The 72,089-nt window shown below is 37.8% G+C and overlaps 1 long non-coding RNA gene across 1 annotated transcript; it reads right to left on the bottom strand.

Moving 5' to 3' along the window:
* Positions 1-3,355: 3,355 nt before the first annotated feature.
* On the bottom strand, positions 3,356-58,750 carry LOC135580481 (uncharacterized). The gene is made up of 4 exons (XR_010475262.1): positions 58,149-58,750; positions 17,688-17,759; positions 12,095-12,183; positions 3,356-5,411 (listed from the first exon to the last, which is right to left on the bottom strand). It is a non-coding gene; the product is annotated as an uncharacterized LOC135580481 (long non-coding RNA).
* Positions 58,751-72,089: the final 13,339 nt, after the last annotated feature.

Raw genomic sequence — 72,089 nt, forward strand, 5'->3', positions numbered from 1 at the left:
GTTTTTACTGAGGTCCTCCATTTATACCCAGTTGATTGATGTGTTCAGTCTGCCTAACGTCAACTCACATCCTTTTAAAATTGAGTAACTAAGAAATATATGAAAGAGAAAAATAACTGGAAAGGTGTTAAATTCTACTAAAAACAGGGAAAGCAGTGAGTGCAGTGAAAAGTCCTGGATTTAAGCACTCATCCATCTGCCTACTTAACAGCACTACATGCTTTCAGTCAAAGCAGGGGTGTCAAATCATTTTCATTGGGGGCCACATCAGCTTTGCCATTGCCTTCAAGGGTTGAATGTAATTTCAGGACTGTATAAATGTAACTACTCCTAAAACTACATTTGGCCTTTTGAAGGCAATGGTGAGGCTGACATGGCCCCCTGTGAAAATGAGTTTGACACACTTGACTTAAAGCATACACTAATACTGAAGTATCTTCATGTCCAAAGATTTCTGCTTCAACTTCTACAGTTAAAACTGTAATTAAAATTAAAAAAAATAATAATAATTAAAAAAAAAAAAAAAATCAACCTTTCTTGAAGGGCTTTCATTCAGTTTAGAAAAAAAATTCACCTTAACAGATTTACCCTAGCAAGCCTGAGCATAGGCATCCTACTGTGCACAGCACTATGTTTTTAAATTGTTTCAGTTAAGGCTAGTTTAGAAAGATAGCTTCAAAAGTTCAAAAGCATGCTATTTGTTATTTTCATTATTTGAAACCTGAACTGAGTTTCCATACAGTTAAGTTCATATTTTTTTTAGTCAAACAAATGAGTTTCTATGAATTTTGAGATTCCCTTCTTTACAGTACAAACCTCTCTCATTTTCATGTTAAGCTACATGTGCCCACTTTATCATAGAAAACCATCTAGATTGAAAATATGCTCTGTGTTGATTTTAAGAGAGGCTACTTGAATATATTTAAATAATGTTGTATCTTTAGTCATTAGTAACAGATGTGATTCTTTGTTAACTCTGACATCAAAAAGACTGTTCTGAGATAAACAGCAGCTACTTTCTGGCAGCTTAAAGAATATATTCAAAAGTTATGCAAAGAGCATACCAAACCTACAAGAACAAAGACAAGAAATAATATCTTAGGAGACTAAAGTAGCAAACAATTTCATAGTAGAAGTATAAAACTAATGCAGAATGTTATGTTTTAATTGTCATGCGTACTGTATCCCAAAGTAGTGAGTTCAGATGTGACTATAGCAACCATTGTTGCTATAAGTGCAAGCAAGCAAGCACTTACATTATCTTTTGTTCTGCAGTATGATACAACGATCTTGAAAATTATATTTACTGAAATTGGGAATATTTATAATATTGAATGCTTCAAACTAGAAGTTATAAACCTAATTTAGATCAAAGCTTGGGCTAGTTTTGTCCTGTTCCTCACCAAAATATCCATACGTTCTTTGTTACCTTTCCAGAACACCTACCAGTAATTTGATCTATAAGGCTTGTGTTTGCTGAATCCAGCTCTTTCTTTCACATTATATCAGCCCCTTCAAAAAGTGAATGGTTTGAATTTCTCAAAAGGATGGATGCAATAAGGAGCAAAATCGCTTTAAGTCGCATCTAGGGCTTAAATATAATATCAAATAAATGGGATGGATCTTTACATAAGCTACTAGTAGCATGATGTCGAGGGTTAAGATTGCAGGGTGACAATAAAACCCTGGCAGATGTATTGTTAACCCCCTCTCCTCCCCCACTTCCCCCTTTTTGCTCCTCCCTCTCCCCCCTTCCCACTCAGGACAGGCAATCAGGAGGGAAAGAAGGACAGAGAGAAGAGAGTTGGAAAAATTAACAATGTTTTACTAATGCTACTAATAGGAACAGAGAAAATAATACAAAATATACAAAACCAATCTTGAAAGTCTCAGCAACTGCAGAGCCGGCAACCAAAGTCCTGGATTGGAGTCTGCAGCCAACCGGAGCTGGATTCAGTCTGTCACTAGGCCTCAGTTCGCAGGGACGACTAGCAAGGTCCTCTCCTAATGTCGGCCATAAGGAAAAAGGGAAAAAGCAAAGGCAAAAGGGCAAAAAGGGCCGAGATCCTCGTGATCTCCCACTTTTATATGAAGTATTCAAGTGAATGGAATGTTATACACAGTTGGTCAGTTTCTTGGTCACTTGTTTCTCGTTGCCCCTCTCACAAGATGTCCATCCATGCTTGACAACAAGTTTGCATTCCATTGCTAGGTTTACCAAAACATGTGTCTGGTTCTCCAGGAAAATGCAGTTAATATGAAGACTTTAGCTGACAGGCAAAATTCACTGAAAGAGAAACTCGTTTTTAACAAAACCAGGACACATGGATGGCAGGCTCTTGCCCTTATTTCTCCTCCGCTTGGCAGAGATAAGCTGCATCTTGAAGCATCATGAAATCAAACTTGAGAGTATTTGTGAAACTCCTTCAGCTATCTTTTCCTTTCTATAGCTCTCAGAATAACCCCACAGATGCTGCTTCAGCTATGAGCAGAGGAGGGCTGATCAGTACCCCGAGACTATTGTCACCATGCTCAGGTGAGGGTGGCATGCACCCAGTTCCCTTCCTACAGTGATAAAGATCCAACACAACACAGCACAGGAGTGGGACAGTAGATTTTAAATGCCCCTGGAAGGGCTTTGCAAGCTGCAAGAGCAGTATCTGCTCAACAAAGAAAGAAGACAGCAGGGAGGAAGCTTTGTCAGGGCATCAGGAAAAAAAGCATTGAATCATGGCTCTCTCATCTGCCACTTAAAAGGTTGTTTCGTACAGTTATCTGGGGGTTTATATTTTCCAAGCCAGATCTCATATACACCCACTCCATGTCTATCATTTCAAAGAGTAAAAGTAGTACAAATAACTAAATTTATAGAAATTCTGAGCAGACAGCAAAGTCTCATCGACATTATTGACGTATCTGGTTCCAGGAAGCAAGAAACATAATGTAAGATGACATTTAAAATCAAATGCTGTTGGTCAAATTCTGTCCTCAGAGAGACAGGTGTTAATCAAGATAAATTCCAATGAATAATGGGGTTATTTGTTCATGGTTTAGATTCCACCTATGGTCTGTTTCAAGACTAGCTGGATGCTTATCAATGTGTTTCATTCTCAGTCCTTTAGTGTTGCTTCTATTGATTACTTTCTAATAGATTTTGTATGGGATTTACAAGAAAGTAAACTAAATAGTCCTCTCAAAAACTAGAATTCCATGGACTTATCACCTTTGAGCAAAAAATCCTTTGATAATCAATACCTGCCAGACTGTCAAAAAGGGAAATCCTTCATCAAATTTTATTTTTTGTTACTGTAAAAAAAATTGTATTCCCATGATACAAGAGATCCCCATTGTTGAAAACATGTTTCCAGACTCTCAGGAGAATATTGAAATAATAAAAAGATACAATTTTTCTTGTAAGAAAAAAGAAATAATTGACATATAAAATTGAGAAATCCAACAAATCTTTCCCATAGGAGATGTCTGTTTTAACCAGAACAAGCCACAGTTTTGTTATTTGTGAAAATAGCAGCACAAAACAGTGGGAACGAAGACACAGTTTTTTCTTATGTAGGATAAGACTGTCTGCTTTATTTAAATTATTTTTCCGGTCTTTGTATACTAGCTAACTGACCAAAACATGTTATTCCCATAAGACAGTCATTATTATGATAATATGAGGAAGAGTGAAGTTCAGTTTCCTCCAAACTTTAAGTATTTTCTGCATCATTTCTACATATTAGTAACTGCTTTCAGAGATTGGCTACCACATGTTTCAGATACTCTTTTTTTCTACTACTGTTAACTGGAGGAGTTTATCCCACTATTCCTCTTCTGGAAAATATAGTAATTTATGCTCTTTTGAAGTGTTCCTTAATTCGAACACAAGTCTGAGATAGGTAACAAGCTGAACATAGGAAGCAGTATGCATTTTAAACTGGTGTTTTGATTCTGATTTGTTAGCGCCTGTTAGAAATTCAAACATTTTTTAAAAATTCTATGGAAGTGGTAATTTTGAAAATTATTTGGTTCTTCTTAACTTTTTTTAATATACCCACATGTTTTATGATAAAAGCTGTAATGAAGTTCTTTATTTTGAAATAAGTTTTTGTCACCATGCTCAACATTCAAGAAAAACAAAACAAACAAAAGACATTTTATCCACACATGCAAAACAGTAAGTTCCGAAGAAGCAGAGCTCCATCTAAATGTTGATTTTAGTTAACCTTTTGTAGGCACACTTCCAGTTAAACGGTGGGTAACTGCCAAACCACCAGATTATATTGGGTGAAAGCTAAATAATCTTAAAAATATATATATATATTTGTATCAAGTTCATAAAAATTAATTCCTTCACTAGTGAACAACTAGGAAAACCGCACAAGGGCACATGAAAAAGCAGTCTTAAACCATGACAGGATGAAACCACACTCTAGGTCAAAATCAGATTTAGAAAAGTAGTGCTTAAACTCTCTTGATTTAGCTAGTGTTTAGAGCAGCACATTTGTTCTTGCTAACAACTTCACTTATACATAAATAACCAATTTCCATGTTTCATTTCATATTAGAGTTCTACTTCAAGCCTCTGATGAAGGAAAAGTAAGTTCAGTTTATGTCAGTATTTTGACCTACTTTCTGTTTGTAAGCTTTAGTGGTCTTCAAACATCTAATCTAATTTGCAGTCCTCATGATTTACTTGAATCTTTTAGTATATGTTATTTCAACATCCACTGTCTATCACTGCTAGAGAGAGAAGCATTCTAAAATAGACATTTTACTCATCCTCTGCTAGAAGCATATACTGCAGGAAGCCATCAACTCTTTGTTCTGTCTTGTCAAACTAACAGCCTGTGTAGACTCAAAAAACTAGAATTGTTATTGAGGAAGTCCAGTGGAAGATAAACCAATTAAAACTAAACCAAAACAACCCCAAACAAACAAACAAAAAAAAAAACCCAAACACACAAAAACCAAACCAAAACACCCCAACAAAAAAAAAAAAAACAAACAAACAATCACCCCAAACAAACCAAAAACAGAAACCCAAACAAACACAAAACTGAAACAGATAAACAAAACCCTAAAATAAAGCAAAACAGGTGCCTTATCCCACCTGTTCTCTTGAAAAAAAAAAAAAAAAAAAAAAAAAATTTAAGGAAAAAGTGTATCTGGCAGCTTTAACTTGATATTAAATATTGTAGTTTCAAGGTTACCACTAACTTCTTAATAGTTATTAAAAATGCCTTTAAAAGTCAAAATTTCAGTGAGTCTACTGGTCTTTATACAATGTGAAGCATGATGAAGAAAAACTGTGCTTTGTCTCACTGGTCTCTATAGCAAATTTTTTAGCAGTCACCTCAATCATTATTGACATTGAATTTGTTTCATGTAGTCATAGCAGCGTAGGCCAGTACCTAAAAAGAAAGGACCTTTGTCACAATGAAAAGTCAATAGATACAAACCTGGAAATATAGTAATTTTCTTAACTTAACTTCCTCATTAACCTCTACTTTAATTGAAAGTACTAAATTGAAAAGTCAATATACAAGGAGATCCGATAGTACATTCGTGTTCATCTCCACCACCATTTTGCACAAAACCCTTACTATCAGCACCAAAACTATCAGATTTATTATACTAGTGGACAGCTAGCTTTACAAATGTTTGGAAGAGTTAATAAAATATTTTTCAATCATCATACCTAAGAAACTATGCATTTACATGTATGAACAGGTTCTACGTATCTTAATCTGATTATAGGGACAAAATACACATGATTTTTCTGCTGTACTTGGAAACTGTAAGCTCACTTAATTTGTGTTTTCCATTATCCTATTTTACAATTCTGCCAATCATTTAAGCATTTCATTCAAATAGTTTTGGTTACAGCAGTCTCAAGTCACAGAAGAGCTGGTTTGTGCGTTTTCCTAAGAAAGGTTGAAGTAGACAATCCTTGTGGTAGCTTCCAATATGTTATTCTCTGATTCTCTTGTTTTCACATTTCAATTCCATTGCACAGAATGAATACAAAAAGCATAGATTTTCTTAGTAGTTACCTAGATTCCACCAGTCATCCATAAATAAGTTTTTCCACTTAAAAACCATCAGTGGCCGCCACAACTTATTGCATTAAATGAAAGTATAATTCTTCAGTAAAGGACATAGTGATTTCTGCAAGTGACAAGAAAGCAATGCATTCCTTTTTCCTCCCCTTCAAATAGAGGCCTTTTAGATTTTTCTTCCTGAATGTTTCCCCTTTCATGACCAGAACAGTGCTCTCTGCTTTCTTTTAGACATACCTATCCTTCTGCTCTCTGATGGAATAGCTACTGCAAAGAAACAGTCTCCATCTACAATACAGTCCAAACTATTATATTAAATTTTAAGTAAGTGTTTAATTACTTATAAGGTCTTTCAGTGGTTTCATAGGAAGATGCAACAGATAAAGCTCAGCTTTTCCTTATTCTGGCTGCTAGTAGTGTAGCAGAGGATCTTGGTGAATGACGTTCATGTAGTCATTCAAGGTGAGTATAACACAGTCTCTGCCTTATGTGCAGGGAAAGTCCTGTACCTACTCCAAGCAGCATGCTGTGCTACTTTTTAGTATCAACATCATTCATAGATACATTTCTTTGTCCTCCTGTAGACCCCCACAAGCCTTAACTCTATCCAACAGTCTCACTTGCCTTAAGCAAACACAATCAGAAACGTGTGTTTTCACATAATTCCCTTGGATTTACTGACAATGATGCCCTTGTCTGTGCTACTATTGAAAGCAACATTGTCATATTACTAAAATTTTGCCTGATACCCATTGTCAAACCAAACCACTGTATGAAATTTGAACTTGTACAGGTAGCATTTGTAAAAATAAGTAAAACATGAAAGAGCCAGGTTCAGCAAAATGAGACAAAGCAAACAAAGCCCAATTCTTTTTCTTAGTTTAAACTGAGCATAGAGACTGCTTTATTGGTGATGGGAAAAAAAAGCAGAAACTTCAGTTGGAAAGACATGACAAACATGTCACAGCAAAGGGATCTGGTTTGACTTGTGGCCTTAAAGCCAGTCGCTTTGACTCTTCCTTACAAAATGCTTAAAGGAGAAAGTAAGTTTATTCACTATGTAAATCAACTATACTGCATAATTTATTTCACAGAAATATTCTCATTATCTCATTATACAGATTTTTCAGATTTGATATAAACCCAGGAATTTGGGAAAGAATTCAGGAGTTTCAGATGACTCAAATAGTTGCGCAAAGATACTCAAGCTAAGCTAAAGCTAACTAAAGTCAAAGTGGTTTTTTTCTGTGTTTTTTTTGGTTGGTTGGTTGGTTGGTTTTTTTTTGTTTCAGTTAGCTGGTTTGCTTGGGTGTTGTGGGTTTTTTTTCAGTGTTTTGTTGTTGTTTGGGGTTTTTTTTTGTGGTTGGTTGGTTGTTTTTTTTTGTTTTGGTTGGCTTGTCGTTTGTTGTTATTTTTGGTGTGTGTGGTGGGTTTTTTTGTTGGTTTTTGTTTGTTTTTTTTGTTTTGTTTGTTTTTTTGGTGTGTTGTGGGTTTTGTGTGTGTGTGTTTTGTTTGTTTGTTTTAAATTCTGGTGTATTCCTATATTTAGCCTTTCAGCACAGTTCAGCTATCCCTGAAAAGCTTATGTTAGAGTTTGGAGTAAAGTTGCATCAAATTGAATTCTGAAAGGTTAAAAAGATAAAATTACATAAACCAATACCATTGACTTTCTTTCAGTGCTAAAATCAGTCTTTTCTCTCTTTGGCCTGCAGCCACAGACGTATTACATGCGTGATCAAAACTGATACAGGAAAATAAGTTACAAAAGCAGCCAAGAAAGCATTCTTAGAAGAGAAAAATCTACAGCTCAACAGTTTTCCACTCCCCATCTTTACAAAATAAAAACTTTTATTTATTTATTTATTTATATATTTAAATATAACTTAAGTTCTGATCAAATGTTTATATCTCAAATTCCTGAAACTACATAGAGAAAAAAGATATGTGGGATTTTTGTCCCAAGGTATTAAGAAAGTAAGGGATGGATGTTACTTTTCCAGCTAATCTTGCTTTGGAGAACCTGATTTTATTTAAGCAACACACAGGCCAGACTGCCAGGAAGCCAGAAAGCCTTTGCACACGGTGAGGACTGGTGTTCACACCTTGGCATAGGTAGTTAGTTCTGCAGTCACCTACTTTCAGATAAAGCACATGCAAGCCTTCCTCATCTATACCCAGGCACAGGACTCAGTTTTCCAATTCTGACACACTGAATTCAGAGCAGCTACCAATCTCCCAAATACACCATGATACAGGCTGAATAGTCTTGCTCTGAGACACTGATGTTTTAAGCACTGGTTTATTTACTTGATATTGAGGCTCTGAATAGGTCCTGAAGTGCCTTGTCACCATAAGAAAATTTATTTAGCTGTTGAACACTAAAGTTTTCCCAAATTTGCACAGCCATAACAGGCTTGTAAATGCAAGTCAGCAATAAAATTTACTAACAGTAACACGAAAAAAAAAGTGTTCTGTCATAAGAAGTGTAAAAATAAAGACTCAACTAGACTATATGCTTAAAATATTTTTCTAGATAATGATTATTTGAATTTTGTGGAAACAAGCAAACAGACCCCTACTGGTGTATTGAGGCACAGCAATTTTTTTCCAGTTATCTATCTTAATACACAGAGTACTCTTTATGATACTTGTCAAGTTATTTCAGCCATTCACAAGCACTTGCCAGAGACTTTACTTAACTTAGCATGTAACTCTGTCAACAGGAACAAAGGCTTGAACAAGGAAACACCTTGGGGTGTCCCTCGTACATAGGGACATATCGTTCAACACAAGGTAAAAGCTACTGTTTTCTTCTGCTTGTAGTTTGTATAGTTACCATAAGCATCCTTTAAGCTTGACCTAAGACAGGGGTCATGGTCTTGTTGAGTATATTGGAAGCTGCAGGATGAATGACAGACTTGGAAGATGTCCCAGTGCAGCTCTCACCCCAGGGCAGGCCATATCAATCCAAATCATTCTAACAGGTGGGAACACAACCTCTCATGCTAATTTTACTGGAAATTGTACCACCTGTGGTACCTAAAAATTCCATGTTTAATTAGCCCAGTCCTTGGAAAGTTTAACTTAATCCTAGCCTAGGCATCCTTTTCTGCAGTTTTAGCTCATGACTTCTTTACCCCATGCATATAGGGCAAGAATAGGTCATTGCTTAGCTATCTCTCAGCAACATTTTACACTTATTTGAATGCTTAGAGCTTCTCTTGGCCTTTCCCTTAAGCAACAGAATCTAGTTTTCTCAGTATTTCCTCACAGTTTGTATTTTCTTGACTTCTAATCAGTCTTTTTGCTGCCATTTAGGAAGTTAACTGACCCATCTCCTTCAAAGCAGGGGAAGTAGAATTAACATGAAACTGAAGTCTTACAAGTGTCTGGCAAAATGCATGCTCACAGTATTTTATGCAGCAATGTCCATTTCTCTTTAACATACCCCAGAAAAATTTGTTTGGGGTTTTTTTGTGCTGAAATAGCACAATGCTGTCTACTTGTTTAGTGTATGATTTTGGACCAATTTATGTGTCAAATACTGCCCATTCATCTTCAGAAGCCTTTACTTCAAAAAAACAAAACAAAACAAAAACCCACACACCACACACACCAAACCAAACACAACAAAAAACAAAAACGAACCACAGATATCTGTCCGTCTCTTCCCAGATGGGAAGACCCCAACAAAATTCTCAAATACTGCCTGTATACTACCCATGTACAGGATTACAGCTACACAGTTAACTTGCAGTACATAAATGCAAGTGTCTGGTTAACACCACAAATTGAAAACTTATTAGTAAACAAAATGGCTCCCCACAGAATCCAAGCTATTATGAATAGCCTGCTCCTGGTTTCACTTGAAGTTTGTGTGGATTTCTTCATGGCACAACACTTGACTGCTCAAACAGACCTTCCGCTTGCTTATTAGCAAGCTCATTTTCTGAGGAAATTTTAGATCTTATGCAATCTTAATTCATACTAGCAAGCTTCTGTTTGAGATGCTCATCAGTATTCATCCTCTAAAAACAACATTCCAAAATAAAATCATGAAGGAGTTGATAATATCTGAGGTTTTCTACTCCTTGAGTTGCTCTGCTTTTCAGTGTGGCTTACAGAGGCTGACAGAGCAATGCAAAAGCTTTTGTAGGAAGACCACCTTCCTGGTTAAATTATTCATAACTCATGGAGAAAGGTTGTTTAGATAGATGAGTCACTGAAGCTACTGTAAAAAGCTTCAGAGTGACTTAAGTAGAAAAAACACCCTGCAGTATTAACAATCTTGACCTCCTCTTTCTTTCACCATCCCCAGTGTTCATCTTACATTCCAAAACCAAGAATATCTCTCCTCCCACCTTCAGCTGTGGCCATCCTAAAGAAATGCCATGTCAGCCTAAGGGGCACAGTACACTTGGTTTCTTAACATGTTGCCCAGATCTGTTCTGCCATATCAATACATTTTATTGCATGGCATTCCTCTTTTCTACCAAGAATGTTTTTAGTAAACACCCAACACAGAATTTACTACCAGCTTTTCCTTTCTAATCAATCAAGACTACCGATATTTTAAAAAGGAGCTTGAAAGTTCCTATGTGAACACCACAGTTTACATATTAATCCTCTAAATACCTGTTTCAAAAAGAGAATGCTCAGTCAGAAAAATGATTACCTTGCCAAGGCCACACAGTATGTCCGTGCCTGTGAGACAGGCCAGCTTCATCAGCCTACTCCATTTAATGAGTAAAGCAGGGCCTGGTGGCAGGACCACCTGCCTTGTACTGCTGATTGGAATTAGGTCTGGAGGCTGTAACATCCACAGGACAATTATTTCTTTCATGTTTAAGAACCAGGCTCATTAGAAAAAGTCCTCATTTCAGGCCACTCGGTGACAAACTTTGCAACTATTTATTTCACGCAACTGTATGGTGGTCTCTTCTGTTTGTATTTTGTACTGCATACTGAATTTGCCCATTTTATAATGAAGAGCCCTTGCACTGGAGGTCAGAGGGGAACACAGTCATCAACTCAAACAGAAACTATGAATTCTGGCCTCTGGTGAAGTTTAATTGTGCTTTACAGCTACTACCCTGGGAAAGAACATTCTCTCTTCCATATGTTATAGAAGTATTATGAACACAAGCAAAATATAGATACAAGTGCCTTGCCATTTTTGAGAGAATGCGAGCTCCTTCAAGTAACTTACCCACAAAGCTCTTGTTTTTTTTCTTGCTTGTCAGATTACCTTATGTAGGAATAACTTCTTCCCTGATAATTTACCGAAATTCACACCAGTGAGGAAACTTATTTCTCTTTTGTTCAACATTCATTGTTTTGCTTTCCAGTCAAACAATTGTCTGCAGAGATTAAATACAAGTTTTTGTTTTCAGAAACTGAAGCTTCAGATTACCTCAACAGATAACTCATTCCTTGCACAAATCATACAAAGTAAGGATAGGAGGGCAAGAAATTTCTCATTCAGCAATGAGATGGCCGACTGGATTGGGAATTTCAGAAGCCTGCTATTCATATGTTCTAGTGTGACATTCACACAAACCAAACAAACAGGTATTACTTATGTGGAAGTTAAGGAGAGTTGAAAAAAAGTGAAGAACAAAAGTGTTCAGGCTGTAAACGCCTCATTTACTCCAATAAGCATCCTCAAAGGGGTTGTTTAGGGAAAGAAGGTGAACAATTTATATAAGTGTTCTCTCAGGTTTTCATCCAAGTTTGTTTCTAATCACTCTTATCTTATGACTGATGGATTTTAGTGGTATAATCGAAAGCTTTGATAGGAAGCTCTCTGACACTATTTCTCTTTTACGGGAGAACTGACACTAATACCAAACTGACATTGTCTACTTTCTTGCTTTTAATCAGATTCTGCTTCCTTTACAGCCTAATTTCCAGGATGACTTCAAGAGGTGACAGGTGGCATTAGACCTGTTTTTCATCAATGTTAATATATACTGTTCTCTTCACCTTAAGTCAATGTGACCCTGTAAGTGTAGCTCACTGCACTGCAAACTTACCCCGACTTTCAGACAAGCCCAGCAGTCATGTGGTTCAGGCTGAATGTGACCACAGGTCTTCAGTCTCAATTTCTCTTCTCAGCAAGCACCTTAGAAATAGTGGAAAAGAATAGTTTCTGTGTTAAGATTAGAGAGACACTTAAAAGGAAAAATCCAGCAAAACCAAGACATTCACATTTTTGAGACCTGTCTTGTCTCTGATGTTTGTTTTATAGTTACAACTATCTTCCAAATATCCTTCATTCTTTAAAATGTCTTACTTAGCACAAAGATTTTTAGCTTTAGGTTATCAATATCGCTTCACATAGTAGTTGAAGAACTATTTAGACTTGACAGTCAGGAGACAGTACCACAGAAGAGCCATAAGCCTTTGTAGTGTTATTTTCTAGGCAGTCTTTGTTGTGTCAGGTGAACCACTAGATTATTTATTTTAATTTTAGAGCACATAAAATCTGCCCTTATGATATTTGAGGACCTACTTATTCAAAGAAAAATGACTGAACACAAAAACGTAAACTGAAGAACAGTATGCAATACTTTTGTGGTGAGTATAATTTGTCCTTCCTCACTATTCTATCGGTTACTATATTGTAACAAGTTTGGAAGGAATTGTATCTTTCTTGTATATGTCTGCATGCTGCAGAGAAACTAGATCACTTCATACCCCAGTGAGTTTCTTTAGCTACATTAGGGGCAGTTGTTTTTTTGTTTGTTTTGTTTGTTTGTTTGTTTTTAGTCCTGGACTTCTTCTAGCACTTATCAATTGGGGTTATTTTACTTTCCAGGGTCCAGTTTACCCTTCATCAACTCTATACATATAACAGCTGCTTGTCTCCACCTTGCCCTTCTCAAGCTGCTGTAGCAACAGGTGTCTGTCACTTAGTTTGAGCACAAAAAAACTCAAAAGTAGTAATATTTTAAAAGTGGACTTCCTCCCCCGCTTAGAATTAAACAGTTGCATATAATAAGAGAAACCGCAGAGTCTGCTCACTTATTGAATGTCTCTTCCATAGGAGTAGCAGCTTGAGTTTGAGTATCTTCAGCTAGCAGGCTTGGAAAGTGAATCAACTCAAACGGACTTCTCTAGGTTAAAAAAATACACATCCAAAAAGAAACAAAATAGACTCTCCTGTTTTCCAAAGGTAAAGTCAAAAGGCACCATAAGCTCCAGCCCTTCCTTCAATCTCCTTGATATATTAAGTTGTCTAAAGTAAGGAGAGAACCCCAAGTGGGGCAAAGCATTTTGTGGTGATTACTGCCATATGCTTCTCAGACTTAAGCTGCATGCAATAGGAAACAACTTTGCAGCTGGCAGGTCTTCCTTCCCATTACTCAAAGCCATAATGTTGATACAGTTAAATCTTTTCCAATTAAGATGGAGAAGAAAACATAAAAAAAGCAATGCATCAAACAAACTAATGTAATCAACTACAAGAATTACCTTAATCAAGCCTTGAATTGTTGCATCTGAAATGAACTCTTTTCAAACAATGCTATTAAGGTTTGACTGTGTCAGAGGCACCTATTCATCATTTAATGGACACATAGAAGCAACAACCATTAAATAAAGAGTGTGTGTTGCATTATGCATGCCATAATATACAGGTCAGGTCAGCAAGCAATAATGTTACTGCAATTAAAAACCAAATCCAAACAAACAAAAAACCACACACAAACAAAAAAAAAACACAAACCCTTCCACTTTAGGCTTTACATTTAATTGTAGAACTTCAGTTCCATATGTATACAATGACTGTGATTCCATAGCACAAATTAATCTCTTCTCTGAAGATACTAGTTTGTGTTGGTTTTTTTATAACTCACACAGAGGGGCACTGTTTTCTTATATCAGTGGAAACAGACACCATGACAGAAAGTGCGACTTACCACCAGACTTTTTAGTCCTACAAAAAACCACAATAGTGTAAAAGTTAAGAAACCCCACTTCCTGTGACCTATTCTGAGACCCATTTTTAAAAGATATTATGAAGAGTGTGTAAACATTCCACAGGCTTATTCTTCATATTTGAAGTCCCATGACTGGAGAATGGAGGGAAGGCAGCAAAAATATGACATGCCTTCAGAGATACACAGAGTACTGCAGAACTTCACAAAATGTGAACATTGGATTTAAATAAAAAATGTATGCTGTAATTATCTGTTACGTTTTATGGAAAAACAAGTAATACCATCAAACTACTCTTTGCTTTGCTTATAAATATTTATACATGGCTGTGGTGGTGGGTTTTTTTGGACTTTGTTTGGTTTTGGTGGGATTTTTTTTTTATTTAACATGCAAAAGGAAGCATAAAGCTTGTTCTACATCCATTTAAAAGTTTTCATTATAGGATTGTAAGTGCATGTGAGAAACTGGACCAGAAGAAACCTCACATGAACAGAGGAAAACACAGAAATAAGCCTGTTTTTAATCACTAGTGTTTTGTTTAGTCTTACAGTGTGCTGTTATGTAGCAATTATAAGCTACAGACTAATGAGTTTGTATATAGAAACAATTTACCTGGACTATTAACATGATAATAAAGTGGTCATAGAATAATCAGTCAAGGTCTAACCATGCAATTAAGAAAATTGTTAGTGATAACATAAGGTGGTTTAAGTAGACAGAAATTCCAGGTACATCTACAATTCATCTCGAACTTTTTTACATCTATACTGTAGATGTAATAGGCGGTACTTTCAGACGGTCATTTAAATTCCTTTAATAGCCAATGAAGAAAAATAAGTGTTTCTAAGGAATAGATTATTTTATTCTAAGATAGGTGTGCCTGTAAGGATCAGACAAATCCCGTTTTTCAGTTGTTTTCTCTACTAGTAACCATAAATGGATTATAGACAGCTGTCGTAATTACACAAAGTCCATTCTCCTTGCCTTAACAGCAACATTTCTATACCCATGCACACTCTTGAAGTGGCAAGACATGTCAGAAAAACTTCTGATTACAATTAGAGGTATTTGTTCTTAATATCATGGCCAGGTACTTGCACTACAGTCTGCTTAAGCTCAAGCAGCTCATCTTTTATTGAACCAGTGCAAACTTTCTCAGTCTTTAAGGAAGAAAAGCACTGTTTAAGAGATTTCAAGTAATATACCATGATCTTCAAGACACCCACACAGCTTGCTTTCTAGTCAGCCCCCCTATATGCTACTCAACAAGTGCAGGTCCCTACTGAAGCAATGCTTCATTCTTGTCCAGGATCTAGTTTTGATGGGCAGTTGACTGAGATACGAGATCCAACCAGAAGCTTTATTGTTTGAAAATGCAGCTTTGAGACCTTTGTCTGGAGCCCTTAGCATTCAGCACAATACAGAAAGGTAATGCTGAATTCTATCAACACTTCATCATGAAAGAAACAGAATAGAGCCTGGTAAATGCCTCCCTCTTCGAAGTCATTTCTAATCCCACTAAATTACATGAATACGTTTCACCCAGCATTTCACTACTGATTTAGAAGCACCCATAATGAGTGAAGTTTAATGCCAAAAGTCTCGCAAAAACTACAAGCACCTAGCAAAAAGAGTCCTTGTTCAAATGCCCACACTTCACCAAGTGACAGCAATTTCACTTCTACCCGCTGTCTTCACTGCACAGGGATACAAGGCAGCTTGCCTCTTTCATCACCTGCAGCACAACTGTTCAAAGTTGATTATTTTCATCAATTCTTCTAACAGTCATTTAACTAGGATAGTTTCTTTATGTCAGTAAATAGCCAAAGGAAATATTTTAGTCACCTTCACTGTAAATCCTACAGTTAATGTTGTACTGACATTTTCATTGTAGCCATCATTTTTCAAATGCACACAATGTGACAGTAAAAACTCACCTTTGACACACAACTGTTTGGCCAAATAGAAGCATTAGTTGTTTTGTTTCATTTTTAAATCCAGTTATTTTACAACTGCATCCACTTGACCTTTCAAGACAATTGAAGGACAACCAAAAAAACAGGATGTTTTTTATCATCATGCATCAATTTGTTTTTCTCTATTTTAAAACTGGTATGCTATACCTTTTGGTATGGGCATATAAGAAGGACAGAGAGCTTAGAAAACCTCAAAAACCTTTTCAACTACCACAAAGGAAAACTGCCATCAGCTCCTACTTGACTGAAAGCAAATCTTCTGAGATGACATAGAACTGAAAAGATTAATACAGGAAAGAAGCCCAGTGAGAACAGAATTAAACACTGATAGTAGCAGTTGCTAATTTATTTATGGATAAATGCAATTCCATGGTTCCTGTAGACTATAGTTTTCTTGACATTTTGTCACATTTATCACACAAAAAAGTGAGTATTTTCAGTTGCTAAATGAGGGAGAAAATTCTTTTTACTTTTAAGACTGAATCCCTGTTACATGCAGTGTGCCAAAAGATACAGGCACAATGCTAAACACCTATTATTCCATCTTAGATGAATGCAATAATACTCAGCATTTATGACGATATCTGAAAAGTCCCATGTAACTCACACTTCTGACTTCAGGTAAACTATGGAAAAAGTCAGACATATGGATATAAGAGTATAATTATTATACTGACACTCAATTATCTTAAAAAGTATATTTTTTTTCATTCTAACGAAAACTGAATCGTGGTACTATCGTATCAGTGTACGCTTTTAAGCATCCATTCTCCTTCCCCTCTACTCTGCCCTGGTGAGACCACACCTGGAATATTGCATCCAGTTCTGGGCCCCTCAGTTCAAGAAGGACAGGGAACTGCTGGAGAGAGTCCAGCACAGAACTGCAAAGATGATTAAGGGAGTGAATCATCTCCCTTATGAGGAAAGGCTGAGGGAGCTGGGGCTCTTTAGCCTGGAGAAGAGGGGACTGAGGGGTGACCTCATTAATGTTTACAGATATATAAATGGTGAGTGTTAGGAGGATGGAGCCAGGGTCTTCTCGGTGACAACCAATGACAGGACAAGAGATAATGGTTACAAACTGGAACACAAGAGGTTCCACTTAAATTTGAGAAGAAACTTCTTCGCAGTAAGGGTAACAGAGCACTTGATCAGGCTGCCCAGGGGGGTTGTGGAGTCTCCTACTCTGGAGATGTTCAAAACCCGCCTGGACACCTTGCTGTATAACCTCATCTAGGTGTTCCTGCTCCGACAAGGGGATTGGACTAGATGATCTTTTGAGGTCCCTTCCAATCCCCAACATTCTGTGATTCTGTGTGCATGTGACAAATGGCAAAAAATGATTTGTGCTGTCCATCAGTAGACACCCTTGGTTTTTGGTAGAGAGAGGGTAGTTCCTCTCTTGGCCTTCCTCCCTCCTCTTACTAAGATAGATTTTTACTATTGCTATTTATGCCAGAAACCTGTTGGGCAAAAAAGTTTCATTTATGGCTTGTTATAAAGGCATAGTTTTCTGCTCAATACAATAGTAAGTGGTAGAAAAACCTTAAGGTAATTTTTAGTATAAAATGAAATACAAAAATATCTAGGACACCATTCTGGGGATTGGAGGAATTCTAGACAGAAAAGCCAGAACTCATTTATCTATCAGGTTTCATGAAGAGGTCAGGCTGTCAGAATCAAGTGTAATTTGGAGCAATTTATTTCTTACCTTTCCATTGCCTCTGTAGTAAGTAACAGTGCAGTTGCAGTATAAGGGTTCTGGGAGAGACCATAATGTGCCCTGAAAGAACAAAAGTATAGTATAACTTGAACTTTGCTTTTACTTGCGTGATATAATTATCCTCACTTTTCATTGGAATTTCCTCTATCTTTTCCACTCTGATCAAACCTATTATTCTCTTGCATCATTAATTAAAAATGAGTGGTGCATTACTTCCAATTCTTAAACATCACAAATATTTCTCATTTCAAACCTTTAAGGTTGTTCAAGCTGTGCAAGAATAATATAGATCACTGACAACTCTTGAACCAAGACATCAAAAAGTTTAAGTCAGAAAGCTAGGTAACTTAAAATTTTACTACTGAGTAATTTCAAGACATTTAGCAAATATTCCTGCTTCAGTATAACTTGAAGTTAAAATAGAAATTGAAATTGAAGCATAATTCAGTCCTTAGCAATAATAAACCATCTCCGCTAAAAAAGGCATTAGTAATTTTTTGAGTGACTAACGTTCTTGGTTTTAGTTTTCTAAAAAATTGTAGTCTTGCTACTCCTGTGAGAACCTAGTTGTTCTTTCCTGCTCATCTTTTGTATTGAGCACAAGCAATTAAATCTAACTTCCAACATTCACCTACTACTGGTATTTTACTTGGCAGGTCACTCTGCTGAGCTGCTGTACTGTGGGTTATCTGTTGACTGATGCTGACACTGAGCCAAGGCACTGAGAGATCACTAAAGCTACCACCTGTACTACTTACCAGGAATTGAAAGGATAACTAATATTCTATTGCTTATATCCCAACCTGTAGGTGTTCACCTGCATATCATAGCTTTTGCTTGGAAGGGGTGCCAAATAAACTCCATCATTCTGCCAGTATTCTGTCTGGGAAACCAGATTAGTAACTCTGCACCAAGCTGCAGCATTCACTACCCTGGTAAAACCTACTGCATGCACAGAGCAGGTTTATCAGTTCATTTCTTCTTAAACTTCTCCCCCCAAAAATGCTTCACTAACCAGCAGAGACAGGTTTGGTTTTTGTGAAGTATTAAGTGGCAAGATGTTATGTTTTCTCATTATTTTTAGTAAATTGTTAGTATTGTTCACTTGCCATCCACTGCACCACTAGCATTGTCCTGCTCCATCACACAGAGAAGTCCCAGGCAGCTGGCAAGCTTGCGCTAGTGAGCATCTTTGGCTCAGGCAGCATGACCTTCACCAGGCCTGTTACACAACAGCTTGCTTTTACAGAGTAATGCAAGTTTATGCTTACAATTTGATATTTGTCATGTTGTCTTGCCCCATCCTTCATGTCCAAACTGCTAAGCAACAGTGGGATAGAAAACAGTTTGTGAATGTTTTCACAAGACAACAGGTGGCACTTTAAGGATGACCAAGAGATCTGTAGGGTCAGAAGGACCATGTTACTGCAGCACTTTTTGCTTCATATAACCTTAGCAATTTAGTTGATAATGTCAGTGATATTACAGGAAGCAATGAGAAAAGCAAAGGAACCTTTTAGCTAGAAATTTCTGTGACAAAAAATGTGTGCTTAAATATTTGGTTCTTTAAGGAATATTTCAAAAAAATTCAACTGAGCTTCAGTTCTTGCCTATCTTTGAGGCAGTAAATTTTAAAAAAAGACTAGACATTTCAGCAATACTCAAGTTTTCTACAACACTTCATTTCTTTCACAAATTTGCCCATTGCCATTACAAAGTTGATTGCATAGTGTTATTGCCAGTTCAATATTTAAACTACTATCATCGCTAGTTAAAACTGGATAATGTGTGGCCTTAATTACAAAATACAGTCTGGTGAAACTAATGAAATCTGAACAGGTCAGTCAGCTGCATTAAAAATTTAGCACACTTGCCTCATCCCTTTTCTTAATCCTGTTCCTACAGGGTCCACATATATAGAAATGTAATAACAATCCCACCATTGTTCTGTTCAACGATGACATAGCCTACCTCTGGCATAACAGGTCCAATATACTTTTATTTTTAATACACCTGATTATGTAGCAAATACATTTTTGTTATTAATATCCTATTATTCTAAGCCACATTAAAAGGTATAACCTCTCACCACTGCTCTCCTTATGAAAGTTATAACAAGTTGCTTTAAAAATGTACAATAGTATTGATTTGTCAGTGTGAAAATTTAAGTACTAACCTGCATATTTTTACCCAAAAACGTTCAGTACATGCTTAAACCCACTCAGGATACCTGATCCTGTAATCCCTCTTTACTTCATGTTCTCTATTTAACTGATTTTTAAGACTGTTTTGTAGTTCTGGTCACTTCCTCTCGTCTTGTCTTTGAATGAGTTAGCTCATATTTTACTTTCCCCTTCTTAAACATTATATGTGTAATGACTAGTCTATTTTCCATATTTTAATGGAAACTTGACTAAGGTATATGTCCCAGAGGTTTGCCGTCTCACTAGAAAAATGTCTCACTGCCTCAAAAGAGAGGAGAATTTGTGGAAAAAGTAGTACAGGTCATTGAAAGACACATGGCAAAAGATCCCTTAAATGCCACACTCTGAACAGGCAATAGCCAGAGAGCTTTTTTTTGGACTAGGTAATTAAACATCAGCCTGATTAAAGGGTTCTGATAGTCAGAGACTTAAAGAACACAAATGGCCAACAGAAAGTACGATTGAGTACTCTCATATTCAAGAGCTATAAAGCTGTGAAGAAGGGCTTAGCAGGAGAAGCTGAGAAAGATTACTTCCTTCCCTACACAGAGAATAGATCATTTAAAATAAAAGCTTATTATCAGGCTCTGTGAAGGTACATCACCTTTGTGGCTAACCTGCAAGAATGTTCTTTACATAAGTTTAGGAACATAGTTAGAAGCATTTGATTGGCTAGCTTATTTGTGCTTTGTTTTAATTTTTCATTAGTTTTGTTAACTATTAATTTTCCATAATGTCACATTGTATAGACAATTCCCTGATGGGGTCCTAGGGAGGAAATACAGCTTTTTGTTTCCTCCGACAAAGCACTGCAGATAAAGCATTTCAAGAACTCTGCTCTCCATTACTCTTCTCATACAGCCACCAGGTGAACACAAAACCGAGGAAGGTGTTAGTTTTAAGTGTTTAAAACACCAAAACATGGTTTTTGTGTTTGGGGTTCGACTCATCTGCTGCAAACATGATCCTGGCAGAGGACCTTGCACTGTTTCGGGTCACCAAGCAAGATGAAATCCTTTTTCCTGTTCAGCCATTCAGATTCCCATCTCCGATTCAGAGGCTGTCTACAGCAATTGACACAACTGAGGCCTTGTATTGGCTCAAGAGTGCAAGTAATACTGCACAAAGTTTGCTCTTGAAGTTTTCTTATCTAGGTGCAACCTTCCCACAAGCTGTGCATTCGGATACAACATACCGCTAGAAAAATGCTTTAGCCTTCTGAATTCTCCAGGTTAACTAGTGATTTAAAAATCCAAAATTTCCACAGCATTTTTTTTTCCCCATTGTCTAACATGCTATTTAACACACCACAGCCATATATTGGCCACTGTTTTTATTTCTAATCTGTTCAGTCTGTCTTCTCATGGTAAAGCAGCACACTGGTTCCCAAGGATACCAATCTAGATCAATTTGAACTTCATCTTCATTTTACTTGTAGGTATTTAGATACATCCTTGTTTTGAATACATGAAGTCACAGTTCATTTCATGCTTCATTAGCAGAACAGGTAAGTTTGTGGATTTACAAGATACATGCAAGTACAGAGGGCTATCCTAGCTAATGCTTTTAGTTAGAGACAATTTTATTTAGGTTCCTACTCCCTCTCCCCTTTCTTCACACAAAAAAGTGTTGCAAATAGAATTTACAGTAAGTAATTAACATGCAGTTACTACTATGCAATACTTGTACACTATTTGAACAATATTAATATGACTGGTCAGAATTAACTTGCTTACTTGCTTTTCTGATGATTTTTAATACAGCATGCAAAAGTAAATATTCCAGCACACCTTATGTCACACTGTTAGCCTGCCTGGGTCCGCATAAACTTATTTTTGACTCACCTCATGTTACAAAATTACTTTGACAGAATACGCACCCTGCATCCTAAAGCCATAGGCATAAAGAGTAGGTCAATAGGCGGGGGCCTCTACCACCAAGTTATTCCATTTTTTCTATGTACAGATTGGTATGCAACAGGACTGTTCCACCATAATATAGAACCAGGTGCTATCTACGCAGTCTTGATCAAAAGAAAGTACATGACAGAATATTCCTCTTGAAATTATATCTTTATTTTCCTAGTTACAAGCTTCTTTACTGGAGACAACAAATTAAGTTATACCATTAAAGTAGATAAAAAAAACGTTCTTTTATTTTCTCTCTTAGCTTTCTTTTCCTTCCAAAGCCTTCTGTGTACTGGGGTTAGAAATACTGATTAGACTGCTGCTATATTTCTCATGAATACTTTCCACTACAGGCATTAGGCATTTTTTTCTGTCACTAGATGTGAATGTTCAAGCTATGTGAATGTTAATAGCTTATGGCATTCCAGTAAACACTGTAATGGATTAAATTGTTCCTTACAATTTTTTCTACTGGCCCTACAACATTTTGTGACCTTGCTGCTGGGATCTGAGTAGCTGTCTAACCAAGCCAAAGATAACCACATGCTCCTCTTCCAGTTCTACCTCTAGTACAATGCTTGCAGTTGAGTGCCTGTTGAATCCATACTGAATTTGGCACTGATATTCAAACATGCTGATATCCCCTGACAGGACAAACAGCTTTCACGTTGCAGCTTTTACTGTGACATAATGACTCATTTGCAAGAATACCAGGTAGCTAACAGAGTAACTTTGCATGAAGTACGCCTGCTCAGTATTATGACAACTTATCCAATTCCAGGATTACATCTAAGAACACACATATCACATTATGGCTGTTTCTACATAGAGTTTCTGCCTCCAAACTCATTGTGCATTTATGAAGACAAGCATCTGTTTCACTGATAAGAAAGTCATGTGTTCTTCTGTATATTTTTCCCTCAAAAGTAAATAAATGGTGAATGGATTACTATTACACACTGAATAGTATTATACAGAGAATTTTATACTCCAGCTTTTCAAAAATTCAAACTGTTCAAGTTACCTTCACTTTCATCCTAGAAATCTAATGAAGATAAACATTATTTTAGCAGATGATAAAAAAAAAATCACAAATAAAAGTAATCCAAATAAGTTTCCACCACTTCATAATTCCCCACCTTCTTAATGCAGCTGTCAGAACTACAGAAGATTTCATCCTTTATTTTGTAAGATTTGTGGGTACTTCTCTATTAAATCTCCAAAGTTAATGCCAAGAAAACAAGTTCACTGCACCAAAAAAATCTTTGACTTCTCACAGTTACTACTTGTCTCCTAGTAGCTAAAGTAGAGCAATAGGAAGGTCAGTGTTCTTTGTTGCAAGTGTGAGTCACCCAGGCTATAAATCACAATATATTCTGAGACATTCACAAGGCTATTTATTGCTCTTCCTTTCAAGTCGCTGCTGTTTCAAGTATTGTATATTGTGGTACTTTTTCTAATATCACTTGTTTATTTTTAATTTTGCTGCCATAGAATTAATGCAAGGTGAACTTAAAAAGTCCATAATGTAATTTCACTACCATAAGCTGCAAATCACTTGCGTATCTTCAAACTCTCCCATTTTATCTTCATCTAGTATTCATCAATATGTAATATACCTTTACAAGATCTTCATTACTACTTAACTGTACAAACTTTCTTCATTAGGCTTGAAATAAGAGCCAAGTCTCTCAGCCATCTTAAAGTTATGCATGTGATAGATAGCATACTTAGTCTTATTCTTTTCACTTTCTGATAAATTTGAAAGGCCTGGATTCCTTTTTACAATTTAGATTAGCCTTCACTCCTAATTTCTTGTGGCATCTATCTATTTCCTGGAAGACTTCACTAACTGAATTGCTTCCTCCTCCTTTCCTATTTCTAACAATATGAGCATTTGTCAGAGGTGTCCACTGCATTTCAGCATAAAATTTAGGAATTCTGTGCAGGGCAAATAAAGAGCTGACTAACAGGCACAGCAACCCCAAATCGTATCAGAGACATAACTGTGTTTTAGATCTCATTTCACCAAAGAGGTACACTGTCATACCATAGTTAAGCTTAAAAACATTGTGTCTTTATTCAGTTATTTATACAGAGGAAATGTGGAAGAGGTATTAAAGGTAAGAAGACAGACTTGAAAAGAGCCAGATGCTTGAAACTTTTGGTTAGTAAAACAAAAAAGCAATGATTATTCCTACTAAATGACTGATCATTTTCATATAGCTTTACCGCTTGTGTTTAAGAAAATCAATTATCTAAAATAATTTTTAGATACCACACAAATATTACGTTATTAGCAGGAAGGAGTGTTTTTTGAGCTGCACAGTTATACAGTAGAGCCTTTGGTAATTCACCACAGAATTTCTCATCAGTTATCAGCAGTGTGTGTTGCCAACACCTTTCACTAATGCAGCCAATATGAACTTATATATGGTAGAAACAGAAGGACTGCTTCTCTTTCAGTTTCGATGGTCAGGTCTTCATTTCCTCTTACAATTCACTTTAACAGAGTTTTTAGGTCAGCAAAGAGTAAACAATTCTATCTGTAGGTATGACTATGCAGACAGGTTCAAATCTCCTCCCAGGAATGTCAAGTACAATATAATCATGTTTCAGATCAAAGGCTAGACTAAATTCCTTCTTCCTGCCCTATACTACCAGTGGTTTAACAGTGGCACACTGCCTGCTTTCAGTGAAAGTTGACAGACAGCTTATACCTTTAACTTCTGCTAAGTAAATCAAGAACGGAAAAAATTCTTACTCAAGTCACAGTCTTTGTTCAACATCATTTTACTACACTCAAATTCTAGGCAAACAGGATAGACAATACTTCTTTAGTACCTTCTTGGAAGAAAGCACTCAATTTATGCCAAACGCTTTCAAGTGTAGAAAGACTCGAACTTATACTGACCAGAATCCCCAAATGGGACATTCAATAAAAGTAATGCAGTCAGCACAAAAGACTGACACATATGTAAGCCAGTAGCCCAAAAGCATGTATAGCCACTAACAGTACAAATCTTTTTTGTAAGAAGGAAAGCTTAGTTCCATTTACAAATTTACTGAAGTTTACTCTGTAGGTCTGATAGATCAGTAATCTGTGTTCTCTGCTGCTCTCTTCTCAGAAGTGTACCTTCGTACAGCACCTTGTATTTATTGTATTTAAAATTTCAATTAACTTTGGATTTTGTTAGAGTGTTCAGGATCTAGGATATTTTAAGTCAGAATACATTTTAGACTTATCCAATATATTTGCTTATCTTTCTACTGCTTCCCTTTCTTCTTCCTGACCCAAACACAACTGCCTTAGACATCCTCTTGGAACTTGTGCCATTTCTTTCCCACTGATTTTGTTTTATATCTAATTACTGACTGCCAGAAGTAGTATGTAATTGAAATTATGAAAGCAAGAAGTTACTTATAGAAAACAAAATCTAGCATTTTGCATTCATGGACCCATGTGCGTATTAGTTTCAGATTTGCCATTTTGTCTTGTATCCATCTCTTTAATAATTCAAGAAACTACATATAGTATGATCTACACTCATCAGAATTAATATTGAATTTACAGACTTAAGTGCAGGCCCTCCACCAATATCAAGTCTGTGTACAACCCGCTGGATATTGTATGCTTTCAGCCTCTAGTACTGCATATTTTGAGCAAAGAAACGGAAATAGTTTGAGAATTAGTCTATACCTGGTTTCAGGTCTTATATCTTACAAAGTGCTATTGAGCCAGAAGAGATACAATCTCTAATTCCACAGCCATCAACTCCAGCCAATAAGCAAGGTGATGGGATGTTCAAATGTTTTTTTGTAGGCAAGCAAGATTTTGAGGAATCTTGTGACATTTAGCTGATTTCAGGTCATACTCTGAAAAGCAGCTTAATTGCAAATGAGAAGTTTTGAAATAACGAAGCCACCTACAATATTTCATTATGAAAAAAGAATACTTGTGTTGGACTATTTACACTCAGTATTAGTGAGAGTGCAAGTGTCTTATTTCAGGCTCCTGAGATGTGAAAGGCATTTCATAGATAATAATCCATCATATACTACTTAAAAATCAGGTGGCTGAAGTTTGACTGCGTTTTCCTTTTGGACCTTGCATATTGTACATGTTTGTAATTTGTCTAATGTGTCCAAATTACCCAGTTTCAGTTATTTAGATATTAGTTGTGCACAAGTCTTTCCCCTATTCCGCTATTTTTCACAACACTATTTTTCCAAAGAATGGTCTCCTCTGTAATTTAACAGAGTAAATGATCTAAACCAACATGCAATGTAGCTCATAGGAAGCACACCACTTTGCTAATACTAACAAACTCATTGTACAGCAAGAACGCATGATAAATCATGAATTGTCTTTTAATTACATTCAACTCTTACTCAAATTCACCTTTCTGGCTCAATAGCACTTTGTAATTCAAATCTGTATCAGGCTCTTATTCAAGTTCACATAGTTTCCATTAGCATTCGACCAGAATTTTAGTGTCTATATTCTGTAAGATCAGACAGAGCAAAAACAGGAAAGTCAAACTTTGACAATGTTTCATTAAGTATTTATTTACCACTGCTATTACTTATGAGTTCTGTTTCATTAAGAGAAAAGATTGCTTTTAGTTATATTACCATGATTGTCAGAGAATACCTCTAAAATGGCAGTTTTAATTAAAATGAGGGGAAAAAAATGTGTATATCATAAAAGATTCTAAGCCAATTTTTATGTCAGAGGGAAAAATAACCAGCAACTAGTCTGCAGAACTACTTGCCTTGTACAATGTTTTCTTCTATAGATTCCCATCTGTCTTATTAGTTTTTCGTGTTTTTTTATTGTACTTTGTATAAAAATACAACAAAAGCAAAACAGCTATAAGCTTTCAGGGTTGGGCTATTTCTCTTTCCCCCATAGTACATTTAAATACACTTTTAAGGGCTAAAATATAAAATCTAATGGAGGAATCTTATGAGTATATTTTGTTCATTAATAGTTTCATACCCCTAGTTGTTCTTTTTTTGATTTTGTTTGTTTGTTTTGTTTGTTTGTTTTTTTAAGACTAGGGGTGCTTATACATCATAAACCACTAATTACTAGGAATTTTACCTGCAAAAAAAATCAAAATACAATTTGCTTATTCCCAGAATGTCAGAAACGTGTGTTTCTAAAAAGGTTTCTTTTCCCTAGTGATTTAGTTTTGTAAAACAATTTATTTTTGTGTTCTTTGATGTTTCCTCAAATGCAGGTATTTTGAGTAATGAGAAACTAGCAACATTGCTAGGATGACCTGATAGTCCTATGATATTTTGTTAATTCAGAGCAATGATACAGTGTTCACAAAAATTGAAGCTGTACATTAATTTCAATCAGTTCTACCCAAGTAGAACTAAAAGCATTGTTATACACTCTTGAATGAGCAGGTTCCTGGTCAGTGCATAATTTTACTTTCTTCGATAGCTGCGGCTTACATGGTTTGACCCAGCATTTTAAGTCATCTGAATGACAGTCAAACTAAAGTCTGCCAAAAAGCAAGGATAACCAGGTTTTTGGCATATAAGCACAGCTGCAGCATTCAGCAGGCTGCTGGCTTTCCAATGAATTGCTGGCAGCTGACTACATGATCTTTATGGGTAATGACACAGACTTACAGTAATTCTGTTGGTATCATGGCTAATTTTTTTTTTAAGTGCTTAAGCTGAACATGAAGACTTAGACTGCACTGGCTCTTACCAACTGAACACTGGTTATCACCTAGAACTCCTTGGCCGTACCCTGTTCATTGCAAAATGTCATAGTCCTTCAATAGGTCTGACTGACTTTCTGTTTAATTTCACTATCCAGATGGAAGGTATAGATGGAACAGAGATCTTGCTGATTATTTTTAAAGCATTTCAAGAAATTAGACTAATCATAGTGTAAGCCATATGCCAGAGCTATTTTATGCCACTGGGTGTAGAACAGACAGAATTAATACCCTTTCTTGTAATATGAGACTCCGCAATCTTTATGTTTATATTTTAATATTTTTACTAGCAATTCTCATCTTTTCAACTCTATCTTCCAAACATTAGATCAACAAATTTGTGCTTTTTTTCCCCTTAACTGATTACTGCACTAGACATGTTGTCGTGGTCTTGGATGAGAAAACAAAGTAATTACTTTCAAGAATCAGGCTAGAGTAGGTGTTGGTTGGTTGTTTTTTGTCTCATTGCTGTTTTGTTCTCTGTTTTATTTTTGTTCTTTTGTGGGCACAAGGTTGTTTTAAACTAGGTAAGATGCAGCAAGATATTAGAACTTTTACTTTTCCAATGCCTGTACTTCCTAAATTTCAAATTCAGTGAGAACCAAAGAGTTTCAGACATTTCAATTAAACTACTATTTCAGTTTTCATCTACTTGCCCGCATTTAAATTTCAGCTGAGCTTTCAGTGTGTAGGTTCTTATTAGACAGAACTACATCAGTTCATTTGCATCTTCTGAAAAACATGACAATAACAAAAAAGCAACTGTCAGGTGAGTACTGTAACATATCTGAGACTCTAAAGACCAACAATTATCTTTATTTTATTTATCAGGTACAAGAGATATGAATAAGTCTCATTGTGAATGCTAAAACCCCCCTACATCTAACTTTTCATAATGGTTCACTTCCTTCAATATAAATACGAAGCTGTTGAGCTGTGTTCCTCTTTGGTTGAACTCTGGTGAGGCACAAAGAAGAATTAAAAATATACTTTGATCCTAGAGACATTCTCAAAACATTCATTTCAGATTGGCTTTTCTACAGCAAGAGAGCAATTCTTTCATTTGTCTCACCTAGGGAGATCTGTCCCTCCAGGGACCCAATCATTTTCTTAATTAGGTGAGCAGACAGCAGCCTTAAAACATTTCCCAATTACATCAGCAAAGATTTGGCTGTCAGGGAGCGAGACTGAAGAGAAACATTAAAACAAAATATTTCTGATTAGAAGCCTCCCTTATAACACTGGATTGAGGATGAAGCACAAATATTGAACAACATGAGGTGACTCACAAAGCAAAAATAGCACATTAAAGTTATCACTACATACTAACTTAATTTCTTGGCTGAAGAAGGGGTAGTTAAGTCTGGCTTTTATAACTGCTGATAAATCAAGAGGCATAACAAGAATCATGACTTTAAGTCATTACTTTATGGTAAAAAGCTAGCCTCAAATGCCATCAATTCTGGAGGCTCCACCTCCCTTTCTAACCCATTATATTAGGGAGTTCTAGGGTGACTCTGCTTTGCCATTTTCTTTAATCACAGCTTCTCCACTTTTCTACCCATAGAAGCCCCATCTTTTTTTAGATAAAATATTTTCCAAATCTATGCACCTCACATACACTAGCACTCAACACACCTGCTTATGCAGAGAGCCAGGTATTTTTTCCAGCATTTGCCTATTATGCTTTTTCTATTGCTTTCTACTTGAATCACACTACAGGAAAGAATTGAATAACCCTAAATTAGGAAAGCTAACCAATGGCAGTGAAGCACTTCAACCCGAGGTATTTTGCCCTCAGAGCAAGTGAGAGTTTTGTAAAAAACAAAAGAAGATAAGCATAACTAAATTTTAGCAATTCATCTTCAAATCTCCTATTTACTAGCACCAATGGTGATTTTCTTGATCCATCTAGTATTAATGACAGTACATAAAAAGTGTGATGTGCAGATGCAGTTCTTGCTGTTGAGTTACTAGACTCGACAAAGACTTACAGGAATCTTTTCACATACCTGAGCTACAAGGAAATCCACCTCCCATATATTGCATTTTTAAGTGATGCATAAACTTAAATAAGAATCATCATTCACCATGTGGACTTCAGCAAGTTTTTAGCAACATAACAGTAATACAGGTATGTATTTTAAAATCAATTTAATCTTAAAATTAGTGAGCTCTTCTGTTGAAATCCAGATATATGTTTTTGCTTTTAAGTAATTATTCTCAATGAATCTAGCTATTGAACTGACACCTTCAGTTTTGATGTGTACCAACTTAAAGGTCCTTGCCTGTCAGCTGAACCTTTAAATCAATTTTGAAAGCTAAGCATCAAACAATTAGTTATTTTTATTTGATCTGCCTGCTGTAGAGCATGTACCAACTACAGTATCAAGGTAGTTCTAACATCTTCACAACAGCAAATCAATGCTGCTTTGTCATATTTGCCTGGAAGTGTCAGCCACCAGTAACAATGCCAGGTTTTCAAAAGACACATTTTTGTATGGCCTTTAAAGCTTAAAGTATTTCTGAGGTTTTAAACACAGTTCTTGTCTAGGCACCACAACTACTTCTGTTTCCTTATTTCCGTATGCTGGTGATCTCAGTTAGTTCACAAATTTCTCACTCTTAAGTACGTCACAGAATGAAGACAAGGACTAGCACCTTGTACTAGAAAGGGAAAAATGCAGGACTGACCTACAACCTGTTCTGTCACTGATGTCCATGAGCATTACCCACCCCCCACCAGCCTCCTTGCACTGCAACCCTAAACAGTTTGCAGCATGGAACTCTCCAACAAGACCTGTTCAGACACAAGCAGCAGTTCCTTCTCACAAGTCCATGTTTTCTAACATGCACAGGTATCTTCAGTATAATCATTGACATCTTCAAAGGAATGAGGGTGTAGACAAGACCAATTATTAGCCATCTTAAGTCCCAAAGAAGACAACATGCTACTCTGGAGAGATTAATAAAAATACAAGCCATATGAGAAAGAAGTGGCAGCCAAAAGACTGAGATATTTCATAGTCAATTATACAACTTAAAACATAACTGAAGTATTTACAATGATAGATTATGTTCCAGTAAGCAGGTATTTCATATTAATTAGTTGATCTCAGAGATGCAGTATACAAAAGGGTAGATCTTTTGACTTTGTAAACTGCAGTCCTGGTACAGTCAGACTGATGCATCTTCAAACCCAACTGCTTCTGAAGCACACCAGTGCTTGGAATGCCAGTGAAAACATTCAGTAGCAGTAGCTTGTCAGGAGACCCTCAAAGGAGAAAGCAAACAAAAAAATATATAGAAATTGCATGACAGATTCAGCTGCTAATATGCAGTTTAAGAAGGGGCTACTTAGACAAATTTGACACTATTAGAAAGCACCGAGTTTTCACAGTAGGCTTTGTTTCTAAAGGACCTGAGGTCAGCCTTTTGAGATTGTTAAAACATATTCAGACATGAATAGCCGTTCCTTTTCACTCAATTTTCACTACTTTCCATTTTCACTGAGACTATGGTATCTTACATTTTTAAAGCAATCTTCTGTAGTCTTCCAATCTTCTCTTGCGATTCTGGACCAATTTTCAAGTTTTGTCTGGTGGCACCCTTTTTTCTTGTGTCAGAAAACTACACCCATCCTATACATTTAATCTAAGATTTTACAATCTATTATACCTCCTGTCTATCATCTCCTTCCTACACAGAGAAAGGAAGCGTCTTTCTTGTACAGAAGCCATTCCATATTTTGTGGTGTTCTCTGATCAGTGATTGATCCTGTGAAAGTTAACATTTGTTTTAAGTTAATTGTTTTAATGACAAGTAGGGCTACAAAACTTGTTTTTCATTTGTGTAATCAATTATCTTTTCCCAACTATGTAATAGGTCTTCACCAAGCAGGGCAGTTTGAACACCATGTGTTGTTACCTGAGAGACAGTAGTAGGAAGCAGTACAGGATATTTTTCCACATATTACACTGTTGAAAATATAAACATAGCACTGCCAATTCAGAAATGAAAACCTGTTCTGTGTTTTTGTCATTCCTGTAACACCAGCGCAGATCAGGAATAAGCCTGGTTAATACCCTTTCCTACCTTCTCCCTTTAGAGCTGTTTCCCTGAAGAGGGACACATGCCACAAGTTGTATGAGGAAAAGTGACTTCACAAGCTTTGGAATACTGTTAGGCCAACATTTATTGAACTCCTCATCTGACAACTTTAGAGTTTTACAAATTAAGGAAAATATTTACATACTTTACTAAAACAAGAAGCAATGGTATAGAGTTGAAGGTTGAGAAAAGGAGTCAGTGAAATAGACAATACCATGTGATACAGTCCCACACCCCTGCAAATTATTTTGGGAACAGATCAATGTTGTATATTGATGCCAAAAAAAAGTCTCCAGCAATAATGTGGGGTAAAAATACTTCACACTCCTTTACCTCCATCTGGTTGAATAATTCAGAGCTGAGGTAGCTTTAAGCTGGATTGCTGGCTATGTTATTCGCCCATTTTACAGCAACAGTAAACCTTCTGTTACCAGTCAAAACCTCTGTCTTCAAATCATAACCCACACATGCTTATACTACTGCTGAAGGTATCCTTCAACTAATTTTTAAGTCCTCAATCTACAGGTCTATTTCAGATTTTCACTAACACATTTCAGCAAATATTGACTTTGAATTCTTTCCTTGATTCTACCTATACTTTTTGCATAGTTTCAAAAACCACTAAGGAATAGGTAACTGATTCTTTTACCTCTTGCTACAACTAAAAGGCTTCCTTAATGTCAAGTGAAACTTGCAAGGCTCCAGCAAAACAAAACTCAAACTAATGAATTGCTTCTACTTGGGAGGGCTCCTAACACCTATCAACTTACTGTCACAAGGCCCCTCCTGAAAGCAGAAAGAGGGCACTTTTAAATGCTAACCATTGTGAGGCTTTATGATTTAATCATAGCATGTCATGAACTTGGAAGAAGAGTCTACTTCTCAGTCTCTAGCCAAAGCGAAGAAGCGAATGTTGAATTCTGATACAAAACATCCCCACGTAGTATTTTTTCCATGTATTTCCTTTGCAATAGTATCAGTTTCATTATCTGTCAAATCAAAATATAACAGCTTAACAGCTATATAGGCAAAAGCGTATAAGCAATGGCTTTAAAGGCATATGAAAAAGAAGTATAATACCAATCCTTTTCACCCCTTCAGAAAACTGTAGAAAGGGAGAGAAAGTATTAGTTTCTAACTAAAAAAAAAAAAAAAAAAAAAAAGAAGTCTTCCACACACCCCAATTACAGTTAGATGTTATAACACACCATCTGCCCATTTCAAAATAGAAAAGCATCAGTTGGTTCATAATTTGTCACTTATGGGATAAAAATCTAGGAGTTATTCCCACACATAAACCAACAACAATTTACATCATTTAAGAGACTTCAAAAGAAAAACTTTTATGATTAAGTCTTCCAGTTGTTTATGTTCCTATGAATTCTTTCCCACAACTGTATAAAACACTTAGATCAGAAGTCCAAAAGTCACTGAAGGGGTTAATCCATTTTCTTTCAGAGATGGAAAGGAAGTACACAGATGCCCAGGTACCCACATCCAAAAGTGCAATGTATTTTTTGTTGAGAAAATGGCAACATGCCTGTTTAACTAGTTTAACATTTACGAGCAATTCCTTATCCTCATTGTAACAATGCTGGCTTTCACCAAAAGGATGCAGAATTTTGCTTTATCCCCATCAGACTCATGCTTTTTTCAGGAAACTTCAGTATCTTGAACTCCTTTTAAGAATACAATGCTGATAACTGCTGAAGAAATTAACTTATGAGTAATGACAACAGCAGTTAAGTTACAATTTAACATACAGTGGAGTGAAAATTCCATAGCATGCTTGACAGTTTTCCACAACTATGGATACAAGCACAAAAAGTTGCTTTACCGACATGACCAGTAAAGGCAGTGTAGGAAAAAGACAATATAAATGAGGAGTTGGTGCCACATACTCTCCAACTAACCCAAAATGAAAGATCATTTGTATTCAGCAAGCACTAAAAAAGTGGGAATCATTAAGACGGGAAGTAGGAAGGCAAGGTAGTAAAGCTAATGAATTTGAGGTAAGGGTTATAAACTCAAGTTCAAACACAAGTTAAACCAATTTAAAAGGTTCAACTACATCCTTAGCTACAAAGCAAAATAAAGGATTCTTATTTTCTTACCACTATGAGGAATTAAAGCTTTCAAGAAGTGACAGAAAAAAACAGATTTTAATTGCTAAATTTGGACATGAATTCTGTGTGGTCTTGTGCATTCATATTTTGCCAAAAAGCACAAAATTTTATTAGGTGAAATACATATTTGAGGAAAATAATGGAATATAAAGTGTGCTTACTGGACTCAATGCATGTCATAACATTATATCAAGAAGATAATCCATTTTGTCACTCATTGTGGTTTTCTAACAATTGGAAATGCTTATAACACTGTAAGACAACACTACATCAATTTCAAGTGCAGTGAAAATCCAAATGTGTGTTATTAAAAGAATGATCTAATCACTTCAAAGCAGGTAGAACAATGCTTAAATGGTCACTGTATCTAACCTAAGGTTAACCAAGCAATTTCTGGTTCAAAACCACTGATTATAAGGTTAAATAGCTTGATACTAGATGATTAAGTTTATTTTCAGAAAGGAAAAGGAAAGTTGTTACCCAGCATACGCTCTGGCTTTTGAACTGTGCTTAATTCATTTGCAAGAAGTGATGAAAAAGAGAAAGACATCAAGTTGAAGAATGGTACACAGATCTGCAGACAGCAAAGAAGATCAAGAATATTCAGGCATCACGTGATGACTTTCATAACTGGAGCACTGTATTAGGTGGCTATAAACTCTTTGGAAGGGACGAGCAAGGAAGGAGAGGAGGTGGGGTAGCCATGTATGTTAAGGGGTGTTTTGATTGTCTGGAGCTTGATAAGGGTGATGATAGAGTTTAGTGTCTATGGGCGAGAATCAAGTGGAAGGGCAACAAGGCAGACACCCTGCTGGGGGTCTGTTATAGACTACCCAATCAGGATGAAGAGGCAAATGAAATATTTGCAGGCAGCTGGGAGAAGTCTCCCAGTTGCTAGTCCTTGTTCTTATGGGGGACTTCAGCCTACTAGATGTCTGATGGAAACAAAACACAGCAGTCTAGGAGGCTGTTGGAGTGTGTGGAAGACAACTTCCTGACACAGCTGGTTAATGAGTCTACCAGGAAAGGAGTCCCACTGGATCTATTATTTGTAAATAGAGAAAGGCTCATGGGCAACATGTTGGGTGGAAGTCGCCTTGGGCATAGAGACCATAAAATGATTGAGTTTACTATCTTTGGAGAAGTTAGAAGGGTGGTCAGCAGAACTGCTACTTTGGACCTACAAAGGGCAGGCTTTGACCTGTTCAGAAGGCTGGTTGTCAGAGTCCCTTGGGAGGCAGTCCTGAAGGACAAAGGAATCCAGGAAGGCTGGTCTCTCTTCAAGAAGGTAATCTTAGAGGCACATGATCACGCTGTCCCTGTGTGCTGGAAGGCAAGCTTGTGGGGAAGAAGGCCAACCTGGCTGAATAGACAGCTGCAGCTGGAACTTAAGAATAAAAAGAGAATTTATAACCTTTGAAAGGAGGGGGACACTACTCAAGAGGAATACCAAAAAGCCATGAAGTTAAGCAGGGAGAAAATTAGAAGGGCCAAAGCCCAACTAGAGCTACCCTAGCTACTGCTGTAAAAAACAAGAAATGTTTCTGTAAATATATTAACAGCAAGAGGAGGGTTAGGGAGAGTCGCCATCCCCTGATGGATGCAGGGGGAAACAGTGACAGAAGATAAGGGTAAGGTTAAGGTACTAAATGCCTTCTTCATTTCAGACTTTAATAGTCAAAACATTTGTGCTCCAAGTACCCAGCTCTCTGAGCCAGAAGACAGGGATGTGGAGTAGAATGAAGCCCAAATAATCCAACAGGAAATGGTTAGCAGCCTGCTATGCCACTTGGACACCCACAAGTCTATGGACCCAGATGGGATACAGCCAAGAGAGCTGAGGGAGCTGGCAGAGGTGATCACTAAGCCACTTTACATTATCTGTCAGAAATCCCAGCTAACTGGGGAGGTCCCAGTTAACTGGAATTTGGCTAACATGACCCTCACCTACAAAAAGGGCTTGAAGGAAGATCTGGAGAACTACAGACCTGTCAGTCTAACCTCAGTGCCAGGGAAGGTCATGGAACAGATCATCCTGATTAACATCACATGGCACATGCAAGAGATCAGGCCCAGTCAACATGGGTTTATGAGTGGCAGGTCCTGCTTAACCAACCTGATCTCCTTCTACAACAAGGTGACCCACCTAGTAGATGTGGGAAAGGTTGTGGATGTTGTATACTTAGACTTCAGCAAAGCCTTTGACACTGTATCCCACAGGATTCTCCTGGAGAAACTGGCAGTTCATGGCCTAGATGGGTGTACCCTGTGATGGACAAAGAACTGGCTGGAGGGCCAGGCCCAAAAAGCTGTGGTGAACAGAAACAAATCCAGTTGGCAGTGGGTCATGAGTGGTGTTCCCCAGGCCTCAGTATTGGGGCCAGTTCTGTTTAATCTCTTTATCAATGATCTGGATGAAGGGATTGAGCACACCCTTGGAATGTTTGCAGATGACATGAAATTGGGTGAGAGTGTTGATCTGCTGAAGGGCAGGAAGGCCATACAGAGGGATCTGGACCAGCTGTATCACTGGGCTGAGACCAACTGTATGAGGTTTAACAAGGCTGAGTGCCAGGTCCTGCACTTGGGTCATGACAACCCCAGGTAGCACTACAGGCTCCAGGAAGAGTGGCTGGAAAGCTGCCTGGCAGAAAGGGATCTGGTGGTGTTGATTGACAGCCAGCTGAATATGAGCCAGCAGTGTGCCCAGGTGGCCAAAAAGGCTAACATCATCCTTTCTTGTGTCAGGAATAGAGTGGCCAGCAGGACTAGAGTAGTGATTGTGCCACTGTACTCAGCACTGGCGAGGCCCCACCTTGAATACTGTGTTCAGTTTTGGGCTCCTCAGGAACAGTTGAGGAAACTAGGGCTGTTTAGTCTGGAGAAATGAAGGCTGAGGGGAGACCTTATCTACGGCAACCTGAAAGGAGGTTGTAGCATGAAGGGTGTTGCTTTCTTCTCCCAAGTTGCAAGTGATAGGACAAGAGGAAATGGCCTTAAGTTGTACCAGCGGAGGTTTAGATTGGATATTAGGAAAAAATTCTTCACAAAAAGGGGTGCCAGGCATTGGAACAAAGTGCCAAGGGAAGAGGTGGAGTCACCACCCCTGGAGGTATTTAAAAGGCATTTTGATTTGGTTCTTAGGGACATCATTCATTGCTAGAGTTAGATTATGGTTGGACTTGATGATCCTGAGGGTCTCTTCCAACAAAAATGAATCTATGATCATCATAAGCCTACACCCTAGAAGCCTGAGATGGTGGGGTCAGAGCTACCATAGGAAAGGTGTCCTGTAAGGACTGCCTCAGGCTGATGCCAAAGCAACAGTTTTACAAGCTGACAGGACAGGGTCTCCACCCAGACTTTTATGTCTTCCATACTCTGTTATCTAAACAGCTGCTGGAAGACAGTTCCACAATTGGGACCACAGGTTTTCTAAGCACTTCACACAGCATTTCCAATCACACCAACCCACTGCCTTGTTCACAGCATGACCTTCTGAATCATAACACAGCACCCAGGTTATCTGATGACTTTTTTTGTCTCCTTTGGAGACTTATCTGACTCCAACATGTCTATATAGAGATCAGTTTCACTAAAATGGAAGCCTTTTTCTTGGCCTCAGTCTCCCTAATGGTAAGAAAGCTTCAGCAACTAATCTGCCTGCAGATGAGACTACTCTCTAACCCCACCTGTGTTGTGGAAACATGGTGGTAAGTGTAGTCTTAATGAAAGAGAGGTGGTGGGAGAGATAAAGAAACCAGGTTCTCCCTTTATTTCTTCTGCCATCATGAGACATGGGGTGATCCTCATGGTGCTCAAACATGGTAAAGAGCACAGCACAGCCTCCATGCTGCAGCCTTATCCTCAGCAAATGAATAACTCATTCTGGACATTGTCTCAAAGCATATGAAGGAAAATAAGGTTATCAGGAAGAGTCAGCATGGATTCACTGAGGGGAAATAGTGTTTGACCAACATGATAGCCTTCTATGATGGTATGACTGGGTGGGTAAATGAGGGAAGATCAGTGGATGTTGTCTACCTTGATTTCAGCAAGGCTTTTGACAGATCTCTCATAACCTTCTCATAGGCAAGCTCAGGAAGTGTAGGCTAGGTGAATGCATAGTGAGATGGATCACGAACTGGATGGATGGCAGAGCTCAGAGGGTTGTGATCAACAGTGCAGAATCTGATTGGAGGTCTGTAGTTAGTGGGGCTCCCCAGGGGTCAGTGTTAGGTCCAGTCCCGTTCACCCTGTTCATCAATGACCTGGATGAAGAGACTGAGTGCACCCTCAGCAAGTTTGTTGATGATACCAAACTGGAAAGAAGAGCTGCCACACCAGAAGGCTATGCTGCAGTCCAGTGAGGCCTGGACAGACTGGAGGACTGGGCAAAGAAGAACCTAATGAAGTTCAACAAGGGCAAGTGTAGGGTCCTGCACCTGAGAAGGAATAACCCCAGGCACCAGCCAAGGTTAGGGGCAGACCTGCTGGAAAGCAGCACTGCAGACAAGGACTCAAGTTGTGGTCAACAACAGGTTGACCATGAGTCAACAATGTGCCCTTGTGGCCAAGAAGGCCAATGGGATCCTGGGATGCATTAGGAGAAGTGTGACCAGCAGGTCAAGGGAGGTTTTCCTCCCCCTCTACTCTGCCCTGGTGAGGCTGCATCTGGAGTACTGCATCCAGTTCTGGGCTCCCCAATTTAAGAAGGACAAGGAGGTAGTCCAGCAGCAGGCTATGAAGATGATTAGGGGTCTGGAGCATCTTTCTTACTAGGAGAGACAGAGAGCTGGGTCTGTTCAGCCTAGAGAAGGCTGAGATGTGATCTTATTAACACTTATAAATATCTCAAAGGCAGGTGTCAAGAGGATGCAACCAGACTCTCTTCGTGGCACCAAATGATAGGATGAGGGGCAATGGGCACAGGCTGAGGCATAAGAGGTTCCAGCTGATTATAAAAAGAAACTACTTTGAGGGTGATGGATCACTAGAACAGGCTGTCCAGAGAAGCTGTGGAGTCTCCTTCTCTGGAGACATTCAAGACCCACCTGGACACATTCCTGTGCAATCTACTCTAGCTGAACCTGCTTTAGCAAGTGGGTTGGATAATCTCCAGAGGTCCCTTCCAACCCCAGCCATCTTCTGGTTCTGTGATAGGTACCTCAAACACTATGAATCATTGAGTCATCAGACACTGACACAAAACTGGCAAGGACAGCAGGTAGCCAAGATAGCTACACTGCCATCCGAAGCTTTATACACATACCAAATCATAGGACTCTCTGGCTTGTATACTTGCTTGCTAAATGAGATACACTCCAGTTGGTTTGCCACCTCTAGAAAACTATGTGGATCCTGCCATCTGGTTGGTGGTCATCCTGGCTATAAAATTACAGCTTGGTCTTGAGAACTACACAGGGAATGTAGTGATTACAAAAACATTTCCCACTGTTGGTGAGGTTTTTGTCCTTAACAGCTTAAGCTTTAGCTGATATATTATGGCAAAGTACCAGGTAGTTACACAAGAGACCTTTATATCTTGTTCTTGTTGTATTTCCTTTTAATACAAACTTCCTTCACATTTCTGTTCTCAAAACCTCTACCTACTAGCATGATTGAACACGCAATATAGATAAGAGAGGTATGACTAGTACTTTTTTGCAGCTCTTCAGGTTGTTGCATAGAGCAATACTTACATGTTCTTCTCATAGAAATGAATGGTCTTTACCCAAACTCCACAGCAGTGTCTTAAATAAGCCTAAAAAAGTCCCAGATTGCTCTCCATAGAAAGGTGTTTCTTTCTTTGTCTTTTGCTAAAACTTCAAGCATCTAAAAAAGATGTATGATGACTTCTGCCTAAATGCCAATGTTTCTAAAATACGATTGCAAATCCAGAATGGTAACACAGATACATTCTTGTCAATTACACAGCTGGGGGCACTTACGACATCAAGAATAGAATAAAACTTGGTATTAGCATTTCCTCTTAAACAAGGTATTTGTTTAAATGTAGGCTGCCTAAGTTGACAGAGATGAAGCACTCTATCAGGGGTTGACTAATTAATGATTTATATTTTGATTAATATTCATATAATTTCTGGTTATTAATAGGTTATCTTCCATTCTGAAGAAAATGCAAATCCTTGTGACCGTTCCTAACATACTAACTGATGCACTAAGCTAATTCATTTTCCAGCTTTCTCTAAAAAAATTTTTCAAACCTAGTTTTATGAAGCATTGAGGGTTTATGTAGTACAAAATAATAACTTGGTTTGAACAAACATCTAGAAAATTTAAAGACTCAAGACTCAAAAAATGATGGTTGACCTTCTACAAGAAACAGAAAGACCATTTATACCGACGCACCATAGCCAGAATATGGTTAAATGGCAGGCCTTTGTGTCAATACGTCCAATGCTTCTCTGTGTTTGTGGACTAATGTTTTCTGAAAAATCAATGAAGCACACAGGGAAATTAGATTCCCCTGATTTCAATATAGCAAGTCTACAATATAATACACAAGTTTCCAAAAGACTATTTTTCTGTTAATTGGTAGTTCCAGAGTTGTTTTCTTTGGACTTTCTCTCAGTTTTTACTTCTATCGAACCCCAAGAGAGATGCCTGTACACAGTTCAAAATCTAGCAGTGCTAGAAGCAGGATGCCCAGATCACGTCACTTCATTTTCACCATAATCTCTATATAAACCTTTTTAAACAAAGCAGTGAAGGCTTAAAAAAAAAAAAAAAAAGAAGATCCCACACACAAAACCACAACACACCAAAACCACAAAAAAACCCCACCCCCCCAGTAATCACTTCATTTCTGAAGAATTTAAAATAAGAATTTAAAGAATTTAAAATAAGGCAAAAAAAATTTATCTAACACCTCCATGCAAACTATTTAACTCACAATAAATAATCTTTGAGCACTTTCTCAGTTAGACTGTTCAGAATAACTGAATTGTTACTAAGAGTTTAAGAGCTGGATGCAATTGGAGGGGGAAAAAAGGTGAATCCAGTTAGTTTCTGAGTTTAAAGACAATATATTTGAAATCTGAATTCCTACCCAGCTCAACCACCATGATACTGTGTTATTTTCTGGAGAGATTGACATAGGAAAAAACATTCAATTATACTAAACAAGAGAGGCATCCCAATATTTTTAGTATATAAAAGTATATAGTATGTTATACATTGTAACACCCACATTTTCTATTTTCTGTTTGTTTAAAGCCTGGTAAATGACCAACACAGGTGGGGTGCGAGGTTAAACATTGATGTAGACAGTTGCTGGTTTAGTTCTTCTACTTTTTATTCTTGCAAAAGTGTCTGTAAGAGGTGCAAGGCTGGAAGTCCAAACATTAGGTCATTCATTAACTGTGCAACACTTCTATTTTGTGACAGCAAACTTATCAGAGCAACCAAGTTCTTTCAGGTTACACCTCTACACTAAAAAGAGTGTCTTAAGTCTAGCTGCTATGTTACTCAGTTTCAGTAAACAGAATGGGGAAAAGAAAACCACACCTGTTCAGTATTGTGACAGAACATTAAGACTTCTAATATTATGAAATCTTGAAGTAATCCCTTATTTTTTCATATTTTTTGAAACAGAATTATGCACACAGAAATTTTGCCAGTTCAGAACTACAGATTTTTTTTTTTCCCCTAGAGAACATACTTGAAGATTGAAAAGACAGCTCTTCAAATGTATTATTAATAAGGTGAACTCCATGTAGCATCAAGACAATGACATGACATTTAAAGAAAACTTTTGTCTGTCTAGTGTCAAGTCTTGGAATGGCTGGTTTCAGAAGTGTACTAGTCTGGAACCAACCATGCAGCAGCTTTTATGATCTCCAGATTTTGTGTGTTCAGATAGTCATGTTAGTTACTACCTCTCAAAAAAGAGAATTTGCAGCCTGGTCAAAATTTTTTATTTTCTCCAGAAGAGTACCAAGCCAGTTCTCTCCATACACACACAAAAAGTTCCACCCACTCCCAAGTATACAAATCCATTTCCATTCATGCACCATGGAGACAAATGCATTCTTTCCAAGCACTGCAAGTGTAGCTTGGCTTTGCAGCTCATACTTAACCTAAACCTTTGATGCATTCCAGTATAATGTGATAGCTTCACCTAATTCTGCTGGAAAAAAATTTGATTCTTTCATTCTGAAACTGCTCTTAGGGAGCTGAGGTAGTTGCAAGATTTTTGAGATAAGCAAATACGATAAAATATTTTCCAAAAACAACAAAATAACAAATGTTTTTTAGAAAGACACAATTTGTTGACAATTTCCTAGTCAGTTCCACAACTAACCAGGGTAACTACAGGTTACATTTTCCTTCTATCTTTAATGAACATATTTCAAATTGCAACATAGACTAACAAACGTAGGTGGCTACATAAGGCACTCAGGATTTTAGGCTTGCATCACTGTTGTGTTGCAAAGGCTATTTTGTTAGTTTGCAATGCAGATTTCTTTTTTTTTTTTTTTTTACCTTAATAAGAACTGTTACAGAGAATGGTTGCTCTTCATTTTCTGTTCTACAAAAAAAAAAAAGTACCTGGGAAACAGAACAGTGCAATCTGTGCATCCTGGATATGTTTAAACATCTCCGTAGATGTGGATATATTTCCTTAGTACCACCAGTAAAATAATAAAGTTTTGAACCCATATCAAAGGTTTCTAGTATTCCTTTCAAATGCAGACCTATAATTAGATTATTCTGCTCAGCCACAAAAATAATATACATAAAACTTCAGTTCTTAGAAAGCTACAGCCTTGTTTGCAGTGCCACACAGGACAGGTTTCCCTATGACCTCAGCTTGGAGTATTAACTCACCACAAGTTTCAAGACATACATAAAGTCTCACAGAAATGAAGGTGTCAAGTTTGATTTCCTAATTGTGATCAAAATACCTGGCTATGAAGGGAACATACTAACTTTTTGGAAGATTAATTTATTTTCTTTCACTTCTTCAATGAAGTTCAATGAGTACTCTGCTCATCCTCATTATGTTGCCAATGGGCTTACCATGTAAAAAGTGCACTTTGGTGCTGATGGGCAAAAATAGAGGTGCACCCTCATCAGACACTGAAACTACCTGAAATTTACTGAACAAAACATTAATTTAAGCTTGTGTCTCTCATATGATTCACACTTTCTTGACTCAGTTTGGAGAGGAAAAGACAGATGTAACCACAGGCCCAGGAGAAGCAGAGACTCTTACCACATTCCTATTACATACCTAGTCAACCCCTCTCCAACAATCAATAGCCTGATATTTAGCTCATTCTCAGAGTACATTGATACTGACACACTCATCTTGGTCAATCCATTCTGGCTTAGAAAAGCATATCTTATATCCATCCGCTTTAAGGGCTTTGCAGTAGCTGTCATCTTGTCTCAGCTAATCCACATGAGGAATCAAAATGTTCCTCTACATCCACCTCATACTGGTGGTGGATGCTACAAACCCATCCCAGATACTAATAACAGCTTTCACATTTTTTCCCTAATAAAAAGAAACAAGGTTTAGATAACAATTTAATTATTTGCTCTTTAGCTGATGTCAGCAGTAGTAATCAAAAGTTACCTACATTTTCTACTATTCTATATGTTTGAAGACTTTTTTTCATATCATTTCAAATGCTATCTTGAAAAATTAAAGATACAATTCAGTTTGAAAGATCTCTTTTCAGTTTACAACATGCACTGAGCTTTTTCTTATTTCCTTTACGAATTTAAGATATATCAACTGGACAAAATATAAATCTCTCTAATATCACATTTGCTCATTTTTCAGGATTTGAACTGCCAATGCTGTTCCAGTGATAAAAAATAAATATCTACAGTTCCTCAAAAACACGTCATGAGCAAGATATTTTGCTACCCATGTTCTTCCAGTACTCCAAATCAATAACTCAAACAGAAACCCTTTGTTAGAAGGGAGACCTGTCACACCAACTTATTTCAGAACCTTCTACTTTATAGTTTTAATTTCTGCACCAGGCTCTTGCCTTAAACTGTATATTTGAATTTTGAAATCAAATCCAAGGTAGTTAGAGCTCTTTTAGCTCAAATCCATTTGGAATAATATTTTTTCAGTTCCAATTTTGTAAGAGTCCCACTCAAAAACATATTGAGTATTTTTCAACCTTCCACCCTTCAGTCTAGAGTGACTATTCACCAACTAGCTCAGGGAAAACCCTCACCATGTCCAAGTGTCAGAAAAGTATATTGCAAACAGAACAGTAGCCCCTTCCTATTTATGCACTTATGTAAGCCACAATGTGGAATGAAAAATCAATAACTGCAACCCAAGTTTGAAGACAAGATATTGTTGCTTTATTTTCTGTTCTTTTCATTAGTGCTGCTTTCTGCCAAGATTTGGCAGCTGGCATGAAAGGTGGCAACACCTGCTTAGATCATGCAGATGAAAGAATCTATTTTGTCCTGTGGGAATTTTGTATCTCTCTATTGTGACTCTAAAGCCACTTGAGCATAAATCATATAACTTATTTCAAGGAACAGGTGTGACCCTGTGGCCTTCTTACTTCAGGGACCACAGTGGACACAACAAGCACAGAAGCTTGACAATGCTTTAAGATTTACTTGGAAGTTCCTTGAAGTTTTAAATAGGACTTTGAAAAACATAAGCATGCCTGCTTTCTGATGGTATATTGACCTTCATGGTTGACTATATTCCTGAAATCCAGGAGACATTAACAGGAGAAACTACTTCCTATAAACCATAGACAAAAATTCTGCAGAGCATTTAGATCCTTGTGGTTCTTTTGGAAATATCTTATTTAAAGCATCAAAATATACTTCCTGAAGAGTTGTTTTTGGCTTGTAAGCAGAATGCAAAGTCCTCAATTTGTCTGCAGCACTTATTACCAAGGAGACCAAGTTTTAAAACCTAGACTCATAATGCTAACAATGCAAATGTAAAGAACTGTTTACGTCAGTTTAATACTGAGGTTATATTTTTAAAAATAAGGTCTAGTTGGGCCACCTGGAGAACTGACAGAGGAAAAAGGATCAGAATGAGCATCCAGAAGATCTATTCACTTATGTGTATTTGGAGCAGCAGTTTAAAATAGAAGATATGCCTTAAAAGGGTGTTCTGAGCAGTTTTACAATAGACCTGAGCAGATTAAGTCTGGAAAAGAAGATAGACAAGTATCCAAAAAGGCACACAAGTCTCATGACTTTTAATGGGTCAAAATACAGTCAGTCTTTCTTTCCAGGATGCTCTCAAGCAAATCCATATGTGTCTTTCTACTAGCAAGACTCCAAATGGCCTTGCTGTGTCTTAAATACCTGTACTCTTCTGAAGGCAAGGTATATAACAAGTATACCTAAAATCAGTCTGGTTTTATTCAGGAAAAATATTTATTAATGTCTGTCACTGTTTGATCTTAATTTGTGAAAATTAAAACTTTTTTTCCTGCAGAGACAATTTTACATTTGACTATTTATAATACTTTACATGTTTAATAACTAGGTCAGTTATGCTATTCGTACTCAATATAAGGTATGAAAGATATTTCATTTCATCTACATGAGCTTTATTTCCATGAAGCCTGAGGTGTTGTGCCCTTTTACTGCAACTCCTGTAGGAACAAGGGGCACATGCTTCCAGTAATGAAATAATTATGTATGCAAGTTTCCAAACAACTCTCAATGCCCCTTTCTAGTGAGCTCCAGATGTGAATAATGTGTTTCCACCCTGAGAAAAATAGAAGTTTTAAAATCTAGAATTAACATCTACCACAAAATGATAGTATACATTCACAACTGTGAATACACAGGTGTAACAAGTAAAATATGCTGGCTTGGGTTTTTCTTGTTTGTTTTAAGTTTCAGTATTCATAAATGAAATTAATTTCTCCTGGGACTGAGGGACTGTGTATAAATAGTGGCTGCAGTCCCACCATGTGTCTTGCATTTCTTCCATAGTAGTAAGGGTGAATTTTAAGAAATAGCTTAACAGCTGTTGCAGTCTCCCTATCTAGTTTCAAGATACTTTGCTCCATTTCTGTCATTAAAGCACCTATTTGTCTATTGTAAGCAACTTCCTTAACACACAGCACACATAAGGTACACAGACCTCATCGCATGCATATGCTGTCACTTAAAAATGTGTATGCTGGTAGTTCATTGTAACTTCTTCCATGAGAGCTTGCATTCATTGTAATGACAGCCATGGATAGATATCCACGTAAAGCATATGTGCTTGTATCCTGTTTGCTGGGTCTGCATGAAGAGATGCAGCTGTTAGCTACATCAAAACCGTCTGATCATAAAATGTAGAATAGTTTCTTTCTAAATTCATTATTGATTGATAGAAAGATGGAAAGGTCTTTCATTCAGGAAGACTTTTATTTGAAGTGGTAACTCATTAAAAAATTTCTCCTTATGAAGCAAATCTGAAAAACTTCAGTGACAAGTCAGAACTCCATCACTTTGATTAGAGCCCTCAAAATTCTGCCTGTGAATGCTTTCAAATAAGTTGTTTTTCTGAAATAGCCACCTGTATCTGAAGACAGAAGTTTACAATTTTAAGTTATGCTTAGTCCCACTGATCACTTCCAGAAAGAGTGGCAGGAAAGCAGAAGGCAACTTTGAAGTCAACTCTGCTTTGAGGAGGGCTCAGGACTAGAAAACCTCTAGAGATCCTTAAATTACTATTTCATTTTGCATTTCTAACTTCATGTGTATTTGATCACTTCTTCAGGTATCAGTAAATGGTGGTCCTTGTCTGACTGTAGCTTTATGGTAAAATTTAAACATCCCTTTATTTTTCCAGTAAGCTTGTCTGTTCTTTGGGAGATTGGTTCTCTAATTTAACATCTTTACTAAATGGAGACTAGTGCTCTTACTGTTACCCTCTTACCGGGTAGCCCAGGTAACATCATGAAGGGCCAAAGTCTGTTTTGTAAAACATAGCCAAAATATCCTGTCAGTTTTTTCTCCTAGATCCCAATAGAAAGGACTTCTATTAAACAGTTATAACTAACCTCACTGTACAACAGATCCCCTAAATATATGAAAATGTAATTTATACCTTTCAAAACAGATGGCTACAACTTTACACCATGATTTATTGAAATGCTTCATCAACCTAACGATCACAGAAAAAAATCAATATTGTGAAGAAAGGAGATGAGAGGAGAGAGTAGGTACTTCAGCTGAGTGTAAACTGATAGCACAGACAGCAACAGCAGGTTCAAAATAATCAGGTTGTTTTAAGACCACATACCTGCTGTCTTCTGGAAGAAAACATGCACACTTCAGAAACACCATCTCACTCTTAGTAGGCTGTCTCATCATAAAGACCATGTGGCATAGCCAACACTCCCTCATCTGATTGTAGTATCAGATATGTTAATGAGAGATTTTCACTGAAAACCAAGGAAAATCCATCTTGTCCTACTAAGTGTCCCAATACAAGTGTATTTAATATTCCTGCGGATGACAACCTACAGACCTGAGATACATAAGTGATAAGAGGAGTGAGAGGGAGAGAAAACTTTATCTGGCCACTGTTGCTTAATTCTGGATAAACTGCAAGGGAGCAGAAAACAGACAGGACATGATATAAGACTAAGCACAGCATGGGCAACACAAATAGTTATGGTCAGGACAAAACAGCATGACCACTGGGAATAGGCCTTATCCCCTTCCTGTCCCAGTCACTCATTCTCACCCCTCCACTGCTTCTTCCCCTGCATTTGTGCAGCCAACTCTGTAGCAATGAAATAAAACATACTGAGAAAGTAATCCATGTTAAACTAAGCAGTCCTCACAAACATGGATATGAACATGTGAGACTGGCTCTGATTCTCTCTCCATTTACCATGTAGGTGATCTCTCAGATGCAAGAGAAAAGAGCAACAGGCTGAGGGCCAGTGGCAGGCAGGAAAGAAGGGAAGGAGACTGTTCTTGCCGACGTAAATTGTAGTTGTGTTATTCTCTCACTTGCAAAGACAATAGGATTAAAATTACTGGCCATGACTAAGGACACATTAGCTTTTAAATCCCTAGATACATACTGAAGTTTAGACAAATAATTTAATTATGGGCCAATGGATAGGGGAAATACCAGAAACTAAGAATAAAAGGGTAAGTATTTGGAGCCAAATTATATTGCTTTATTTCATTGTCTGTTTAATTCACTTAATTCTCAGCTCTAGAGAAAACCTGTATATCTTAATGGTAAGAAAAGGCATTGCAGTGTTTGCCATACATTTAAAATTATTCTTGTGTTTGTAGTCTTGCTCTTAGTTACCTGCAACAGCTCCAAACTCCTTTACCCCCTCCTCTCCCTGTCCATTTCTACATTCTTATGGGACCCCAGCCTGAAGTACTGCATCCAGTCTGGGGTTCCTGCTACAAGACAGATATGGGTCTGTTAGAGAAGGTCCAGAGGAGGGCCACAAAAATGATCAGAGGGCTGAAACACTTCCTCTATGGAAAGAGAGAGTTGAGATTTGTTCAGCCTGGAGAAGAGGTGGCTTCAGGCTGAACTTATTGCAGTCCTGCAAAATTTAAAGGGACTTGCAAGATGTGTAATAACAGGACAAGGGACAAATTTTTTAAACAGAAAGATGATAGGTTTAGTTTAGGCATAAGGAAGAACATACCTGGAGAAGTTGTGGCTGTCCCATGATTAGAAGTGTTTAAGGTCAAGTTGACAGGGCTTTAAGCAAAAGTTACCTAAGCAAAGGCATTCCTGCCCATGGCAGAAGAGTGGACTAGACCATCTTTAAAGGTTCCCTTCAGCCCAAACTATTCTATGATTCTAATATGCTTCTTGATTTCAAAAGTAAAGTTTTAATTCCCTTTGTGGGCGGAGTAGAGAAACACATACCATTCAATTTGCTTTTATGTTTTCATGACTGTCACCAGAACAATGTTTGTTTTTTTATCAGTACTTCAACTTAAGCCATTCTTATGATACATAGAGAACTTCACATGTATTGGCCCAGGACAGAAATAAGGATCATGCAATTTAATTGCTTGATTGTAATTGCCATCCTAATTGTTTGGGCTGTGTTCCTTCAGATTAATCAGAAGGTATTTAACTTAAGACAAGAGGCTTAGTTTCAAACGAAAACTTGAAGTAACTTAACCACAGGTCATCCAAGGCCTGAAGGCCTCCAGAGAACTTGTTTGACCACCAACACCCACCAGTTAGGTCCCACCAGTTAATTTCCTCTCCTATCATAAAACTGCACAGATAGTAACCCAGTCCAGAGGTGAACATTGGCATGTTAATCACATGCTGTCCACAGCTGGACTTGAATAGCAGTGTACGAACAACTGAGCTTCCAAACCCTTCGTCATGAAACAAAGATTTATAGAATACAGAAACAGGCAAGTTATTAGAAACCCACTTTCAAAGATCTTGCTCATCATAGACACCACTGGTACGTTTTAATCTAATGACTTTGACAAGTGCTACCTAATCCCACCAGCTGGAAGAACCACACAAAAACTTTCAGTAACAGCTTTCCCCCTGCCCACCACTGTTTTTACTTCTCACATTTCCTTCAGTGGAAAGTTTCAATTAAAAGATTTAGCACAGTTTAATCAAATATAATAATTATGAAATATAATAGGCTACACATTTATGAGACAAGTGCTAGTAATATGCAGTTTTATTGCACTATAATAAGAAGCCAGTAAATTACAGAAGCTTACAGCCAAGTCAAATGATCTGACTGTGCCTGATTAGTCAAGGACCTATGTTAAGAACAAAAGAAGAATGGTATCTGAATATTAGACTTAAATTAGCAAGTTGCTACTTTCCCTCACATAGCAACAAAACATGACAGCATTACAAGGCAAATACCAGGCTGTACATTATTAGCTCACAAGAATCATTCCAGTCAGGCCCCTAGTGCATGGGATTATTATGCATTTTAGAAGACACATAGTAACATGGCTGGAAGGCTGGAGTAACTCCCAAAACACTAATAATCAAGAGCAAAACAGAGTTCACTATAATCTTTACGTTTTCTATTTTTCTTACCCACCAGAAACCCTTTTCAAATGCAATACTTTCAATTTGCTCACTGAATAAATTCTGATAGCAGATCACAGTACAGGTTTTTTATGCTCTATATCAATTATACTGGTTACTATGCATATAGAAGATTTTAAATACCAGCTTTTTATGAGCCAGTTTTCTGTCAAATAGATTTATTGCCACATACCACATTTCACATTTTGTAAAAGCAAAAAAAAAAAAAAGTTAGGGTTCCAACCACCTAAAGAAATATCTACAAATGATGTTTTTAAGATCTTGATCTAATATCAGAGCTCCTAATATAATTTAATTTTCCACAATTTATAATACACTTAATTAGGTACATATTTTACTGTCACAAAGACATGGAGAAAAAAGCAGTAATTTAACTGTCAGATTAAGAAAGATTCAGCATTGTCTGAAAGTAAAAGTATCCAAGAACAAAGGAAGTTTGACATCAGCGTCTGCATTTACAGTGCAGGACTGTTGTGTATAGGCTACGTCAAATGAATTTGCTACGATGACTCATTCAAATTAGAGCAATCTGAACACTGGTCTACTTGCTGCTCATTAGCGAAGCCCAGATTAACAAGAATTTAGTGTTTGAAGAGTTTCCACATCACTATCAGACAGCTGGCACGAAGAATAAAAATACCTTTTGTGAAGTTTCAGGCACAGATTAGTCAATTAAATGAAGTAAATGATTTACAGCTCATGTTTACTGTAAGCCCATAACAACTTCAGCTTTGAGTCAAATTAAGCATCTCTCCAATAGCAACCATCAACAAACTTTAAAATAAATATTTTTGGTAGATCATATGTACATAGAGTATATGTACACAGAACAATCTCTGGTATGCCCACCTTTCCTTCCAAGCAAATAGTTACCTAGTAATAGCCTAAGTAAAGCTACAAGCAAAACAGCTACATCTATTACTTAAACTCCATAATGGTGCTCAATGACATTATAAATAACTTTTTATGTTTGCCTTTCATTTCATTCTATGACAACAATTGCCATTTTCTGTATCTTTTTAAGGTCCTCTTATTTGGAAAGACAGAGCCAATAGGGGCCCAAACCACATGCAATATTCAAGACCAAGGTATGGAAGGAGATGCACATGAAACTAAATAGAAAATAATTTCATCCCTTTCCTTTTGATTCTAATATTCCATTTGTTTTCTTATTGACACTGTACCAGCCTTCTAAGGGAACCCACGACAACATCTAAGACTTTTTCAAAGTAGGAAGGCATTAATTTCTTCTTATTTAACTCCAGTTGCTTCCTTTGCTCAGCTCATTTTCCTTCTCCCTAACACCTGACTTGGCTTAACTTGAACACTACCATCACATGTGATCTACCATGGTAAGACAATCAGTACTATGAGTTTCCTCAGAGAGCACCACAAACTTTCTGACAATCAAATTCCTTTACAAAGCTTCTCCCTATTTTATATGCCTATGTCTACCAATTTGATTCTTTAGTTTCTACTACTAAGTCTCATGTGCCAGATCAGACTCAGTTTTATAGTTCTTAGTCTTTCCACCTGGAATACTTCTAGAAAGTTGTGCTTATTTGAAGACTCCTGCTTTCCTGGAATAAAAACTGCTTCAACATTAAGTTACGTACAAAACTGGTTTTGTATCTGCATATATTTATATTCATGTCAACCAAATGACATAACTTGCCCAGGTTTTTCTGTCCTAAACAAATTGTATCAAAATAAGTTCATTTTATTTCAAGAACTCAGAAAATATACAAAAGACCAATTCACATCAAATCATGCAACAGCAGCTGGCCCAAGGTGCAGTACAAGCTTGTACTCCAGCATGGTATGATAAGATTCTCATAGCACTGGCCTGCTCATGAGAGATGTAAGGTTCTTCCCCTGCACTGGAACCAGAATGCATCTACTGCTCTAACTGGTTGCTAGGAGGGTAAGCAACAGGCTATGCTGAACTGAAGAAAATTATGCCAGTTCACTAAAACCCAGCAGCAGCAGCACACACTAATCCTATTACCAACATCTTGACAAAAATCAAATGAGCAAGTGTACAATTATTTTAATTGTTTCCTTTTTCACATAAAGAATGTCAAAAGCTATTAGACCAAATCTATTTACAAAACATTTACTGAATTCATAAGATTTTGTATTCACATAAAACATCAGAGGATACAGAGACCACAGTCTTAGCCCTTGATAGGAGGCCTGATACAGCCTTTCAACCTGAATAACTTTCTGCTTATTAAAATAATTCTGAGAGACAGCAGTGAGTTCATTTCAAACATTTTGTCTAGGATAGGATTTTTTAGAAGTCCATGCTATTTACCTGGTTATCATGGAAGCACTCAAACTGCTTCCCCACACTGCTGCTCTCTGACTCACCCTGGCTTGGGGCAGGTCTTTCTGCAGGAGGTACAGGGTTCACCCCAGCCTACCCAGCAGCAGCACCACCACATATATCTGACATAGTGGTTACAGTGCTTTCTAGTTTTTTTCCCCCTAGAACCACACACAGGTATAAGCAATGCTACGCAGGACAAATAAAGATAGCTAATAACTTTAGCTGCTCACTTGGAAGGACAAGAGGGTTTGAAAGTGCACCCGAAACAATATGACTATGTATTAACAATTTAAGTGCCTCTGAGTCTGAAAGACTAAATTCATTCTACTCACATCACATGTGGTCCATCCTTTCTAACAGAATACTGCATGGTGTGAACATGTAAACTGGGAAGCATCCAAGTACCCTTCACAGTGTGTTCAACTCGTGTGATGGTAATACATTTGGACCTCAAGTATGTGCTTAGGGTATAGATAAAGTAATTTACTAAAAAACTAATTAAAGTCATAATAGATGACAACTATCAAAAAACTTGCACTTTTAGTTGAGTATTTACCATGCAGAAAGGAAGCTACACAACAAAAAGACCAAACATTTTGTCACCTTGGAACTTGCCACCCAAATTCAAATTGCTATATCTCACACTACTCAACTAATTTGGAACCTATTGAATTATGTATAAGATATATTCCTTTCATAGGAAACAGACCTACTGGAAAGATAACCACCAGGTACCACCATCATTTAAGTTTGTGCTAGTGATTACTTATGAGGTAAGATCTATGCACTATGTATATATACTTATGTCCATTTTTACTTACTGTTCTCAAAATCTTGCTGCAGTTTTGAATTAAGATGTCAGAAGAAGAGCAGAATATTTTCAAGTACAGAAAGCACAGGAAAACCAGACTAAATTTTTTCTCTTCTTTTGCGATATTGGAAATTGTTATTACATCTGCTTCACACATTACTGGACAAGAGGGAGCAGTCTCACAAAATTACACATCAGGAAAGGTCTGCTTTGTTCAGGCTTCCTGCCCAACTCCTCTGTCAGTGAACTTGCTGAAGAATTCAGTGTTCTTTGGGCATCTTCTTCTACTTTACCTGGTGAATGTGTCAGCCCCTTACAACCTCATACCTCCACAAAAATACAAAGTTAATCTGAAAGCTCTGACAGTTCCTCCCAAAAAAAAAAAAAAAAAAATGCACTCTTGTTTTAGCTCAGAATTTTTCTTGTTACTGACTAAAAAAAAAACAAACAACACAACCCCATCAACCTATTGTGTACTGCATGCTGCTAATACATAATTGGTTCTCTGGGACAGTATCACAGCCAAGCTGCTTCAGCCCTCAGTGGTCTGTTCTCCCACCTGCTACCAAATATCTGTTAACCAAATGTGTTGACAACCTCAGCTACCATGCTGGGTATTAGGGCTAAATAGAAGAGGTTTACTATTCCTACAGCATCCCTCATGTTTAGCTTACTCAACCCTGCTGCATAATTATCTTTATTCTATCTCTTGGCACTAGGTGGTTACAAACAGAAAAGTTTTAGAAGTAACTATTTTGAGATTTATATAGAAGCTCCAAAAAACAAGATCAAAATTGAACACCTAAGAAGCAACTTAGCATAATGACAGATTCACTAGAGGCCAATGTACACCCCACCTTAATTTCAAAGGAAACTTTATAGTAGTCTGTATCATATATAGCAGGGGTGTCAAACTCATTTTCATGGGGGCCACATCAGTCTCGCAGTTGCCTTCAAAGGGCTGAAGTTAATTTTAGGACTATATAAATGTAGGAGCAGTCATATTTATACAGTCCTAAAGTTACATTCAGTCCTTTGAAGGCAACTGCGAGACTGATGTGGCTCCCGGTGAAAATGAGTTTGACACCCCTGCTATATAGTGTGTCTCTCAGTACTCACCGATCAGCACTATACACCTGCAAAAAGTTTAACTGCTCATTTTTAACTGTTTTTAACTGCTCAGTTTAACTGTTCATTTTTCAATGAACATGCATTTTCAAAGACTGCCATTATACCTGTTGCCTTGGTATAAATGAGCAAATTAAGATTTAGAAAATACAGTGATCTTCTAATATTTATAAAGAGCATTCAGGGAAATCTCAGGCATGTAATTTTGCAGGTACTTTTAACAACTTGCAATTATTAACAATGGTGCAGCCTGTAGCATATTAATGAGTTTTTTCTTCATACTAACTACTTACAGAGAACCTTCAATCTTTAAAGTTAAAATAGTTAATAATGCTACTTTTACAACAGTTTTAGAAATATTCTTATAGCAGATGGGCATGAGCAGGGCACATAAGGGCAGAGTTCAGTAAGAGAGAGAAACTTGTTTTGAATGAGTTATTGACTGATAGAAATAATTGTAGAGTTGGCTGAATTAAAATGACATTGTTTACTCACCAGTTTACAGACTAAGTAGACACATACAGATCTAAATACAGTTGAAGATACCATGTACTTATGAGAAAAGCTACTTAGCAATAACCTACAAAACTGGGAAATGGGTGCATCTTACTGCAATCAGGAAGCATTTTAAACTTCTTAGACACTTGAGAAACAGGGAACTGTAATACAGTATTCCCCTGGGACAATTTTTCCACATGGTTACTTTTATCTGCATGGAGTAGACATATGATTTCACAAGCCATGTACTAATCCTAAATAATAATCTCTTTATTTGCATTGACATTTTTATAAGTATGAAGGCATCAATAAGTGCTATCTGATTTAAGGCTTGGAATACAGACCTTGGCAAGTGTTATACACAAAGCTGAAAAATTAATATAATTATAAAGTATTTTCCAATTAAAAATAAAAGAGTTGTGATTGCACTAAATTAGGGCCAGCAGAGGGGAGGCCACAGGTCAATAAAATCACCATGTATTTATTGAATTTTGTTGCAGTATAAGAACAAAGTAAAAGAACAAAGATCGATATATCAGGATGCTACCCAGAATCAATACTCAGTATCTTTATAGCAACGCAGAGAATATTTTCTTCAAGGGAAATCCAGAATTATGCTATTGGACAAGTTCCATTTTTTTTAATTATGAAATTACTATAAATTCTTTAAGATTTATCAGAATATTCAGGGTGCATGCAAGCTAACAAAGCTATTTTTTTCATAAAGTCACCTAGAACTGACGTATTTCTAAAACAGCATATACTTTCCCATAGGTTTGAAGCAGCTACTTTAAACTCTTGTGCTTGTATACAGTATTTAGGGTAGATAATTTTCAGCAGCCCCATGCAATTCCATGTGTACTTGAAGCTTACAAAATCTGAAGATTAATGCATATATTGTTTTGTCCTTTATGAGGGATATTGATATGACTTCCATTAACTAATCTATGTAGATATGTCAGTTTATTTAATTTAAATACAAAATTGCAAGTGTATTTTTTTTCTCTTCCTAAAGCACCCTCCTTGTATTTTTTTCCACAGCACTGAACATGCTTTAAAAGTTAATTTGTGCTCTGTTTAAAGATCTGACAGGCTTCAGAAAAGGAGAAATATTTCTAAGTCAGAGACACAAATGAACATGTAGCCTTTTCTGTGCACATGTCTTAATCTACTCAGCATGGAAGCCTGTTTAACATATTAAGGAAGAATACACAATTCCAAAGGCAAACAATTTCAGATGTAAAGAATTGTGTTTAAGAGCAAAGAACCAGAGAGGACATTTCACCTTATGGGTTCTGACCTTCATGACCTGTTTTTCATATTACAGTTCACTTGAGTCCTCTACACTTACATAAACAAGATTATGTAGAAGGTTGATGAACCATCCTCTGTTGTAAAACACCTTCTGTGATTTCATTAGATAGCTTATGCCGACCAGCCAACATTTTTTAACTCATGACACAAGAAAAGGTTCGGTTTGAATCTTTGCAGATCAATGCTGTTAGGCAACACATGATCAAGCAGTATATTCAGCCTGAAGAAGCCGTATGTTCACAAAAGCTCCCTGCAGATCTCAAAGCAGCTAAACTTCTGTTGGTGTCTTAAGGAAAATTGCATACCTGAAAAAACACTGTGGATCTGATTTCATGCTTCAGGCTTCACACATTAAAATATATTGTCCTCCCAAGCCTTCTGTTTTTATACTTGTAGCTCAGCTTCAGAACAGTGTTTAAGAAAAGAAAAACAAACAAAAGATGGGCTCTCTCAGAATTTATAATAAAGGACCTTGTAAGCTTTCTAGTGGGGAAATTGGATAGCAGATTCCTTCAAGCTAAACAGAAAACAAAAGTGGGCTGAAGGCTTCCCTGATGGCCTTCATTCAAGATTTTGCTTAAAAGCTGAAACCATGTTTAGAAGGACTTTAGGACAATGAACAAGCAGGTCACAAGTACACCTTCTTCTACAGTGAGCTCCTGTGAAGTTAGCACAACTCCTTGCTGAAGCATTTAATTTCCCCAAACAGTTGTTCCACAGTCAGTATCTTAAAACCCAAATTATCTTGCACCACTTCTACAAAATTTTGTACAAGTAAAACTTGGCAAGAAAATTTTGAAATACTTGTACAAAATATCTAAACAATTTTTCTCCTAGGATTTATGGATGTTGTATATATGACACCATAATTACACAGACTAAATACTATTTCATTGGGGTTACTGGTAAGCATTTTGACAGCATCTTGGCATCATGCATATGGTGCAGCTTGCCTTGATAACAGCACCAGGCATGGGGTATAGCCAAATTCATGGAAGCATCTGGATCAAGCACTAAAACAGAAAGTAAAACACAGCACTATGCAGCTGTGCTATGACTAGCCACAGCACATACATTACCAATACCATGCAAAAAGCCTATTCCTATCTCATCAGTTTCTTTACAATTTCTGGGTTTGTGTGCCTAACTGGCATACAAGTATCAACATATACTGAAATTAGTCACTGATTAATTTTCCCCTTTGCTAGAGGAATCTATTAGCTGTCCAATGGAAAGACACCTTCTGCCTCTGGTTGTCACTGAAAACCCCACTACATATATTTGCCAGCACCTAGTGATATGGATTAGGCAATAGGAACAGGATGAAAGGACCTCTTTGAAGTCCAGAAAAAAAGGACAGCACTGCACTGCATCTTTTCCAGCATCAGAGTTTTCTTGAAGGATTCCTTCCAATAGGAGATTGCTTGGTAAGCAGCCCTTTCTTCATGTGAGGATGAAGACTGTATTTAAATTTGTTACAACACTGTTCAACTGTGGTGAGACCAAGCTGAAAATAAAAATGTTCTCATGCCTGCCTTGCAAAGATATTTCTGATGGTTCTTTCCATCAGCATCAAACACACAAAAAATGCACATCAAGAAAATGGGGCAACATGTGCTGGCTACCCTTGGCTACAAGGCAACCTTCTAGTCCAGGGAGACCAAACAATCAAAGACACTCCTTATTTCAAGAGAGACTGCATTTTAATCTTTACCACATTCTTACCCACAATGTATCAGTCAGACACAGCTTGCTAGTGTACCATAGTAAATGTATTCATACGCCTCACCAAGTTAATTAAGCAACTACAGAGATATGTGCAACTAGCAGCACAGACACTTCCCTCTGCAAGTGGGAAGTAGCTTCTGCTTGCATACAGTCAGCCTCAGTCCTGCCCCAAGCCAAAGCACTGACTACCCTTCCATCAAGCTTCAGCCCCAACCTTTCGTTTGAGCTTTCAGCTGCTTCTCCTATTGCTGTTATCAGAAGCACATGCTTAATGGTATCAGCCTCAGAGTCTGAAGAGGCAGAGCAGCTGTTTACCACAAGAGATTGTAGCACTTCCAAATAAACCATACTTCCTGTAGTTAAAGCCTCAAAGCCACCTAAAATTATTTCAAGTTAAGCAGGAACTTGGACTAAGAGCACTTCAATATGCACTAAAAACAAAATACATGTACCATACTTGGAAAAATGCACAGAAGCTTACCTTTTGGGTATTTGCTGACAGTCTATCACAGAGGTACGGGAGCCGGGCAGCCCACAAGCACAGAGGAACTGGGAGCCACAGGTGACCCCAGCACGAGCAGTACTCTCATCAACAAGGCACCTTCCCAGTAGGTTTGAGATGGGCAAGCAGAGAAGGAAAGGTAGCAGCAGATCCCACCAGCAATCCAGTAAAAGGCAAGCACAGGTAGCCAGGTCTGAGATCATCAAATAAAGATGAAACAACAATTCAGGAACAGAACTGAGCACAGGCACAGCTTAAAAGGGGAGCTGCTGCCTGGGGCAGAGCTGAAACAGGGATCCTGGGCAGCGTGGGGCTGTGTGGTCCCAGGTGAGGTTGATCAGGGCAATTAAGACCTATTAGTGCACTGAGGGTCATGACACAGTTATTGCTGAAGTTTTTACGGGCAAAATAGTATTAAAGGAATTAGCAAAGTATTGGGCTCTAGGGAAAGAGGAAGATCCCGCATCTCAGATACATCTCACTGATTAAAGTATAGAATAAGGACCAAAAGCTATATCCCTTTTCCTTCTATGGCTTCAGTTTTGCACATAAGTGAAAAATCGTTGTTTCCATTTGCATTAATCTTGGCTTTCCTTCTTTCTTTCCCTCTTAGCATATCAAGAGTAAAATCTTATAAAAACAGTGGAAATAAAACAGAGAAGGTGTTTTAGTACATTGACCTAAAAATCATTTTCACATATAGACTTTTATGTTACAAAATAAGCACTGGTTACAAACTAGCGAAGATCATTCATTATGTTCATTCAGCTAAGCCACCTGGGACTGGTCGAGCCAATCAGTCCATAAAGCTCTTCTCAGCAGTGCTACATTCCCAAGCCATTATTTTAAATCTGTTCTTCATGTGGATAAAGCCAGGGCATTTGGGTGCACTTGGCAATTTACCAGGTACGCAAAGGGGACTAACAACCTCCAGGAACTTCCTGGTTAAGATTTTCACGTTTGTCCCACGAAACTCAGAGTGATATTTCCAGGTATAAGGGTGGGTCTCTCATCTTGTTCTCTGTTACTTCTCCCTGCCAGGGTTGGTTCCTGCCAGAGGAGCAAGGGCATCCCACAACCTGTAAGAGCCAGTCAAGGGAAGCAGTGGGGTCAATTTGGGCTTCTGCTCAATGCCCCATATCCACATGGGGAGAACAGGGAGAGGGCAGAAAAAGGCTGGTTACCTCTGCAGCCAGCAAGTCTGTGGCTGAAGCCCCACATCCAGCTTGTGTGTGCCTGACCCAGGTGGGATAAAGCATAGCAGCCCCCAAGGTGGTCATGCTGTTCTTGCTCTCTGAACTTCAGCCCTTGTAGTCAAAAGCCCCAGAGTCCTCAAAATGGGAGAGGTAGGGATGCTTCTGCAAAAGATAGCGAAGAAACTAAAAGTAAGAAACAAGGCTTTAAGGACTCCCCCTCATTTTATGGTAGGATAGGCTTGCACCTGTGGTCTTGAGTGACCTTTCATTTCATTCACAGTGTTGCAGATGATAATTAAGTGTTTACTACAAGCTTTATCAGAATGCTACACATGTAGACACTGATATATAAAGTGCATATAAAGTGCAGCAATGCAAACAGAAGCTCATGAAGTGTTTTTGTATCAGCAACTGCATTGCGCAGCAGATTGATATTCTGCTGCAATTTAACTGCTTTCTGTTATATTAAGTGCACAATACGGTAAAATTTCACCCCACAGTTCCAACTGAAAAGAAATGCCTTTCACACCTCATCTGTGGACTGTTTTTACTTGGTCCCACACTTGTACCTCTCCCTTTCCTTCTGTCTCTTTAAAATATGTGCAGCTCTCCATGGCGGTGGAGGTAGGATGACAAAACATAGACTGAATTTTATGCATGATTTCTGAAATCTTTCAGATCACAAGCTATTAATGTTTTTTAAGCAGTTAGTCTACCTAGTGTGATATGAGCTATCAGATGTGATGATAGGACAGTTTGCACAACTAAATATGTATCATAGCAACTGTAAGTTGTAAGAAGAGTTTTAAGAGTATGGAAGTTTGAAGTGTTTCTTCCTAAACCCTTTTGATAGCCAGTACCTGTTGTATGCTGCCTTTTTAATTTATAGGTTTCAGAATCTCACTAATTCAGTCATGTAAGGAATCACCACAGTTCAAGGGATACATTTTGTTAGATAGGTGCAGTCTACATCGTTCTTTATATGCAATGATTAAACAGATTTTCATATGGAGTAGTTTGAAAATTATTGTTGAAGCTATAGCTGTTTTCTTTCTTCCTGCAATGAAATTACTGTTTTTCTCCCTTGAATGTCCCTTGAGATTTTAAGTTTATCCAGCCATTCACTCCTCAACCTTGTTGTCAAGCAGAGATTATCCAAGTAGCACCAAATCATTAGTATCTTACCAAAATTAAACTGATAAAATGTCTTTAAGCAGAATTATTTGAAAACAAAACAGCTGACTGAATACAGTTATGTTGAAATATAAAATTACATGGCTCAAGCAACTTTTGATATTCTATACTCTAAAACTTTTACCTAAGACCACAAATTGTTCATTTAATAAGTAACTTGTTTTATCCCTATTAATTTATCTATGCATATTGTTTTACATACATTGATTTCCAGAAAAGGAATAAGCTGATGTAATTGAGCTCAGCATTCTCCTTCCCTTGCATTAGAGATTAGTACATTGGAATAAGCCTTTTTTTTTTTTTTTAAGCCAGTGATCAAAGACCACAGTGATGGTATTTCCATATGCCTGTGTGTGGTACAGCATGATCAAGCTGCCTGCTACTATCTGTGGTGAACTTTCTCTGAAGATAATATAATAACTTGGCCATCATATTGCACAGCTGAGTAGCCCTGAGATACAGAGAAACATGTGATATCTATGTCGATTAAAAGGTGCAGGAGAGATACAATATTATTGACAAATTTGCAATTCATGTCATTCTGCATGGCTGAGGGCAGGACTAAACTACACCCAGTGGAAGGACAATTTATTACTTGCAAATCTGGGAGGCTGTATGTACCTTTTCAAGTATAGCAGATCAATCAGACTTACTAGTAGCACCCCATTAGAGAAGGTGAAGACCACTGAACTTAATTCCTTTCACTTACACTAATGTCCGTGAACACTTCAGCTAAGTTCACTCAGTACCTCTCTGTCAGTCATTGTCTACTATGAAAAATTATGACACCTGAGTTTATAGAAGATTTTATGTTAGGAAACATTCAGTTAACTTTTGATTCCAATATAGTTATTATAATCATAGTGTTTTCATAGTTGGCACAGTGTTTGCAGTTGATACTCATCAGACTAAAATTTTCCAAAAGAGGGTTGAAGGCTTAAGAACATCTATATTTAACATCTTGGTGAGGTGAAATCGTGTATGTGTTGAATAAGTAGACTTCACTAGTTATAAAAAAGGCCACAGCTGCAGTTTTTCAGGACAGCCCGCTTAACTGTGCTGCCTTTAAGTGATTTCATATATTAGTTTTGATTTATGTGTCTGCAGACTAGTGGTTAAAATATTTTGCAACATACCTTAAAAAATAAAAATGAGATCACTGCATATCTTAAACTCAGCTGAGATATTGCAAATGGGAATTACTTGCTACTTACAGAATTGTTAAAGATCAGCTTGCAGGAACCTTCTTACTGACAATGTTGAAATGTCATCAGCAGCTTAAGTTTGTTTTCCTTCTTCCAAAGTTATTGCCTTTTTCTGAGAAAAGGCATATGAATAAAAAACATTATTATTTTGTTTTCTGTCCTAGACTTTTTTTTTCCTTGCCTGTGCAGTGGACATGCATTCTCAAAGGTATCTCACTAAAATTGTGCATTGGTGTGCTTGACCCGTCTTGGGTCAAAGGGCCCTTAATACTTTCCCAGACGCAACTGAGAGTCAACATCCTTAACAAAGCAGTTGGACATCCTGCGTTTCTAAAGCTGACCAGCCATATGAGAGGTAGGACTTGGTAACAAGACCTGGACTGGTTTGGGGAGTAGACCAAGGCTCCCACTTTGGGACACATGATACTTGGTTTCACTGGGACTGTGGCAACTTGCTCTCTCCTTGTGATCGGTAGCAATATTGAAAATGAGCAACTTTTTCCCTTTGGTTGTCTTCCAGCTAGATTAGTTCCCTGATCCCAAGGTAGACAGACAGAGCTGCTTCAGCCAGCAGAGCCTTGGGTAGAAAAGGAAAATGTCACTGATGCCTTCACATCCTGTTCATAATCTGTGCCCAAAGCAAGTTAAGCTGGCCAAACTATGGATTAATATAAACTAGGAAATGCTCTTGAGTAACTAGCGTCCTTGTAGCCCATCCCAGCATGGAGGACCAGAGGACTGATGAGGTGTGGTGGTTTGCAGAAATTACAGTTTAAAAAACCACTTTTGCAGGAACCGACACTATTGTTGCTCATATTGGAGAAGCTGTAATGTCTTCCTACTCCTCCTAAATCCATTTTCATCTAGTAGTTTGCCCGCTTTGGGTAAGTCTTTCCATAAGTAAAATGAGCCAACTTAGTTATTTCCATCACAGACCAGCTGTAACTGAATCAGAGCTCAAAAGCTACCAAAAAAAGTAACTGAAGAACAAGTGCTTTTGTAGGTTGTCTTAAGTGGTGCTCTACAATTACTCAAGTCTTCAAAGTAACTGAGCTTTGATTTGAATTTCTCTACATCTAGAGAAGCTTTCTATAATACTAATAATTGGGATCTTAAAAATTACTTAGTACAGCTTTTCACTTCCTCATTTAAATGCAGTCTACTGGAAAAAGCATTATGAATGAACATTGCTTGCCATCAAAAAAATAATATTTTTCCCTGACAGATTTTTTATCTGTTCCCATTCTTACAGAAAGAGATGGTAGTCAAACCCCTTTCAAATAATCATGAAGGAATAACAAGTTTCTGGGCTGCTAATAGTGTATTTTCTTCAGAGTGACAGAGTATAGGCAGTCCAGGTAGTACTAAGTAAACACATATGACAGCGCTGTCAATCTTTCTTTCTTTCCCTTAAAAGAAAAAAAAAAAAAAAAAAAAGTCAGGCAAAACTCTGTTATCTGTTAATACTGCCAGCTGCAAATATGGTACTGTGCAAGGACATTTTAATTGCATATCTTTAATGAATTACATTTGATAGACGCAGAACTGTAAAAAATTACTACAGGCTTTGGTAGTCTCACTGTATAGCATAATAGGGCAGTAAGTCAAAAGTTTAGATCAACAGTACTCTTTCCTAGTTGTATCTTGAATAGCTGTTCTTTGTAAAAAAAACCTGTTGGGAACCGGTGTCTCTGAAATGAAAAATGAGCTTGGTTTAATGTTGTATTAGCCCTGAGAAATATTACTTTAAAATGTGAAAAGCCTTTTACTACTTTGGGATCCAATTTTGGTCAATACTATTTGGTTGCCTACCAAGAACCAAGCTACTAGTTTTCATTATAATTTTAATATCTCTATGAATTTGAAACCTTTAATTAAGGGCAGCATCACACCTAGACAAGCTTTAAAGTGTGGGTGCCTGAATATCTTTAACTTCCGGTGTGAATATAGTAAAGTTTATCTAAACAGAGCTAGTAGAACCAAACATTTCCCCCAAAAGCTGTGTTCCAGCTGACACTAGGATGGAGAGGAATGCTGGTTTAATTCCTAATCTCTCTTCCAAGAGCCAGGATAAATCAGAGACAACAAGAACTGCCAGGCAGCATGTTCACCAGCCAGGAAATGGGCAGAACACACGTGTGATATGTGTTCCCCTTACTGAAAGAAAAGCAAGGACAAAGTTCCTGCCCAGGTCCTGGTCATGCTGTACAGACTTTAATTAAAAATCTGATTGAGCATTTTGTTGTCCACAAAGAAGTAAACTTCTTGTCTGTTTTTCCCTGTCAGTTCAGTCTGTACTTTTTCAGGTGTCAAATTCAAGGCACCTGCTTCCCTTGTCAAAGCTTAATTATATCATCTCAGGTTTTGGATTGATTGGGGTTTTTTCTGTTTGTTTGTGGGGAGTTTTTGTTGTTTTGTTTTGTTTGTTTTTTTCCACTTGATAAGGTGATAAGGAGCTATCAGAAAGTCTAGCAGGTATGAATAAGAAATCCTGGAATACAAGGTAAGCTGTGGAGTCTGATAAACTTCAGAAGAAAACCATTTTCAAATGAACCCATTTAGGATAAACAATGGCAGTTTGCACCTTCTTTTCCCACTTTCAGCTGTATAATCATTTAAATAGGACATTCACTAAAATAACTCAAGCCTAAAGTTATCATTGAAACCACGAGGGACTGAGAGAAGCTGGATACCCACACGTATTTTGGAACACTATCTGACAAGATGGTTGCAATTTGTTCAGCCCTTCAGATGCAACTTTTACTGACAAATTAGAGAATAAATGCAGAAAAACAGATTAACACTTCTCATTTCCCAGGCTTGAACAGCAAGCAGCTGAACTGATCTATTGAAAACATACACTATATTACTCTATTATCCTTTCCAAGCCATAACCACAGTTTCCAGCAGCTGTTATTTAATCTACTCAGAACAAACACAAAGCTACAGAAAATATGAAAAATAACAGACTTTAGTGATGCACTAATTCACTTATATAAATGAAAGATTTTTTTTGTCTAGTCACCACATCCATGGTAAAAGAGGGTCTGGTCTGAACCAGGGGAAATCATCTTGAGTGCAAATAAAGCAGGCACTGTCAAGCAGATGTCTGCTTTGTATAGATTAAGGCAGTGGTGAAGAGATCATCTTAATTAAAGTGCTCAAGAAATCACAGAATAGAATCATAGAATTGTTTCAGTTGGAAGAGATCCTCGGGACCATCAAGTCCAACCATAACCTAACTCTGACACTAAACCATATCCCTAAGAACCTCATCTATATGTCATTTAAACTCCTCCAGGGATGGTGACTTCACCTGGTGACTCCACCAGGACATTGGCAGCCTGTTCCAATGCCTGACAACCCTTCCATGAAGAATTTTTTCCTAATATCCAACCTAACCCCCCCCACCCGGTGCAACTTGATGCCATTTCCCCTTGTCCTATCCGTTGCTACTTGGGAGAAGAGACCAACACCCTCCATGCTACAACCTCCTTTCAGGTAATTGTAGACAACAATAAGGTCTCCCCTCAGCCTCCTTTTCTCCAGTCTAAACAGCCCCAGTTCCCTCAACTGCTCCTCATCAGACTTGTGCTCCAGACCCCTCACCAGCTTCATCATCTTACTCTGCACTGTCTCCAGTACCTCAATGTTCTTATGATGAGGAGCCCAAAACTGAGCACAGAATTCAAGGTGGGGCCTCACTAGTGCTGAGTACAGTGGCACAATCACTTCCCTAGTCCTGCTGGCCACACTATTCCTGATACAAGCCAGGATGCTGTTGGCCTTTTTGGCCACCTGGGCACACTGCTGGCTCGTATTCAGCCAGCTGTCAATCAATACCTCCAGATCCTTTTCCACTGGGCAGCTTTCCAGCCACTCTCCCCCAAGCCTGTCGCGCTGCCTGGGGTTGTTGTGACCCAAGTGCAGGACCTGGCACTTGGCCTTGTTAAACCTCATACAATTGATATGATCTCATGGTATCCTAATTGTTATGAGCCAAATGATCCAGTCAGTCCAGTTCTCTCTGTTTGGCCTTCCTGCCATCCAACAGATCAAGACTCCCACCCAATTTGGTGTCATCTGCAAACTTACTAAGGGTGCACCCAATTCCCTCATCCAGATCATTGATAAATTAAACAGAACTCGCCCCAATACTGATCCCTGGGGAACACCACTCATGACCCGCTGCCAACTGGATTTGTCTCCCTTCACCACAACTCTTTGGGCTCAGCCCTCCAGCCAGTTCTTTATCCATCCATCCCATCCAGGCCATGAGCTGCCAGCTTCTCCAGGAGAATGCTGTGGGATACAGTTACTTTGAAACTTCAGACTGGATACTTACAACTGTAATAAAACTAATAAGTATCAGAACAATGCCAGCATAGTGGCATCTGGTTCTTCGCTTCACTGGACAAGATGTCCAGCATACAGCTGGATAAACACACAATGCAGTGGGTGAGCAACCGGCGGACGGGCCAGGCTCAAAGTGTTCTGGTAAATGGGGTTATGCGAGGCTGGTGACTGATTGCAAGCGGGGTTCCGCAGGGATCCATATTAGGGCCAGCATTCTTCACTGTCTTTGTAAATAACTTAGACTCAGGACTTAAGAGACTGGGCAACCGCCTGTTCTGCTAATGTCACAAAATTGGGGGGAGCTGTTGACACCCTCGAGGACAGAGAGGCTCTGCAGAGGGATCAGGACAAATTGGAGAACTGGACAATCACCAACCACATGAAGTTCAACAAGAGCAAGTGCCAGATTTTGCACCTGGAACACAGCAAACCTGGTTGTACATACAGACTAGGGAACAAGAGGCTGGAGACCAGCTCTGCAGAGGGGGATCTGGGGGTTCTGGTCGACAGCAAATTGAACATGAGCCAACAGTGTGCCCTGGCAGCCAAGAGGGCCACCCGTGTCCTGGGTGCATCCATCACAGCATTGCCAGCTGGGCGAGGGAGGTGATTGTCCCGCTCTGCTCTGCACTGGTGCGGCCTCACCTGGAGCACTGTGTGCAGCTCTGGGCCACACAGGATAGAGAGGATATAAAGCTACTGGAGAGTGTCGAGAACAGGGCTACAAATTTGGTGAAGGGTTTGGAGGGGAAGCTGTATTAAGAGTGCCTGAAGTCACTTGGTTTGTTCAGCTTGGAGGAGACTAAGAGGAAAGGTCATTGTGGTCTATAGCTCCCTCACAAGGGGAGGAGAAGGGGCAGGTGCTGAACTCTTGTCTTTAGTGACCAATGACAGAAACCGAGGGAATGGCAGGAAGATGTGCCAGGGGAGGTTCAGGTTGGACATTAGGAACTGGAACAGACTCCCCAGGGAGGTGTCACAGCCCCAAGGCTGACACTGTTCAAGAAGAGACTGGACAACACCCTCAGACACATGGTGTGAACTGTGGGGCTGTCATATGCAGGGACAGGAGCTGGACTCAATGATCCGTGTGGGTGCCTTCCAAACCAGGACATTCTATGCAATGTTCAGAAATCCACAGCTCTCTTTTCTGTGATTAGTCTATCTAAATAATTCCACCTTCAATACAACAAACTGTATATCTTCTGATTTATAGATAATGTCAGGAACATTCAAAATAAATATTCAAATAAATATTGATTCCATTCTATTGCATTCCATTAACAAATGAGGGAAAGACTGTGCAGAATGTGAATGTGACCAATCACTTGAAAGCATATTTTCTCAGTTTAAAAGGAAGGTTGCATGAGTAAGTCACAAAAAGAGAGCCAGTTATTTTGTCTAATTTTTATCAAATAAGACATCTCATGTATTATTTTTTTTCCTAAAATACATGATGTTCATTTTTCAGCATTGATTAAGCTTAAGGACTTCAAATAATGTTTTTATGCAGCATTCTAGAACTTAAATAAATTAGAAATGGTCAAAATAATTTTATGGCTAAGAATATATCAACTACCGCAAGGCTTAATGTTTTTTAATGGCTGACAAAACCAACAACAACAAAAAAAACAACTCCACAATAAGATCCCCACAAACAAATACATAAAGACTTAATCAAGCAACCAATCAAAACATTTTTTGAAGTTACTTATTGAGGTTATATCAATTTTTCATTGCAAGTCATGAAAAGCATTGTTATTTTCACAAAATTAACATACTTTTATCATCTTTTCCTGACTTCTCAATAGTAGACTTGCTCACCTTCTTCATTTTCTGTTGTTTGAATGGTTACCTTATTATTTTGATGCTGTTATGCTTGCAGACATTCTCACCAGCTACAAAGGGAGTTAGTATCTTAAAGTACCATAGGAATAAGTATGTCAGAGAAAAATGTGGAATTATATAAATGGAGACTCTACAACTAACACAAATAATGACCTGTCTTATCGAACCTTCACCTCTTTCCTAAAGGCTTCTAGCTGATTTTTACTGCATTACCTCCAAAGTACTGCTGGTTGAATCTAATTTGACTTTTCATTTTCATTCCTCAATCCCATTGTGGCCCATCAAATAGAAAAATGAGTTCCTATGTGTCTTTTCTCTCTGACTTGACAGCTCAATATGTGGGGTTAGCCTTAAGCTAATGTTATAAACATAAACAGTGTTCCTCCTGCCACTGCCACATTGCGCAGCTCCATACCCGTTTAGCACATCCCACCTGCACAATAGTTAATGTATTCTTTCCCATCTTTGTCCTATGTTTGGCAACAGCAGAAGAATTTCTTTTTCTTGTAACAGTCCAGACTTCTGTGACACAATATGTTTACAACAGAAATCACTCACAGCTTGGCACAGTCTGGGCAGTGACAAGATGCAGAGAGTAAGCACAAAAAGTACAGATGATGCCACAGAAGTTGCTTTGTCTTCTTTCTTAGTTGAAACTTATATTTTACTTTACCAGGTTTCTAGATGGACATTCAATCAGAAAATGTGTCTTTCTGAAATGACTCTTTTTATCTTTTTAACTTCCTTGCTACTCCAATTAATTTAAATCCATGGTTGCCTCTTTCCTCCATTTCAGTTAGATTAACCAGTTCCCCTCTCTATTTCAAGGTGTGATGGTTCCTCAGGTCTCAATTCTGTATCATGATTTCTTAAATATGCAAACTTGTTTCTACCCTTTCGCAAAGATACATGTAAAGATATTTTCACCCAGGTAATACAAAAGTCATTATGAAATTCCAGATATCTATTAAAGTTCTGCATATCAGCCTCCAAATCAGCATTTAAAAGATTATTTTGTTGATTTCATTATTATTATAGAAATTATATATTCAGAGTTCCACTGTTAAATCTATTATAATTTTAACTGATGGTAGTTAATCACCAGAAGTGGTAGCGTCAACTTGCAACTGGCTGCATGGCAAGAAAACTGAGAGCATTGTCTTATTCTGTGTATTTATTATGAACCTGTATAAACACCTTTACTTTAAGCAATATGCAAGAAATGTGCCTCATTCTGCATTCTTAGATCCTGGCCTGTGCCACAGACTAAACCCTGGACACAGCTTATCAATGCTGTTGGAAACTCCCAGAGTGAAGTTATTGCACGGATGTCTAGTTCAGCATTCCTTCCATATAGCCTTGAACTGTAATATTCAATATCACAAAGTCTGAAGTCTATAGTTCTGCTACAGACTAGTGTTTTGATCAACAAGGGGTCGTCTGGTCAGTCAATGCTATCTACTGTTTGACACCTGAGCTGCAACCCCCCTTCAGAAACCTGTGAACCAGTGTGCATCTCTCCAGCTTTGCACTCCCGAGTGCAAAGAAGACCTTCCAAGGATGAGTTATGATTCCTATGAAAAATTCTACCTGCCTTATGTCTACAATGGAGTATAGAACTCTGCTTCCCACCTGTGTTTTCATCACCGATATTCAAGAGCCATCTAGCGAACACAGGATATCTCATTCTCAGTTTTTCTGCTAGTAAAGATGATGATATATTCAGCTAGTTGAGGTAATGGAAGGTTGGTTGCATGCATATATGTGTATATAGGGCATTCTCATGTGGCAAGAGGAAAGTGTAATATCTAGCATTTAAATTTAGTCTTTATGATTTCAAGCTATGTCAAGTACAAGACAGACTCACAAAAAGAGTCACCAAGTGCCATCCATGTGGTTTTGAAATGGAAATATAATCACAACTGAAAGTGCCAAGCAATATTTGTCTACAGCCACAGATACCTCAGTCACAGATAAGTAGGTCTTGCCAAGGTCCTTGAAAATAGGCCAAGTTGTCTCTAACAATCTGAAAGGGAAATCCAGATTAATATAAAGCTCTTTATCACTCTGTTGCTGTTCACAGTCAGTATAAATTCACAGCTTTTCAGCTTTTGTATTTATAGCACACAGGACTTTAACCACAAGAAGCAACTTCCAGTTCTGCAAAGGTGTCTGAACCACGATGCTTCTGTTATCTGAGCAGGAGTTCTGAACTTTGATAGTCTTTGAATCCTAAAATATCTCGAATATGCTGCTCTATCGATCAATATAAAACAGTTATCATTCTGACATTATACAGAAATAAAAATGATGGAGAGCTGAGCATTTGGCCTAGAAATTCAGTTTGCATATTATTTTAATGCTCTTCATTGTATTCACAGTTGCTCTCCTTTTTCACCTGAGGATATTAAGGACTCTCAGGACTACAATGAAAGCAGTTACCACAACAGTACGGCAGATCATCTCTCAAAACCAGCACCACAGATCATACATTTTAAATGCCGAGCTAAGGTGGAATACTGTGGGAAGGTCAAGGGCTACATTGTGTCCTGTGCCCCGTTCTCCTGTGAGTTTAAAGTGCGTCAGAGGTACTGGGTCCTTCCCAACACATACCACACAGGACATTTCCACTGGCTCTTTGATAGAAGTGTTTCACACATGGTTCTGAGTGGAGGGGTGTTTGAGGTGATCCCACAGCTCATTCTGAAATGAACTTGCATTTTTTACCTAGGTAGTGGACTGGTTTTGCTGCAGTACAATTAACACACACATGCCATCTCTTAGTGGATGGGTAACATTGTGCCCATTGCTGTTTCCATTTTTTTTGGAGTACCAGATTTTTGTAACTTCTGACAACTGACGTGAGTATAGATAACAGGACATAACACCATCTGTTCAGAACTGAGATTTTATCTGCAAAATCAGTTTATGGTGTGCAGCTAATTCTTGTCATCTGTTATTTCAAAACTTCCAATACTTCACTTCAGCTTTAGCTATGGGCACACTCATGAGATGCAGGTTTGTGACTCAAAGAAACAGATTAACAGTTAATGACTGACAAGTCATTTCCATCCAGCTCAGCCAATAGCTCCCTGAAGCTTCTGTGTATTAGTGGTGCTGCCAGTCCTACCATCCCCACTAGAAAATACCATCTAGAAGATTCTCTTGCATTGATCTATTTTATCCCCCTCAAAAGATGCCCAGAAGATGGTGATTTTCACTCTACATTAGATATTACTTGTCAAATATTTAACTACCAGCATATACTCCCTAACCCTTATTATATATGTTAAATAATTTAACAGTGCACTGTGCATATTTGTTTTGCTCTTCTCACTTTCCTTCTGGTTTTTAAACATTTTGTATTCCCAGGGGCTATAATCTCAGAGCTTTGACTCAGCTTTAGTTTTGAAGTATTTGGGAGGGGTAAACTTCTCAATAAGATTACCTAAGCACTATTGGCAATGTATTGGTGCAAGAAAAGAATAACCAGTTTGTTTGAGCACACTGATTACTCAGATAGGCTAGTATAATACTTTCCTCTACCCCTTTATACAGTGTCTCACCAGGCAAATACCTGTGTTTTAGAAAGAGTAAGACTAGGAAAAAAGATCTCATATAGCTAGAGTAAGTTGTTAAGTTTGGATAATCATACTCCAATAGAGCGCTTGCCATAAATAGACTGATGCCTTCAGCAGAGCTTGGAGAAAATATACATATTTTCCTGAACAACAGGGATTATCAATCCCAAATTTGTGCTACAGGCATGTCCAGAGAGGTGAACACTTGCTATTTAGACCTTTGCCTATGATTCATGCTGCTTTTATTCTGACAGCATCAATCTTAGCTGGTGGGAGCAGTGCTGCTGCTCTGCAGGCTGAGTCTCAGCAAACTGATGAAAGCAAGCAAGCTCTACTCCCCCAGCAAAGAGGATTTTTCCTTGTTATCTGGACTCCCACTACAGTCCCTGGACTGTTCCACAGGTTGTATGCCATGAACAGGCTTCCTGCCTTTCCCTAGGCCTAGGAGTGCACCATTGCCAAAATTAGTTTCACTGTCATCATGCCTGGCTGGCATTGCCATGCCATTTGGAGAATTAATTTAATACATATATGTTTTAG

This window comes from Columba livia, chromosome 1 (genome assembly GCF_036013475.1).
Source record: "Columba livia isolate bColLiv1 breed racing homer chromosome 1, bColLiv1.pat.W.v2, whole genome shotgun sequence".
NCBI classification, from domain to species: Eukaryota; Metazoa; Chordata; class Aves; order Columbiformes; family Columbidae; genus Columba; species Columba livia.